This window comes from Phalacrocorax aristotelis, chromosome 2, assembly GCF_949628215.1.
Source record: "Phalacrocorax aristotelis chromosome 2, bGulAri2.1, whole genome shotgun sequence".
Taxonomy (NCBI): domain Eukaryota; kingdom Metazoa; phylum Chordata; class Aves; order Suliformes; family Phalacrocoracidae; genus Phalacrocorax; species Phalacrocorax aristotelis.
Window position 1 is genome coordinate 74,605,209 of NC_134277.1, and position 72,089 is coordinate 74,677,297.

Consider the following 72,089-nt stretch of genomic DNA (forward strand, 5'->3'; position numbering starts at 1 on the left):
TGAAAGCAAAAATCCCTTGACTATCTCAGCCTTTGCCATACCCTTAATTAGTAGGTCTCCTCCCCCATTAAGCACCAGGACCACATTTTCTTTAGCTTTGCTTTTGCTGCCAGTGTAGTTGTGGAAGTCCTTCCTCTTGCCCTTCACATCCATCACTAGTTTCAACTCCCGGTGAACTTTGGCCTTCCTAATGCCTTCCTCTGTACTCAATAAATGTCTCTATAATCTTCCTGGGAAGCCTTCCTTCTTTAGAGTTTCTTTTTGCATTTGAGCTCAGTCACGAGTTCTCTAATCACCCAAGCTACCCTCTGCCATACTTGGTCAACTTTCTGCTCATTGGCATGGAACTTTCTTGATGTTGAGGAAGTTCTACTAAAAGATCAGCTAGTTGCCTTGGGCTCCCTTGCCCTCTAGGGTAGTATCCTATGGGATTCTACTGAGCAGATCCCTGAATAAGCCAAAACTCGCTCTTCTGAAGTCCAGGGTTGTGATCCCGCTATTTGTCCAACTCCTCTCAGGATTTTAACTCCATGATCTCATGGCCATGGCAGCTAAGATGGTTTATCTTTAAATTAATTACTTGTTAGTGAGTATGAGGTCCAGGAGACCACCTTTGCTAAGCAGGCCCATTATAACCTATGTTAAGGAACTGTCAATTACATGTTCCAGAAACCTCCTGGGCTGTTTGCTGCAGCCCTATTGTCCTTCCAGCAGATATTAGGGTGGTTGAGTACTAGATGAGCAACCACCAGGCTTCTGGATGTTTAATGAAAGCCTCATTATTTCCCCATCTTGATCAGGCAGTCTGTAGCACATGTTTACCACAATATCACCTGTGTTGGTCTGTCCTCTGGTTCTTAGCCATAAGGTCTCAACTGGCTCTTTGCATATTCCAAGGCAAAGCTCCATGCACTGTAGTCACTCCTTTGCATAGAGTACAACCACTCTTCCTTGCCTTTGCAGCCTGCCTTTCCAGAAAAGCCTGTATCCGTTTACTGCAGCACTCCTGTCCTGTGAGCTACCCCACCATGTCTCTGTAATCCCAATGAGGTCACAGGTTTACAACTAAATGGGCTGCTAACTCTCCTTCTTTGCTCCCAGGCTGTGGGCATTTGTGTACAGGCACTTGAGGTGAGCCCCTAGTCATGCTGCTTTCACAAGGGCAGCGTGATAGCCTCCTCACTCATGTTGTCTCCCAGACACTTCCTCAAACTGCTGGCTGCTGGGAGAGTATTTGGAAAAGTATCATCACATGCTTGTTCCATTTTTGTACTCTTCCCCAGACATCTGCTTTTGATCACTGCCCCTGGTGTGTACCTGAAGAACTGCCACCAGTAGGAGGGATTAAGTTATGATGTCAAGAGTAGGACACGCACCCAAGTCTCCACAAAAAATTCAGAGAATAGGCAGCAGAAAAACTTATAGCTTTGAGCCCAGAACCTCCACCCACGCTTGGCAACCATCTGAAACAGGATACTGGGCTACACAGACCCAGTACAACCATGCTCATATTCTTGGGTTGCTGCCCAGAGCAGATATGCAAACTGAATGACTTCTTTTGTTCCTTTGCCTTTTAAGATAATACTTGATTTGGAACTACTGAAATTCTTGCTAGGTGTTTTTCATAACTGTTTTTTAACTCAATCTTTTTGATGCTGAGTAGTCCTTCAATCTTTGCTTGCATGCTAATTGAGTTATTCCCTACAAAAACTATGTTGTCAGCAAAATCCAAGTCTCCTAATGTACTGTTGTTGAATGAGGCAATGTATGTGTTACAGCAAACCATATCTTTTTTTTTTCATAATGAATGAATGACAATACCAACAGAAAATGTGAAAGAACATTTTCCTATATGACAGAGTCTACGTTAAACCTTTTAACATGCAGTCACCTTGATTCTACCCGAGGCTGAACCTTATATGAAGACTCATTGATATTAACTTTTTGGCATATACAAGATTTAAATATGTTCCAGAATGATTCACAGTGATGCTGTCAAATAGTTTCTGGAAATTTATGGTGTTTATAACAACATTTTTTTTTCAGCTCCATGCTCAATTTCGTGACTGCTTTTAGGCTGAAAAAGTCTGGTTAACACATGACTTTCTGAATCAAACCTTGACTGATCATCCTTTTGCTTCCTTTCTTCTATTCAAGGTGATATTGTAGGAGATTTGGTATTGCTCACAAAAGCATAATACACATCAGATGCTGCAAAGGCATAGATTACTTTTTGTGTTGTTTTGATTATGAAGCTATTTTCTCATTGTTCTGCGAACCAGTAAGGTTGCTGAGGCAAACCAAAAGCAAGTGTCAAAACCTCTCCAAACAGGTCTTGATTAAGAAATTATGTGATGAAAGTGCTAACAATACGTCATTAAGCACAGCCTTGTAAATGTTTACTATGGCTTGTAAAAAATAACAGAAAATACTGGATGCATTTTTAAATGTCTTTACAGTTGAAAATATATGGACTCTGGTTGTCAAAGTAATGGTTTCCAAATAATCCAAATGTCTGAATTATTAATAGAAGATGTCCTCAGGTCTATCTCATTAGATCTTAGTCTTTCTTGTATTATTTTGGGCATTGAAACTGGACTGCAAACCCACCCAGTTCATTAGGTTTTGGTCCTCCCAAAACTTCTGCTCAGAGCAACAAACAAAGGGTCTTTTTATTCCTAAATTTCACACCGATTAACTTATTCTAATCATGGGACTCTGCAGAAAGGGTGGTGGAAACACCTCATCTGATAATGAAGAAGCTGCCCTCAGCATCTTTTGCACAGCACGCCTGGGCAGGCCTTTCCAGCAGTTATACCTCACAAACAATGAGTGGAATGAAGACTGCAGAAATAAGTACAGAAACATCAGAGCTATGTTGCCCTGCTTACATCATGAGCTATAAACCTGGAAATGTGTTCAGTGCAGGTACTGTGTGCTCAGCTCTAACTCTTCCACTCTACATGTCCACACTACTTGCTAATGTAGACATAGCATCAGTAGTGTCCCTTTCACATGTCCCGCCTCATCTACCACCTCTTTCAATTGGCAGCTCCATGTACCCTGCTTCTTCATCTATATGACCGAGACAGAGAAAACATCTACTGTACTTGAAAAGATGTTCTCTCATCTCCCCTTGATCATGGGTTTGGGAGTGTCTTAAAACTCAAGCTCTGTATTTAGAATATTTTAAGACAGTTAAAAAACATCTGAGTCCTACAGGAATAGGACAAGTTTTGGGAAGGGACAAAAAAGCCAGGGCATTAAAAGATAGAAAAACATTAAAGCAAAATAGTTTTAATTAATAGAGATAATTCAAGGTAACACTGAAAATTCAGATGTCAGTTGATTTTTGAAGATATAAAAATTAACACAAACAAATAACCTAAATAAAAATCATAGAGCCAGTGGTTAAGCTGTACACTAAGTAGATGAAGAATACTTTGGCTTAATAATTTTTCAGCCCAATAAGCAGGCTGTGCATCCTCCAGTGTGTCTTCCTCTGCTGCAGACTGCATAATGAGAACAATGTCTGAAAGGAGGTATTTCAGTTTCAGTTCTTTTTCCACAGTTTCCAGCCCCTTGACAAATATAAATTGCATACTTTTTCTGTGACAGGGGAATATTGTATAAGGAATTGTGGCCAAATTATTTATCTACTATTTATTTAACTTTTAATATTTTCACCTCTGAGAATCAAACAGGTTGGTATTCCTCAGAGTCTAGGAAATGGATTTTTAATTAGATACCCACAGAATGACTCCAGGTGATGGATGTGAAGGTGATGTTAGTATTCTCTGTGACTCCTGGCCAATGATTTTTGCACTGTATTTTAAGCCAGGGCTTAAGCTCAGGTACAGCCAGTCCACTGAACAGTCACTGCTGTGTCTAGTCTGGGATTGGTCATGAGGAGAAGACAAGGGAGGAGGGAGGGTGAGGTGAGTGGGGACAATAGTTTCCATGACCCCACTAAGGTGATATGGGAGCTTGCTTGACAGGTTCTCTTTTTTCTTTCTGGGATGCCAGCAGGACGGAAACAGCTATTAGGTGCTTCTTCCGAGCTAGCACTGGGAAATTTCTTCCACAACAGAGAGAGAGATGGAGAACTCTAGAGCTAAATTAAGTTTTCCTTTATTCAGCAACTACTCTTCCTTCCAGCTGAGCAGCATTACATTCGAATATTACTAGGATTATACTCAGAAGGAGCATGGGGAGAAGGAGAACTGTATTTGGGTCACAAGAGCTGTTTCTCCCCACCTTGCTGGCAGGTTTAGGAGTTGAGCTAGGGGACAGTCAAGCTTGAACTCATATTCAATAATGTGAATGTAAATTGGATTAGATTTGGGTTAGAGGACTGCTTCACAAGTAAAATGTAATGAAAATATGCTCAGTGAATTGATACCTAAACTAAAGGAAGACCCTCCCCTTAATCCTGTTGGGATAAGTCTGTACAAGTCTTGCTTACAGCCTGACCTAACAAGCTATGGGTTGGATGTTGGGTAGCTGTGGTTTCTGCACTTCTGCGCTTGATCTAAAGTGCTCTGCTGAACAGTAGATTATAACAAACTCTAAGCACTAGGCTTACAGTGCTATAGAGTATCTCCAGCCTAAAGGATGGGTATATGAGGCATGTTAATCTGAAAAATACTATGTGGGTATACTATTAGTCCAACAACCTTAAGAAGGTCAAGAGCAGTAACCTGGAGGAGTTTGAACAGATTAGAACTTGGATAACAAGAAGCCCCAGAAACCAAGACAGCTGAAGTCTATATTTACAAAAACTATTGAGTCTCTTAGGTCATGTGACATCTGCACTGATGTTTTGAAGGAAAATATATATAATATTAACATTTGCAAATAATGATGTGGAAGATTATGTAAATATAGGAAAGAACAAATAACTATTACAAATTAACCCTGAGGGAAGGAGAAAGGAAGAGGAAAGGAATCAGAAACATCTATTCCTTCATGTGCTTATATGAGAGGACACTTTGCTGAAGAATGGGCAGTAAATTCGTGAAGAGGTTGCAGCGCAAAGTACAGTCCCATGAGAAACTTACTATAGAAGAAACAATGGTATGAACTTCAAGTGTTTCTATTACTGCATGGTAATTGCCAGGGTGCACACCTGCATTACTTAGTAAATGTGAGGTAGTCTATGCTACAGTGAAAGTGGTAAGTTACATTGCTTGATGATATACAACATACAAATACAATAATGGTGTACAAATCAGTCATTTCCACTGGCATAAAGTAGGTTATCACCCTCGTTTACCTTGTGGTAACTTATTCATGTAACAAAACTCTGAAAACTATTGAAGTAAGCTATTGGAATTTGTTTTCTATATATTGAGATGTTAATGAAATGGGAAATAAGTGTTTTTCCTCTAAAATTTTGGCGAGTTCTAGTCTAGTGTGCCAGTTACCCTCAGAGAACTTCATTTTGTGCTTTTCATTGTCAGAAAGATCAACAAAAATTGCATCCTTAAGTGCTGCTTAGTATTTTAATGTTTACACTTTTTTTGTTGTTTTTACTTTTTTACTTTTTAATCCTATCACCTGGAAAGGCAAGTGCCTTGTTACCATCACTGTCAGACTACACAGAGCAAAAAGAAACATTTTTGTGACTGGGCAAAATTTTCTACGTATTAAAGCAGAGTAACCCTAATGATTTCAGTGGTATTATTTCTGTATTACACCAGCAAAAGTGAGATGAAATTTTGTGAGACCACATATCTATACCACTAAAAATTACTGGAAAAACCTTTTTTGATAAAACCTATGTAACAGTCTTACAGGGATACCTGTCTTTAAAGCTGACATTAGAGGGTCCTTTCTTTTCAGTCTAAGTTGTCTATTCCTCCACAAGCTAGCTGGAAATACTTTTTTTCCAGAGAAGCATATGGTCTAGCTTTGTGAATGATAAACCTCATGGGGTAGCTCCTTACCGGTTAAAAGGTTTTTAGAATATTAATCCTGAGAATCTGAAAGTAAGGGAGAGATATGGAAACTACAAACTGAATTTTCATTCACTTTTTAAAGTTTGTATCTTCTATCTGCTCGAGGGGGGCATGTTTTCAGAAGAGACATTTCAGAGGAGACATTGGCTCTTTGAAAACAGAAACTGTTTTAAGGTGTCACAAACAGGATAATAAAGTTTACTGGTCATTAAAAAATCCAAACAAACTGTAGAAAAGTATAATTAAAAATGTTTCTGAACCTCAGATACGTTTAAACTAACCTGTCATCCTTGTCTTTAAAAGCTGAATTTGATACTGCACATTTTACTCTGGTACTATTAAACTACAAAAAAATAATTTTCAAATGATAACACATTATGAAGCAGTCAGTTTACCTTTTTTTAGAGGTAGGAAGGACAGAAGAGATAATAATTTTGTGGAATTTGGCCTACTAGCCTATCTTTCTATATAAGCATTATGAATATTTGTTCTAAAAGATTTTAGCTCTCTCTACCAACTCAAAGTTAATATTTTTCCTCTGAATTGTATGTCACATCCTGCACTCAAAATACCTTACAGAAAACTCACTGTCACACAACTATGGTAAAATACCTGTTGCCTGTATTCTGGCACGAGAAAATAGTTGGGGGCAGACCACTGTGGGTTTAGATTTTTTGGCTTGTAATTTAGTACATACTGCCCACATTGATCTGACGTGTCCTTCATGTCTAACACTGCTGCAATGAGCACAGGTAGCACTTAGGGCTTAACTTCTGTCCAGATTAAATCAATGTTAAAACTCATTAAATTTTCTAAGCATAGGATAAAACTTTCAGACAAGCATGGTTTGAATTTGAGACTTAAGTGAATCAGAACAGTATAGAATAACTGGTGTTTGTTTAAGTAACCTAAGTGTTTAGAAATATAATTAAAATAATCTGTGGATGATGCCTTTAAAGGACAACGTACTGTTGACTAGAACAAATATGCAGACATATCTGTATCTTTGAATTTACCGAAGGGATTCAGGCACAGTCCTAGTATCTAATGACCATGAAATGAAAACTTGTTTTCAATCCTGGCAACAAAACAGGGACGCCAGGTATGATTGACTGTTGTGCTGCTTACTTTAATTTTTGTCTGAAACATTCACCCACTTGTTTTGTTAGCCTTCATTCAGAGGTCTATCTCTTGAGGCCCTTGCTTAGTTTTTACCCCATAGCCCTGAATGCAAAAATGTGCACCTTCTCTTGCAGGGTTGCACCTTCTGCTCTGTGCCCCCTGAGGGCACATAATCTCCTCCTTTCTACCAAAGCAACTATATTAGCAGAATCTCATCTGCCTATGGAAGGCCAATGTCTGCATGAAAAAAACAGTCTTGGGATTTTTCAATAATGATAATAATAATAATAATATTGAAGAATTCTTTCTTATTTGGCACCACCTGCAGCTCAGTGCCATTGCTATCAGAGTAATCTGTAGGGTCAGTACTGCCGTAAGAGAAAAGCTGCCACTGAAGAAAAGCAGAAGCATCGTTCCTTGTTAGAGTAGTTCTGCCTAGTTGACTCTGCTTCGTAAGAGCTGATGAGGTCTCAGACCTTAGTGGTATGGCCACAGGCAAATAAAAACCCATAAATGTAAATCTGGGAGATTTCTGTTTGCAACTGTAATGCTGTAAGCAGAAGCACTAAGCTGCACTTATCCCATTTGAATTCTGCTTTTCCAGTCTCTCCTAATAAGAATCATTCATACAAACTAAGTATATCCCTTAGTAACCATCCTTGCATTATTAATAACCAGCTCAGTATTGCTTGCTAGAATAAGACACCTCCTTTAATATGTAAGGTTAGGCTCAAGTAAGTGTCTTTCATGAATGCATATATTATCAGTCTTTTCCACTAATTGGTCTTAAGTATGTCATCAATCTTATCACCAAATCTACACGGTTTGGAAGCTGTTCCTCTACTCAGATGCTAGCATTCAGCTAAAGACCTGGACAGACAAGCAGGAGGAAAAGCTGAGGCAAATGAATTGTGTGTTAGCCATGGTCCACAGCCAAAACAGCAAGCATGAAGAGACAAAAAGCTATCTAATGCTCTTAGAAGACCAAACATACTACATGTAAAAGAACACCAGGAGTGAAAGTCAGTGATAGAGGCCCATGACTCTGGACCTAATCCTTCAGCTCCTAATCCATTCTGATGCAAACAGGTCTATCACTGGAGCTAATCTCTGAAGGACATGTGTTTACCTTAAACAGTTCTGCTAATTGTTAGATTATCCAAAAATAGACACACGGGACACAGAAGTAGCTATTTCTGATTATAATAAGAACAATTTCGTAGTCAAGACTATAGTAAGTTTACTTTTTTTTTTTGTATTTAATACACCTAGACAAATAGTCATTATTTCTAAAGAGAAACTGTATATAGTCAATGATAGAAAGAGGAGGTTGCAGAAAATCTCTGCTTGCTCTGACTGATTTATTCATGTTGGCTCTTCCTGACTCTCAGCTTTGTTATCCACATAGAAGCTGTGACTCTAAATGAAAGTATTGGAGCTGAGATTTTTTTTCTTCATGACAATTGTTTTTTATGACATCAAAGCTGATGTCAATTGTGATGAACAACATAACAGAAGCCATGAGGCTATCAAGCTATGGTTACCCAGTTGTGTCAGAGAAATTTTTGTCTTCCCTCACTGGACAGAGCTAATGTCTTATGTATCAGGAAGAGATGATGTATTGGCACACCCTTGGGACAGGGTTTTCTTTCAATAGCACAAATGTCCTTTTAAAGGCTTTAGCATGTATTACCTGTGTATATTTTCTACAGATGACATACTTATTTGTTACCACTTCCTCACTGACAAGAGAAGGTTTGTCTAAGCAACATATAACACCTACATCAAGTACTGCTTCCCACTCAGCGGACACCAGTCTGGGCATCCTCTGGCTCTACCACAGTGAGTTAGATCTCCTGCTGAGCTGAATTGGGCTACTGACTTGTGGACTTTTCACCTCCAGATCCTTCAACAACCAGATCCTAACATCTTTGGCAGACAGCTGGACCCTGCAGGACAGTTCCAGGGGCCCTGGTCTTTAGGCATGTTGACCTTTTTGCGTAGCTGGACCTAACTTATCTGCCTTGAAAAGCTGCACTAGCAGCTGAAGCATACAAGGCTGAAAACCCTGGCCCAGACTGACATCTTCCCCTCCCAGCTTTGAGGAGGACTACATGTCTGCCTAGCCGTGTGTGAGCCCAACCTGCTATGGTGAGGGAGGCAGGAAGGGTGCTTGCAGGGCAGGTGGGAGGGGATCTGTGGGGCATCAGCTTGGAGGGGGTGGCCAAGGACCACTTCCCTCTGGAAGCCTCTGACGGCTGGGAGCACAGGTGCTTGGGCTGCACAAGCAGCAACATGTGAGGGTGCAGCCTGGAGAGCTTCATTTTCAGCTGACTAACCTCTTTCCTTGGCAAGAAGCAACATTTCCTTGTATGTAAAAAAAAAAAAAAAAGAGAGAGTGAGAGAGAATGCATGAGAGAGAGCTGTTTTCCTCCTCAGCATCTGCTCTGGAGCCTGGGAGAAGGTCCTAAAACCTGTATGCATGTGTAATGGTATGTTAGGATGAGAGTATTTTCTCTTGTGGTGGAAACAAGGAGCTTCAGGCCTTTGATCAGGCATTTAAGCAGTGGGGGTTCACCACATTTTTGCCTCTTTTCTGGAAGAGATGCATAGCAAGAGTGCAACCCTATTCCTTCCTCCCTGCTCCTTCTAGCTCATCTTTGGTCTCTGGGAAGCACTTAGATCAGCAGTTCCAGCACCCATCCCACTGTCTTTGCCTATCTAGGATGATCAGTGACATTTTTGTTTAAACTTCAGGATTTAAGATCCTTTTTTTCAGCAAATGAGAGGCATTTTGTAATTTGTGTCCTCCCAAATCCTCAATCCTTGAAGTCTTTGTACCCAGTGTGAGAAGGATTTTACTGGTTTTCTGCTCTCTCTTAATCAAATGCGTAGAACAAATTTAACGCTGCTTCTCAGAGAGTTAAATTGGATTTGTCCAGGTGGACACTGTTACAGGCCTCCTTTACAGGTGGGATTAATTTTATTAGAATATAATCCTCCTATGGTCACATTATCCCCTTCAGACATTTTCTTCTAATCTTTTGCAAAGTAGCATTAAAACAGTTTCTGACATTCATTAAGAATTATATTAAAATGGAGACACACATTTTTAGGCTACAACTGCTGAGAAAAAGCAAATGTGGGATTTGCTTTTCTTGGAGTCCCTGTCTGAGTCAATTGGATAGGAACGAGCAAGATGCGGTTGCACCGGTCCCACCAAAATGACGACCACAGGGGCACGAAGTAATACCATGACCACTCAACCGCTTTCTTTCTGGGGCAGAGGCGCAGTGTATGTTCTGCCTCCTGGCCCTGGATATCAACACGTGTTGCTCTGTTGCCTTGCTTTGAAGGAAGGTCTGCACAGGCTTCTGTGATTTTCCATTTCACACCCATGCAACGAAAGGCCTATGCACCACTTAAATCCTCATCAAAATAGGGCTTAGGTAATACCCTTGGCAGAAGGGCAAGTTCCACCCACATTCCTCTGTGCTCATCTGGGCTGGAGAACCAGAACTGGAAAGCTGCATGCGTGGGGGGGAGGTTTTACCGCTTGGAACTAAATACTTACTGTGCACCTATTTCAGCTTTGTTTCTGGCCATGCTTTCCATAAAGCCAAAAACTAGCCAAGTAAAAGCTGTTTATGTTATAAATTTAGAATTCCAAGACTGAGTTGAAAGAATAAGAATGAGAAATCTTTGCCATTCATTAATCTTGTCCTGGCAATAAAGAAAGAGAGACTTCTCAGTTACATTATTTGCCTCAAAAGAGATTCTCAAGTTTCCAAAACCCTGTCAGTCAGTTATGAAACATGTGTACATGTTGCAAAAAAGTAAATAAATCTCTTTTGACTGGTCTCCTGATTTCTGGCAAAGCCCTACAGTATACGTACTTTACTATTAATGGTATCATGTTAAAGTCCACTTATAAGTGAGAAATAAAAGAGAATTAAATATATTTAGTACAATAAAAGGCAAAGGCCTTCTGAAAAGATGAATAGAGAAGAATACAAGAACAAAGAGAAAAGCAGTGTGTTTGGAATTATTTAGTTTTTAACAAAAACACAAAACCTTGGCAATAATATTATACATTTCAACATATAATAATTCCTGAAGAAAATAAGATCCTTGATTTGTTTTTGTAAAAATCATATTGCCTAATGTTGTAGTACCTCTGATACTGATACAACTCAAATTAGTTGTGGGAAACAGAAGCACTTTTTTAGTACATGTTGTTACACAGCCATAAAATGAACCTACACATACCTAGCTAAAAAAGATAGCCACAGGTACCTAGGAGATCTGAGGAAGAGCTGGGAAAACAGACACTGGAAAGAGGAAATGTAAAAAGAAGAGAGGGTGCAGCAGTAGTATCTGAACACGGGGATAGAAGGGTTCATGGCATGGGTGCTCTTTTTTTCTCCTGTTACTGGTAGAAGTAGCTTTTCAAAACTCTTGTAATGTGGCATTATCAATGCAATTAAACCACTGTAAGTTCTCACTTAGCTTTAATAAAATTACATTATGCTTTGTAGTGGTTGCTTCAAAGGTCAGTTCTGAAACTGGAAAGCTCTTCAGTTAGTTCACTTTCTTAAATCTGTCTTTTTGGAGGGAGGGAATTCATAAAGGTCTCCTAAATTATCCTATCTACCAGTAGTTGTTTGTCTAAGTTTTCAGCTATCCTGTGTGAACTCAGACTCAGGCCTCAACATGCTATAAGCAACAGGTTAGCAATTTTGGTCTTGGATGGGTCCATGCTAGTGTTGGAAACCTCTGCTCCACCTTCCTTCCATAGTAAATATCACATTTGTAAAACAAGAGTGGGAATCTCTATGACACTCTTCTTGATTGGAGCATAAACCTACTCCTTGCCTCTAGTATCAGCTGTGGATCTGAAAAAATCTGTCCAGTCACCTGCTCATCATTCTTCGCCAAGGAGATCATCCAGACTGAAACTACTACTGCGTTGGATTAGTCCATCCAGGTTTTACTTGCATCATCTAACACAGTTGTAGCCATGTTCAACTTGTTGTAGCCATTCAGCCTCGTTCGGACAAGGACCACAGTAATCAGGTAGGTGCATTACATGATACTATCTTGGCAGGATGGAAACGAAACTCCTTAGTATGCCCAGCTACCGGCACCTTTATCCACCAATATCTTGGACTGCCACAGCTACATTCTTACCAGAATCTCAGCTAATTCATCTAAAATCAGCCCTAGAATTTCCCAACTCTTTTGCTGTATCACTTCACATTCTAGAAATAATAGCAAACCTGTAACACAGCAGAAACTATATTCTAGCTGCTTTTAGAATGCCCTCTCTGCTGGTTGGGTTATATCTACGTTGTTACACTGAATTCCCTGTGCGTTGTTCTCATTAAGCCTCATTGCCACCACATGACTGCACCTGGATATCTTTGCAAGGCGCTGTATTGTGCCCCATAGACATAGTCACAACTTCAGGCCGTTGGTTTAGCAACCGAAGGGCAAGTATTTCCAGGTCAGATGGCATGACAAAGCTCTTGCATGTAGTCTCTGTCAAATCTTGCAGCAGAGTTTGAGAAGTTATAGGTTTTTTTTGTCTCCTCCCTTCTCTTTCTTGGCTATTACTACAGCTGTGCAAGCTGAAGCAGAATGGGACAGGGCAGAGCCACTGCATTTCAAAATTCTGGCACAAATTTAAGTTGGTGTTCCTTTGTATATTCCCGTGCTGCCTTGTTTTTGATGGATCAAGAATGCTAAACAAATTTCTTATAATGCATGCAAGTCCATGTCATCAAAGGGTGCAAAGAGGTCGCCTTTCGTTCCAGTGAATGTTATTGCTAAAAATCTGTTTCATCTTGATAGCAAAAATCTACTTTACCTTATTGCCTATTGCAAAGATTTACCAGTTTGCTTTATGTTACCTGCTGGTATTAGGATATTCCTGATACCTGATGGTATTAGGAAATTACCATCATTATATGGAAAATACATTCCCATTATAATATGTATGTATTATATATACATGTTTTTTTCTAATTGTGAGATATATATGTGTATATGCAAGTGTGTATATATATCTGTATTAGTATCTTTCCTACAAAATATATATCTAAATAATCAGATAACCTAAAAGAAAATTCTCCCTTACGTTACTTTATACTCCCACTGCAAAACTGCTACCTCCCATAAACCCCCAGCAATTCCTTCCAGTTGTCCTACACAGTTCCCTACACATAGCACTTCGATGAGTACTAACCCACCAGCTTGGCAAGGAGATGAATGTGCTGTGGCGAGCTCTAAGCTGTGCGCATGCAGACTGTCAAAAAATGATTGACTTTGGACAAGTTCTAAAGTTACTGGAGGGAGAAGGGGAGGAAGAATATAAGGATTGATAGATGGTGTAATTGCATATGGCTGAAAACCTTAGAAAACAAGGCTAAAAACAAGGCTAGGGGAATGAAATATAAACTGTTCAATGAAAGCTGTAGGAGAGAGGTAATAGAAGCTACTTAAAATAAGAACAGCCAATAGCCAGAGACATCAAGGTGAATGATAACATGTTAAACATTATCATAAATGGAGAACTTTTACTGCAGGTTAATCTGCTGGTGTTTAACTCTTAGCTATTAAGAGGATAAGGGATGAACAGATAAGGCTTTAGAAATAAAAGTTGTATTTTCACATCTCTGCTGGTGAGGACATGGGTGGTATTTCTGGACTGCTGATATATTTTTAAAGGTAATCAAGTCATGGTATGAAACGTAGTGATTTCTAGCAATCCTGTTGATCAGAATAACCACAAGAAGTTGTAAAAAAACAAATCCCCAGAAGCAATGCTATTAACACTGCCATTTGAAGGAAATTAGAGAAAAAAGCAAGCGAAATAATTAGATCTAATTACTAAATCTTATAGAAAACTGTTAAACAGAAATGAACTTGAAATTAGCATTTCAAAGTATATGTTTTTCCGATTTTTAATGATTTCCTCAACCAGCTTTAGATATTGCTATTACTGGTACTAAGCAAGAGATGCACTGCATTTGCAGGAACAGAATGGTCCCACACTATCTGTAGGTGTCTGTCTGTGTCTAAGGCTGTGCTTCCCAGTGAAGGATGATGATGCTAGGCCATGCCTACGGGCTTGAAAGGTACCTTGGGGGCATATCTCAACAAAAGGTCATTGACCTTTGTCTCCTCTCCTCTCCTCTCCCCCCCTCTCCTCCCCTCTCTTTTCCTACATTGCCGTGTGAAGTGTGCAACATTACTCCAAGTCAAAGGCTGTGGCTTTAGGTCTAGTGTGTTGGTGGTGGATGGTGGGGCCTTCCTCTCCTTCCCTGTCCCTTGATATGGTGGTGAGTTGTACTGAGTTCGGGGGATGAACCACAGCGATAGAACCAGCGTTGATGAAGAGAGATGTGCTTCCTCTCAGAGCAGAGACTGACTGGCTAAAAGCAGCTACAGGGCCCAGCTGTTAATAGTTGAGAGACAGAAACATGACTTCCTCAGAGCTTCTCTATTGAGTTGGAGTACCAGGCAGGCATACTGATGGGATGCATGAGGAAATATGTGAATTTTCAGTAGGCTCAACTAAGAGTAGAGAAAACTGGCTAAGAGTAGGGGAATGGAAGGGTATTTTGCTGGAAGCTGAGGTGCAGGATTTGAAGGAAAGGTTTGCACAGGGGAGTCTGTTATACTGGAGGCTGAGGTGTAAGCTCTTCTGAAGAATGGGGAGTGGGTAGCATAGTTTATTAGGCTGCCACAGACCATCAAGAGTGGACTGCAAGGAAAGACAGTCCTGGTCTAAAAAGATTGTGAACCACTGCTTTGAACATCCATTTTCTCAGTGGTATTAAATATTTTGGTTTTACTTACTTCAGGGAAGTGACAACTGAACTACTGTAAGGAGTATCATCTCATTTTGAAAATAAAGAAACAGGTTTGGGGAAAGACATAAGGTGGTTTGGTTGATTCATTCTTGACATCAGAGCCTGACTGCAGACAGGAAAAGAGGAAGAGTTTCTGAGTTAAGCGACTAACCTATAATTAGAATGATTTGGATTAATTTCTTCAACCTTCATTCACCAGTTTCAGCCTTTTGCCCTGTTCTGTCACAGCCTGTGAGTGACCTGAAGTGTTTAATTACTCTAGGTCTTCCTTCCTAATGCAACATAACAATGAGGTTCAACATAATTTCTCTAGAACTTCATTCCTAATGCAACATACAAGGCTATTGTGAAACTAACGGCTTCAGTCATGTTTTGAGGTGATGAGAAAAACCAATAAAATGTGCAATGTAAATTTGAAAGGAAAAGTTGACTGATTAACGTGAAACGATATAAAACTCTAAATAGCTTCACTTATGACTGGCCTGGTACTGAACATTCACTAGCTGACAAAAACAAATTTATAAAAAAATAGAGCAGTAGTATTACTAGAATTGTTAAATTCAGTTACGATTGTATTGTGACGCAACTTGGAAGATCTCTTTGTCAGGTAATGTAATTGAGAGATTATTTCACTGTCGTCAGATTAAGATGTAGTTGAAGTGTCTCTCATGTTAAGATTTTTTGCCTGGATTCCTGCTGAAGTATAAAGAAATGGGCTCCTGTCTTGAAGTTGTTAGATTCTTTCCTATCCTTTAGTGTATTTTCAGAGCATTTTAAAATAATCTCCAACGGCTAAAGATTACCTGCAAAATCTTTAAACTATTATTGTGAAATGTAAAAGAATGTAAGAATAGGGATAGTCATGGAGTTTTAAAAATAAAAGCAGATCTGGAAAAAGGACATTAAAGAAAATCAGAGGTATTGCTACTAAAATAATGCCTCTTGCCTGGAATTAACAAACAAACAGCTATAACAACTTGTTTCTTTAGCATTGTATCTCTTCTATACCCCATCTCTTGTTTAAAGATTAGAAAATACCTCTTTTGCAGTTCATTAGCTTTTCATTTTCAATGGGGACAAATTTAGTCAAGGTACTTTGTCCTTCTGGTTTACATGCTAGGAAATCCTCAGTATCTGTGCATATTAGGAAGCTTCACTGCTTAGATCAAGCCAGTTTAAAACCAATTTAATTGAGTGCAAACTACTACAGGGACACTTTATTTCAGTCAGGTATATGCCAGTTCCAAGTGGTGTAAAAAAACCTGAAATAACAGGAGATTAAACTAGTATTTATACAAATGTTGCATTACCTTAATTTAAATTGGTGTCACTTTCTTGGCAGGTTCTCCCTAAAACATTGCTTTTTTCTCTGAGTGAGCCTGACTCTATTAAGTAACAGGACAATGTAATTTACTGAATTGCCACCCTTCAACTAGAGGTTACTGCCTGTTTAGTTGAAATGTGATAACTGGAGTGGATGCCCTACCACAAACATGAAATAGAAAAGATTAAATGAAAACACATCTTTGATGGGGACATGACTTCTACCTAAAGGCTTTCATCTAGCCCTACTATATAAGAGGAAGGGAACATAAAGAAATTGATTTTCCATTTAAAGCCATTGATAGATCATGACCAATTACTACTAATAAGCTATTCCATAAGCAGAGGAACCAGTGAAGCGTGCAGTTGCATCTTATGTCCCCTTTAAGAAATGACAGAAGACTCAGATCCTTTACGTGACTCTTCTGAGTTCTCCCCCTGCATCCCACAGTATCCGTAGCTTCCTCCTATATCCCTCTACAGGATGAGAAGAAACAGCATATGCAGTGGCTGAGTCGTAGCTCCATATATGTAGATAGGTGAGATCTGATGTACTCAACAGCTTCAGAGTCAGAAGGACAAGAACAGGTAACTGTTGGGATCACACTGTAGCATTTCCCTGAAGGGATGGTGAGGAGAGAATGGCAGTGCCAATTTGGCTCTCTCTCTGCTTATTTGACAATTTTCAGGAAATCTCAGTAACTTAATAACTACAAATGCTCTTAGTCTCTGTCTAATTTAGTTTAAAGTTGCTGGCTGAGTTAAAACACAAGTGTGAAATGAAAGACATCTCAGCCATATAAGATTTACTTCCTTAGGCAAAGGAATACTTTGCACCAGTCTCACCTATATGTTTAGGTATTTAAAACACTTCAGTATACAGGGATATCCTGAAGTTTTTGCGGGTAGGCACATTGAGGAATGGATACATTATGCTTCTTGCCGGATACTGCTCACTTAGCTAATGGCAGGCCTGGAGGGAGAAAACATGTAGTTTCACTTCCAGTCTCATACCCTAACTGCTGGATAATGCTGTTCTTTGGCATTCACTTCCATGGAGAAATCAATGAGCTCACTTTCTCTGGGGAGATGGAAAGACTGGTCATAGTAGCTTCCTTGTATTTTCATTCTAGCAAGCAACTTAACATGACGACTGGCTTTCCAATTTCCAGTTGTCTTAGATGCAGCAACAGTGGAAGCACTGACCCAAGGATAAAATGTGAACAAAATGCCCAGTCACAGAACAAGGCTCTTCTGGGATACCAAACTTTACATCGATATTTGAATTTATCAGAAGCTGAAAACCTGCTTTTATCAGAAATTTCAAAATATTTTTGTTCCCAGTTTGGAAATATTTGAAATGGACTTACTTCACATTTTGCAGTTTTCTAAGCATTTTTAATTAAAAGTAATGCAAAGACTTATCACAAGCTTTCAAGTCTTGTAAACTCTAATGAACTATTATGTTTCCAAAATGGTTTGGGAATTAAATTAAAAATGCCTTTGTGAGAAACTGATTTGTTTTGCCAGTATTGATAAGAGGAGCTTGAAAAGGCAATTTCTGACAAATCTTTTCATTATTCCATCAGAAGCTCTAATGTGCAAGTTGATGTAACACGAGCCACACAAGGACTTTCGTACTGTTGTCGTTAATTCAGTCAGAATCGTCACGCTAATAATACTCAACATCTTTGCTGCTTTCAATGCCATTGATTAGGGAGGAGGTATTGCAGACCTGCTGACACCTCACCGGGATGAACAGTTATACTTTAAGATGGCTTTGATCATTCCCGGCAGGCTTGCAGCGACTCCTTTTACTCGTGACCTTTCACCATTCCTATTCAAGAGCACTTCAGCAAGACTTCTGGGAAAGAATGTGCAATGCCCTGAGCTACAATGCCAGCAATACGCTGACAGCACCCAGCTCTGCGCCTCAAGGCTGGCTTGTCCCAGCTGTTCTACTCTCTGTAGGAAATTGGAAGCCTGCTGAATGAAAGGCAGATGGTGTGATGGACAACCTCTGATCCCTATCGGCGAGTTATGCAGTGTAGACTGGTAGATCTTTTCAGTACATGATAAAATGAATTGTGCTTTCACAGTCACCAAATTAATTCTTTGTTTTAGTGCTTGCAGACCATCGGAACTGAAGACGCTTTGCTAGTCCTATGAAAATACTGGAAAATAGTCATACTGTCAGTCCAATTTTACACCCTCTTCCTTAATTTTTGCATGAGAACATTATCAGCTCAAGGAAAAAAATGTCTAATAAGGATGGTAAAGAAAATACAGGGATCTATTTTCACAGTCTAACATTAGGTTAGAGATATATACAAAAATAGCAAAGGAAAATTGAAATTAACTTTAAAAATAAAGCCAAAATAAATTTTCTGAAAGTAACTTTACAAAAGCTTATTAATCAGTAAACTAAATAAAAATAAATAGTTTATGAAATAAAACAAACCCAGAACCACCGTCCTTGAAATGAGTGGAATTGTAGGCTAAGGCACTAGTTATTTGAATAATGTGATAAAAATGTATTCCTATATACATAAAGCAGTTTATCTTCTACTCCAAATATTAGTCTTAGTGAACTGAGGAACCCTTAACATCAAATCTGCTGACTTATATTTATTCCCTGGAAAAGTACAGTTGCATCTTTAATCTGTACTTTACCAGACTCCAGATGAGCCTAAGACTTTGCTTTTATTTCCTCAAAAAAAAAGCTCTTTACCTTATTACCTTATATTTCCTCTGTGAGAATTTCTAGGAGCCCCATCCTCCCTGTTTGCACATTTTGAGATTTAATAAAGTGCTAGGTGATTAGACCTCATATGTGACAATACACTTGAGTAGGCTGTGGTGTTTTTAATAGGGATTTTGGAGGGAATACATTTCTCATCTCCCACCAAAGCTACCTAATGAAATGCCTGTTACCTCATCTTCAATTACCAGTGCCAAAGTTGCACACAACCTAGGTTTTCGACACATGGCAAGTGAGGTGCATTTGTACAGACACGTGCTTGCAGTGAGACAAGGTTGTAGCTAAAAGGCTTGGCTCATGCCCTAACAGGAAGTACAAGCTGCTCTGTGGACACAGAGGCAGCCTGTGTTTCTCATCACCGTGGAGAGCTTATGTCATTTGTCAGAGCTGCAGGAGCTGTGATGTCATTTGTTTACCTAGCTGATGCCGGTGCCAGGTACAGTGTGGCAGGCGGGAACCGGGAGATGGATGGGATGGCTCTCTTTCAGCCTTTTACTCAGGGTCCAGTGCTGGGTGTCTCTGGTTTCTGGGTCGGGTGTGCCTTCAACTGTTGTTTCTCTGGTTGCCAGGAGGGACAGAAAAGATAAATGAAATGGCAGACCATTCCAAGCCCTCATCCAGTCTATGGTTGCTAGGTGGTTTTGGTTCCCAGATTGGGTGTCTCCCCTGTTTCTGTGGCTCCCAGAAGGGACAATGAAGGTGGACGACATGGCAAAATTACTTTATAGCTTTCATTCAGGCTCCAGTGTCTTCCCCATTATGGTACAAGTTTCCCTAATATCTGAGGAAAAGGAGGAAAGTGGCTAGTGTGTCAAACTTCTGTGTATTGAAGAAGACATGAGGGAGAGAATTCTTGTAAATGGTGTTTTTTCCATATGCAGATATCCTTGTATGTCATCAGCCCCCAAGAGTTGGTCCCAAAATACTAACTTATTTAGATAACGGGTTTAAGTATCTATTGTCACTGCCTTTCTTGGACTAAAGAAGGCGGCAATTAGCTTAGAAAGGAGTCGTTTAGAGGTGAAGAACATTCAGCTCTACTACAGCCAGCTGAGGAGGGGAGGGAGGGAGGCAGGCTGGGGCACGAGGAGGAAATCCTACTGAGAGGCAGCAGTGGGAGCAGCAAGCCTAAGAAGACAGGGAGGGAGGTAGAGAGATCTGTTGCTGTGGGAAGAGGTGACCAAGGTAACCACTTCCTGGACATCCCAATCTTAGCAACAGCAGAGAGCTCAGCTTTCCGAAGTCACCTGACTATAGGCGAAGCAGGTTGTGGAGCTGTGCCTGCAGCCTTTGAGAACAGACTATTTTGCTTGCGCCTAAAGCCAGCTGCAGAGCAGACAAAGTACCAACACTTTTAAGTTTCTCCATGTTCCTTTTTCCTGTTCCTGGTATAAGACACACAAGGACACCGGGAAACCGTAGAGCGTGGCTGGTGAAGCTTCCTCACATTGTAGACCTTCAAAGTAATAATTAGAGAACAGCTAACGGCTAAGAATTAGACTAGCACAAGTTACAAGGAGACAACTGTTTCTTCGTGTGTGTATGTATGTTTGCACATAGACTTACACACATGCAAACACTGTGGAGTTAATACCGGTTTGTTTCATCACAGTTTTATTATTTCTTTCTTTTATACTCGTAAAAAATTGTCACATCTAATTTCCAGTTTTAACTAAAGACACAGTGAGTCTGAAGGCTGAAGTGTGAGGACTAGATATTCGGTTTTAATCTGCAGGTAGATAGTTTTAGGGGATAGTAACAGGGGACTTTTCTTCAGCCACAGCAACAGCCCAAGCACCCCTTGCTTCTTCCTGCTGCCTTGCACTGCATGCTCACTTGTGTTGATACCACTTTTGGTGGGGCTACATGATGCCACCTGGCAAAAGCACACTGGAGAAATCTACATCACCTTGCAGCTCCAGAAACAGTTACAGTGGCACAACTGAGAAGGCAACAGGGGCTGCTAAAGATGGCACCAGTGGCCCGAAGAAACACAATGTGCAGTCAACCATAGCCTTTGCTGCGCTGAAGTAGGTAAGGATACTCACATTGTTTGACTGTGACATCTTAGTTTACAAGCATTTATATGTCAGTGAAGGTCCCAAAAGAAGAAGAATGAATGGCCAGGAAGGCGATTTCCCCGTTTTGGCAGTGGTAGTCACTGCGTTGGTACAAGATGAACTGTGAAACTTGCCCTTCAATGTTAGCAAGTGGGTAAAGGGAATTTTTCTGTCAGGGCAGGAATTACCTTTTAAATGTTTTTGTAAAATACCTGACACAGGAAGGGTGGGGTCTTCCTCTGATAGAAACGGCAAGAAGAATAGAATGCTTCAGGAAACCTCGCAGTCAGCAGGAGTTGCTTAATCTCGTTAAAGGGGCATGAGGATGATACATTGTATAAGCTTATTACATTTACGCAAAGAACACTGCTACTTTTGAGAGCTTTTGAAAAAGGATGCCTATTTATAGTGTGAGGAAGCTGAAATAATACCAAATAGCTTCTATTAAAAAAACCAACCAAACACCAAATACCCCCCTAATAATAGCTGTAATAAAAATCTTGTTTACACTACTGCAGAAGAGTTCTCCAGTAATTCAAAATAGAGCTCCTTGTTTGCCACTGCAAACTGAATTTTTCTTTTTATGCATTTCTCATAGATGCATTGGTTTAATAGAGTAGAAAACAAAAAGATAAACAGTCAAATGACTTCAGACATACTTAATTGAAACTTAATTTAATGCTTCTGAAAGGCACTGGATTAGCAACATCAGAAATTGAATTATTCATCCGGAGAACAAGAATGTTCTGTGCAATACTGATGACATCTTTTCATCTGATCTGTTGTGGTTTAGCCCCAGCCAGCAACTAAGCCCCACCCAGCCGCTTGCTCACTCCCCCCGGTGGGACTGGGGAGAGAATCAGAAGGGTAAAAGTAAGAAAACTCATGGGTTGAGATAAAGACAGTATAATAAGTAAAGCAAAAGCCACACACACAAGCAAACTAAAACAAGGAATTCATTTACTCCTTCCCATGGGCAGGCAGGTGTTCAGCCATCACCAGGAAAGCAGGGCTCCGTCATGTGTAACGGTTACTTGGGAAGATAAAATGCCATTACTCCAGACATCCCCCCATCCCTTCTTCTTCCCCCCAGCGTTATATGCTGGGCATGACATCATATGGTGTGGGATACCCCTTTGGTCAGCTGGGGTCAGCTGTCCTGGCCGTGTCCCCTCCCAGCTTCTTGTGCACCCCCAGCCTGCTCGCTGGTGCGGTGGGGTGAGAAGCAGCAAAGGCCTTGACTCTATGTAAGCACTGCTCAGCAGTAACTAAAACACCTGTTTTCAGCACAAATGCAAAACACAGCCCCATACTAGCTATTGTGAAGAAAATGAACCCTCTCCTAGCCAGAAGCAGCACAGATCCCATGAACAGGTCTCCACAAAGAACAAAAGAAAATGCTCGGATGAGAAATGCAGTTTTTTGCTTTTCTGGTACAATAGCATCTGGCATTGTTTATTTGGGGCTGAAGGGAAGGAGCTGGTGCTGGTAATACCTACTTACTAGGATCTGAACTGAAATGACTAACATTTCATATTGGTTATAGAACATCATCAGATCAACTGAAGTTCCTAAGAGCCCTCGTTAACGGTGGGTTGCAATTGGTGATCTATAATGCAAAGGACCCAGTTCCCATTACCAGTTCTCTTAGCAGTTTGCAGACTGGTTTTTTTTTGTTTGTTTGTTTGTTTCCAAATTAGCATTTGTTTCTGATATATAAAACTATCCACAGTTGAGATACCCCTGTAATTTTAGAGATGAAATCAACTATTTTCTCACATAAATGCACAATCATATAATCAACCTGGCTTAGTTTTTAAAGGTATCTTCAAAGACTTTTTAATGGGCAGTGCTGGCTCTTCTTAGGCTAGTTGTGTACTTCAAAAAGGGGGAGTTAGGGCATGGTCAGACAAGCTCTGGCAAATCTAGCTTTTGCTTTTGCAGTTTAAGGAATTACTGCCCCCAGCTCTCTGTTCAGCATCTCTCCTTGAAGTTACCAACCCTGCACCAGCTTTTGTAGGGAACTGGCTGAGACATTCAAATCCATTCGCTTTTGCTGACTTTGTTCTGTGCACACTAACCTCTAGATTAGGCCTGTTGCAGCTTCAACCAAAGCTGCCATTTCTGCTGTGAACACTGAGAAATGTGATGCCTGACCACTGTAAACAGCGGGGCATCTGGAGAAAGCCAAGTCAGTCAGGACACAACCGGAGCCTGGGGAACCTTTGTCAGCATAAGCAAAGGTCATGTCTCCATTGGCTTCTGTATGTCACCCCTCTTTTGCCATAAAGACCTATGCCTATAAACTCTATTTAATTTCTTTTTTTCTAACAGATTCTCTGCCAGAAAACATCCTTTGGCTGTTTCTGCCAAGAGTGGGTCCTCGTTGCTCTCACCCACATCCCTTCTAACCCTGAGTGGTACGTGCAATTTGCCTCTGACAGTGTCCTACTTTGACAAAACCCAAAGGCCAGAGCTGATACCACCTTTATGTTTGCGCTTCAAGGTCCTCAGGAAAACATCCAAGCAAGAAGGATCTCTAAAAAAGCCCCAAACCATGGACATATAAATGTAGGATTTAGGGGCAAATTCAGAGCTTATTTCCTAGTTTACGGGCAGGGATAATTTGCACATAAATGACTGGGCTTTTGTTTGTAACAAATTTTAAGCCTAGCTCATGATCTAGGCCAGGTGGGCAGGTACAATAGTCTGTCAGGAGTGAGAACTGTCACTCAGCCTACTGAAGCACACTAACAATTTAGATAGGTAATTAAATTGTTTACCTTAATCAGGAAAAGGCTTGTGAGACTTTGAGAATCTCCTTCTATTTTGTAGTCAAGATATAAAATGTACTCTAATGGGAGTGAAGTTTATGAGGGGAAAAATATTTCCTCTGTGTAAGGATGTTTGTGAGAGGAATTTCAATTGAGGGCACTTCATTAACAACAGGATCTCTTTCTGTTGTGCTTTACCATGTGTGAAGGTACTTTTAAATAAAAATAACTGAAAATATTAATAGGTATATATGATCAATTCACTGAAATATGTAAGTGAAACCTCAAACATGCTTAATGCTCATGCTTCAAGCTTGCCTGCTTTCAGATGTTCCATAGAGTTAAATTAACTACTGTGGTTTGCTGTCAATGGTTGGCAGCAGGCATATTGCTCAGTAGATCCAAATATGATGTTTCAAATTGTTATTTAATCCATAAGGAAAGGAGTGATTGTCACATCTTGATATGTTTAGTATTAGGAGATTGATAAAGGTTCACTCTGCAGCTCTTAGAAATAATAGAATGTTATTGAATCAAGTGAGGCTCATGCAGGGTGTGCTATTGCTGCTGTAAATTAGAATTACAACCGATATGGTGACAGGCCCATGGTGGAATTGCCTCTCTAATCTCGGGTTGTCTTTACTAAGCTGCTTGCCTGGAAAGGTATGCATATTATGAAATATTTCTGTTCCATGCACTAAATGTATGGGTAGGTGATGAGGCTCTACAATCCATAAAGGCATAAAATGTATGTTGGATTGTAGTTTTATTAGATTGGTCGACACATTTTGAATAATGATTTATAAAATAGTAATAATTTTTTCTTTTCCAATGTTGACATTTTAGTGATTTTTTTAAAAATTCCAATTTTAAAAAATGGAAAATTAATGATGTGACATTCTTCCCCTTCTTTTTCTAAGAAAATATATTCTATGCTATTGCACTTTCTGCCTCAGTCTGTACAAGTGCTTCTTGTCCTATAATAACTTAGATCCTGTTAGACAATTTCAATTAAGTTTTGCAAGAGATGGGCATTTGACAGATATTAAGTTCCTACAAAGTTTATAAAAAGATTTGACCAAGCAGAAAAGGCAGATCCTTGTGATAGAGACTCCTATAAATCCCTCCGTTGACGGAAAGGTGCAATGTGAGCCCAAACTTTGGTAGGCTAGACAGAATACATGTGCAAGATCAATCTTGAGATGCAAATCCAAAGAAAACCTCATTTGAATCTGCTGTTCACAGAGCTACCTGTTGGTTGATCAGCCTTTGCTCTCCTTCTTCCCGCTAAATATCTTCTCCCTCTTCTGTGGTGCCTCGAACCAAATAGTCCCATAATATGTCTAACGCTTCACTGCTATGGAAAAGGGCAGTCCTACTCCTTGTTCCTCCCTTCCCACACCCCTGCTTCTGGCCATCCTGTCATGTCCCCTCCCTTGTGCTGGGCTGGTTCAGCCCACTAGGCTTAGAAAAAAATAATTTGCTCCTTTGGTGTTTTTTTGTGGGTTAGTGAGTGGAACTAGCTCAATGCACATCTTACGAGTGCCAGGACTTGCACGAGGGAGTGGCAAGTGTGCGTTAACAGCAGTGGGGTAGCAGCAGTGAGCTGCTAGATTGACTCTGATGATGAATTTTATTTTAAGGCCACCCTACCTCTGCCAGAGGTCATCCACACATGAGTTTTGTAAGGTTTAATTTCTGTTCATTTATATTGTACCTTTAGTTAATTTGACTTAGTTGTCCTCGGAATTCCCGTTTCAACATGAGACCTTTGTGGCTGATAAAAGAGCAGGCCGCAATAAGATGTAGAATACAGAGGCTTGTCTATACAAAAGAGAGAATACTGGAAATTCAGCAGGTGAAAAACCATACTGCTACCACTTACTGAGGACTTTGACAGAGAGGGCGACCTGGCACATTTAGCTACAGCAGAAAGGCACCCAGCGTCGCCACCCTTACCCATCCACACCACTCACCTGCTAGAAATCACTGCACCCAAAGACACTGTCGTGGTTCAGCCCCAGGTGCCAACTAAACACCACGAAGCCGCTTGCTCATTGCCCCCACCCCTGTGGGATGGAGGAGAGAATTGGAAGAGCAAAAGCAAAAACCCAAACTTGTGGGTTGAGATAAGAACAGGTTAATAATGAAAATGAACTAATAATTATAATAATGATGGTTATTATAATAATAGCAATAATGATAATATAATAAAAAGGAAAAGGGAAAAGGGAAATAAAACCCAAAACCACAAATGATACAACTGCTCACCACCCACTGACTGACACTGTGGGTCCCCAAGCCGTGATGGCTGCCTGCCTCTCCCGGCCAGCTCCTCGCAGTTAACATCCTGGGCATGACGTTACATGATATGGAATATCCCTTTGGTCAGTCTGAATCCACTGTCTTGGCTGTGCCCCCCTCCCCTCCCGGCTTCTTGTGCACCTGGCAGAGCATGGGAAGCTGGAAGAGTCCTTGACTAGTACAAGCACTGCCCAGCAGCAACTAAAACATCGGTGTGTTATCAACATTGTTTTCGTACTAAGTCCAAAGCACAGCACTATGCCAGCTGCAGTAAAGAAAATTAACTCTATCCCAGCTGAACCCATGACAGATGCATTCGCCAACCTCACTGGCAGTCAGTGTTTTAACACATACCAAACTTTCAGCCCTGATTAAAGCAAGTGAACTGGCACAACCCCACATCCTGCCTTGCTGGTCCCGTGAGCCAGGATGGCAACAGGAGTGCTACTGTCCCCCCGGTCAGAGCAGGAAGGTGGTGCAGCTGCCATTTGTTACTCAGGATCCTGGCTTCTGCAGGCAATTAGATATGGACCCTTTCCAAGAGAGTTATTACCCTGGATGTGCCCGTTTTGATTCTGGAAATGATCCTATTGCAAATGAAAATCTGGGAATACTATTAATGGAAAGATATTTCTTAGAAATTGAAAGAAAGGAACATATGAGGATGAAAGACCTCCCACAGTTAAATGTACAGTAATCACAATTTTAAAGGCATATTAAAAAGCCACAGAGTTCTAGCCAATACTTAAACTCTTGGCAACAGCTAAAAATGATAAAGATTATTCTCAGGAAAACTAAGTATTTCTAGTATTGGTAAAAATATTTCCATGGAGAACACTTCGGGCATTGACATATTAGACAATCATAGATTATTCTGGATGTTTAGTTAATGCTTGTCTTCGACTTGTATAAAAGAGTGACAGCAGTCATTTGTTGTCTTGAACAAACTAGACCTTGAGTAGTACTGTGGGTTCGTTATTATTTTTAGCCTGGTTTCTTAAGGAAAGAGGTTCACAGATCCCACATGTGTGCATGTGTGTGTGTCCATCTCTTCCTCTCCATGTACACCTTGAGTCGGTAGATTAATTTCAACCAAAGTCATCAGAAGGCTGATCTCACAGAAATAAAGACCTTCTTTTCATGAAAACAGGCAAACAGAAAAAATGCTTGCTAAGTGAAAGTATAGAGGAAGACTTCAGCTGTTATTACAGCTATCCAGAATCCCTATCCAGAACCCACATATCAGGAGAGACAGAATTACTTCACCCTTAGGTAATTAGAGGTCACACCTTCTTAGACACCAGAAAATCCAACCATGATGCACAAATCTGTAGGAAACAAGGCTTCTACCATTTACATAACCAGTTGCTATTTTACCATAAAGACACTAATCCAGATATTTTGCTTTTCATGCAGTGGCTTCTGCAATATTTGCATATAACTGTGTGTCGTGGGTTAACCCTGGTAGGCAGCTAAGCCAGACTGAGTACACTGTACCAATCATATTTTGTTTTGAATTTAGCAATGAAAATGACCATTCCTGTCATAGTTATTTTTGTAGCTGAAGACTATGACCGTCTGAGTGAAGCAGCATCCAAGACAGCCACACCATACTGCAGAGGAACATATGAATGTAAATGCCCTATAAAACCTTAATTTATACAGAACAAAGAAACCTTTTCAGGCTACAAAGCATGATATGAAAATTGGAGGCGCATCAGCTGCCTTTGGATTCTAGCACTGCAAATTGTCTACACTGCGCTTTGTAATTAAGCAGAGTTATCAAGCTAGTGTTAAAGAAGATACATTGAAGGCCAGAAGCAAACAAGCTGCAGCAGCACTGAGCTCCTGAAGGATAAATTTCCTTGCTAAGAAGCAGTGTGAATTGACCTGTGTTGTTATCACCAAAATCACTGCCGTATTCAAACTAGCTAATTTAACTCTACTTCGGGTATCTCTGTGCTACACCATCGTTTGCCACATAGACAATCTTGTCTGCATCCTGGTAAAAAAAGCAGGATAGTTCAACCTATTTCAGATATCTGATCAGTATCTTAACCTTCCTGGATGTGCTGTGCATTAGAGAAGTTGGCACAGAAATCTACAAAAGACTTCTGATCTCCAGCAAATCAAGAACTGTCAACATGTTGTGGGCACTCTGGGCAAAAGAGACCACTATGTTAAAGTGTAGGGCTCCTTTTTTCGCTGAGGTGAAATTTTCCTGCAAGAAGCTTATAAAAATTTCCCATTGTGTATGACTATAAAAAATATAGATCCACCGATCTTTTTTTCAGATTTAGAAAGTAGAGGTATCTAAACCCATTCATCTTTCTGTTGTTCACAACCAGTTTTAGTTTAATACATTTAAAACTTACAAACTTCAGACTTACCCACATGCATATATTGATGATGTCTACTATTAAGAGCATGTATTGAATTTAATATTGCCTCAGTTAAGTATCTGCATTTCCTCTATAACTTTTCATTTACAGTAATGCATTTGTCGACAAAAGTATTTTACTGTGGATATGCAAAGCAATTTAAAGCATTTTGCTGTGATGAAACCAACACAAAATGTATTCAGCAGCAGTCAGGATTTACAGGACAGGACAGTATAACAGGGCCAGGTTTATAAACATATGAAGTTCCCTGTCGTGGAAATATTCCCTAGCACCTAAGTCTTGCCTGAAACCCCAGCCCCTCCTGACAGCTGACAGAGTGTTCATATCTCATTTCTACCCCATCAGGAAGAGTGTCTAGTCCTGCTGGGAACTTGCATAAATTTAGCTCATTCTGATGAATCTTTATTGGCACAGAAGAAAATATCCCAGTGGTTAGCATGGTAGCCACAGGCTACTTCTGTGATCTTGAGTAGTCACTTAGAGGCAGAACTGTTAAAGAATCCTGTAAGTAGTCAGTAGGATTTCCAGAAGCACTTAAGAGCCTGTTTGCCATGGAGAACAATAGAAATTAGGCACCTGGTGCTTTCAGAAGTCCTGTCTAGGTGCCTATGGCCATGGTCTAGACTGCAGAGCATTTGCACTCCAGGGCTCTACACCTTGTGTGCACAGATTTCTGTCCCAGGGAAACCAAGGTGCCGAGTGGGGACAGGGAGATGCTCTGCTCAGAGGTTGCATTTTGATACAGCTGAAGCACTGGGAAGCACTCCTGCAGCCCTTCCCACATCTTTAAGTATCTAAACAGGTTTAAGCTTCTAAACAATGTGTCAAAGCACATTAAAAATCAAGCTCTTCATTGCTCTTGGACTTGTTTTCCCATCAATAAGACACAGATAATTTTCTCACACGGCCATTATAAAGAAAAATACATCAATAACTTTGCAGAACTCAGAAGCCATACAAACACCAACCAAGAAGCATGTGACTCAGTCTATGCAGGTGAAGAGAGGTTAAGGTAGTACAAGTTGTCCTATTAATGCAGCTTAGTGCCGCATGTAACTCCCCATTCACAGTGCAGTATTATTCCTCCCTGTGGTGTGAGCAATAGATACAATCTTCCCAGAATGAAGTGGCCTCTGCACATCTTTCCCATCCCCAATGGCTATATAATTTCTCACTGACAACTGCACACATACATTTGATCTACCTTGGATTTTCATTTCTCCACAATAATGTCCAACTTATTCCCAGTAAGTTCTATGGCTAAGCTCCACTTTTGCACTGAGCTGTGGGAGTTATTTATAGCTATAAATGAGGATGATTTTTGAGAATACTGTCTCTATAGAAACTGGTGGTGGACTAGACCAAAGAGGTTTCTTAGAGGAAATTCCCTGCTCTTTTCCCTTCATAGATAATGCCAGAAAGAGCTTGAACTCCTTGTTGACTGGTAGGGAAGGATGCATTTGGCATATCTGGTATTATTAATTTATCTTCCATGAGTAAAAATGTAAACATTTACAACTGACAGTATTTACTCTACATAAAAATCTTTTTTCAATTTTATTTCAGCTGGGTCCCTGTGTTCATTTCACTTGCATTCCAAAAAACCAAGGGAAATTCCAACACACACACACAAAATTGCATTAAGATGGCGTTAAGGTTGCTGACTCTCATTCCTAAATAACATAAAAACTAAAAGTACAGGAAATCCTGAGTTAGGGCTCTTTCACAAACTTTAGACATAATTTCCTTTTTCATGCATAATACTTCCTTCAGTGCTGGTGGAATCAATTTGTGGCTGGATATTCTGGCATTGGGACAATGATGTGGCAGTGGAATACAGCAAATCTGTGTGGACCCATTTCATCTTCACTTATTTGTGTGGTATTACCATAAGGCCAAAGCAAGTAGTGATTCTGAGTACTTTAAGCTGAGATGCCTGAAGTGCTCCGATTTTTGGAGGTTGCTGCCAGAAGGAAAACTGAAAATCATTTAAAAAAATTAGAAAATCCTACACGGAGTAGGAATCCTGATAAGAGATGCACTTTCAGGTAATTGTCAGTCATGGTCAAATTGCTTGCTGTATAGAGATTTTAACATCTTTCCGATCCCTAATAATTCACTTTTCTCAAGGCACCTCATGAAATCCAAGTATTACAATAAACATCAGTCTTTCCCTGAAGGGAACTCCTGCTGTGAAAGATAATAGTAAATTGCATTAGCACGTTTCCTGTAAGCAAAAGGGTCTGCTGTACGGGTGCGATCATTAAAAGCCCTTCACCTACTGAGGTGCTATCAGTTTCAGCGGCAGGTTCCATACTTTGAGGCCTGCCAGTGAATTGCGCTTGCTGCTGGGGAAGGAAGCAATAAATGTTTAGATGCTGATAGCAACATTCCTCGCTATTTTAGAACAGGAAGTTAACGAGCAACATGCAGCTGGAATGGCAAGGAATGTCCCAGTAGTCACTCTGAATTCGGTTGCTGCTTGCAGCTTGACCAGCATGGCAAGCGCAGTGCTGCATCTCATGTAGAACTACCATCTTGTGGTTTTTCACTCTCATTTGACAAAACAAAACACAACACAACAAAACAAAACAAAACAAAACAACAAACCCCCCAAAAAACACAAACCAAAAGCAGCATACTTTGACAGTTCTATGGCATCAAACAACCTGATAGCAGGGCTACAAATGAGACCCATTGCTTCAGCATCTTGATATGTTTTAAAACATACTTAACTGAATCGTCCAACCTCAAATAGCATGAGGTGTTCAAGGCTTTCCTTAACAGTATAAACTCATTTATAGAATGGCAAAACCACTCCTGATTAACCAGATACCAGTAAACAACTATATACACTCAAAGCCTGCTGTTCACACAAATAACTGCCTTGAGGAACAGTCCATAGTGAAGCTATTTCCATTTTATATTACAACTAAGATGACGCAACAATGCAACTGAAGGGGTGGTCCTGTACCCCAGTCAGTCTGTGGCCATGTGCTCCCTCTGCTTTCTGTATATCATACCTAGCAAAAGTGTAGCTGCAAGGTGAACAGTTCAACTGGCTGATCCAGCGGAAGGCTAAGTCTGAAAAAAACCCAACCAGTTCATCACTGGGTCATCAGCTGCATCACGTCACTCTGAGGCTGTGCAACTTAGGTCCGGTAACAACAGCCAGGGAAGAGAAGAGCAGAGCAAGGCCATGCTTTCCAGCACCGGCCATCAATAGAGTCCTCTACATACAGCATGAAAACTCACCCTCAGACTAACTGGAGAGGATGATGCAATCTGGGGTAAGGACAGCTGGCATCCTCCTCTCTATGCACAAAGGAAAGCAGTGGACCGCAAGGAAAACAGAACTCAGGACCAGTACACCCCTATCTGCCACACTGGAAGCAGGCTGTGGCAGACCACTGAGAACAGCTAGTCTCAGGCTGGGGGTCCTTAATTAAGTCAGCAGCAGGACACAGCTAAAACAAGGTCTGTACTTCTGAGGGGTTTAAAAATAGGCATTGTCACTTTGCATTGTCACAACAAGAATACCTGAAATTAAGATGGAATTCAGAAAAACAGTGTTAGGAACCTCCCTGTCCCAACCCATTCAGGAGATGAGCAACTATATTACGCAGAAGCTCCAAAATGCCTGTCTAGTGAACAAAGGAACCTGTAGTGATGTCCACCCTGGACAAAAATGAGGAAGCCGTTTCACCTATGTCACCCCAGGTTAGCTGCTTGTCCTAGACAGTCATTACAAGCCACACCAAGACATATTCACCTCAAGTGCCATTCTTCTGCCTGCATTAGATGAAATGGATTGTGCTCCACAAGATGCTTACTTTCTTGCCTTGACAGGAAAGGCAACTTAGAGTGATTAGCTCAGGTGCAGCTGTCTGTTTCAGACAGCCAAAGCAAGTGAGATGCATCTCATCTGAGGAGCTGTCACCTTCTGTCCAGCTGTAGATGATGAAATACACAGTACTAAGATCCAAGTATTCAGGAGTAAATGTAGTAAGACTCAGAATTATTCGGTTATGTTACTTCTGTCACCCCATTTCCCTAGAGACTTCCCCTACCTAGTTGACCTCGTATCAATCTCAATGTGTCAGGGCAAAGCCACTGACAGTTCATATCTATCTTAACTAAGCAATGTAAAGGAAGAGGAGGAGTACATTTTCTGGATTTAAGTAACAAAATCTTGGTAATTAAGGATCAGAATAACTCATTTCAGTAACCTCTGCAACTGCTATGCGTATTGCTTTGTTCAATTTAGTTCTAGAAGTTCAAAGAAGCTGAATGTCTACTGGTTTCCTAGGCCTCTTCATGAATCTCATCGTCAGGGAAATGTTGCCCTAACATTTACATGCAGTAGTCACTCATTTAATCTAAATCTGCTCATTCTTGTTATAATTTCCTTTACAGCAGTAAACAATGTCTCCCCTCTCTTGGTACTTAGATGCTCCAGAGATTTTATGGCATTAGTATACAGTGCTTGGTACTTGGTGATTCAGGTGTATCTGTGTGGATCTCTTAACCTTCCTTGTGAACCAAGCCAACCTTTCACACAATTACTACCTTGAAAAAGCTCTCCTAAATAAAATAGCCTAAATTAATCCAGTTCAAAAAATCCACCATTTTTTAATTTACAGTCATAGACTGTTTGACCTATGTGAAATTTATCAGTAACTCTTGGAGCTTTTACAGCCTGTCTGGGTTTAGAATCCTTTCTTGGTACCAGCCACTGATATACTGTTACTGCCAAAGGAGAAGAGCTCAGCTGCTGCTTCAGGTTTGCCCTGTGCTGAGCCTTCCACACACTTCCTTCATTTTCAAGTGTATACAATATGCACTCTGTCTTAAAAATTTTTAAACCTATGCAAAAAAAACCATACAGAATTCAAACCCAATTGATAAGCCAATGGAAAAAAGAGCTCAGATACAGAAAAGACTTGCTGCGTCTTGACAAGCAGAGGCTGTGCATCAGCTGAACACTCCATAGTCAGACTCTTAGTTCATAATAAATGCAATGGAAAAGGCACTAGCAGTAGCATGGGGCTCTGAGTCCAAAGCCTTGACAACTAGCAATATATTTGGTATTTGTCTTAAAGCCTCTGCTTGTGGTTTAACTTCATAACATATTATAGATAATATGTAAATGAAGTTAATTGCCTTTACAATTACAGAAAAGGACTTGATTATATTGCAAAAACACCTCCAAAGCTCAGCAACTGGAAGAGGAATCACCACTTTCCCCCAGCCTTATTCAATCTCACAAATTTTCAATCACTTTCTTGATTTTGTGAGACCTGATTCAGGATCTCTGAACGGCTGGAATTATCTATATGGCAATAATTGCAGCTATTTTACCATAAATAGAATAAAGTCATTTTAATGAAAACAAAGCTTTCAAGGTAGCTTCACTGCACCCTCTCACAACAGTTTTGGTATGAATCTTGACACTGTCATGACAGCAAAGCCATGAGATGAGTTTTTCTCTGATGACCATGAAAAGAACATTTGCTCCAAATTTTAATGGACATTGTATTATAGACAGGCCTGGATGTACACATGCCTAGCAAGGTTGTCCAACATTTCCCATTATGAGACTCTGTTTTCAGTTATTTGTAACTTTGCCAAAGTTTAATTATTTGCACTGAAATTTTCCACACTGAGCATCTGCCTCAGGCTGAATTTGTTTTTTTTGGAAACAAATAACTCAGCCATTTCTGAGATGAAAGCTAAGGGAAAATATGTCATTTTCTTTGTAAAAAACCCAACAGAACACTAATGTAATTTTTTAGGGCTACCAAGACTTGTAGAATGGGCTTAAAATTTGGCAGAGGCTTGCCTTTATTTCAAGGATGTAGCTCTCTCCATCTCCTAAGAGAATTTGTCAAATTTGGCTAAGATCTAATCCTTTGGGAAAAAAAATCCATTCACACATGCTCAGTACAGAAGTCTCAGGTGTCAGCAGTTGCATTTCTCAATGATTCTGTAATTATAGAACATGTTACAGACTGAGGCTGAGCAGGATTTTCCTTGCAACTACAGCTCTACGTCATACTGGGATACAGTCCAAGATGGAGCGCAGAAACTCTCTTTCTTCCACCTACTCCAAACAGGAAGCAAGAAGGAGGAAGCTGCACTATTTAAAAGCAAAGCTTGCAAAAAGCTGATCTGCCTGGATCTGAGGATCAGACAGGAACCAGGATACCAGAATGCAGAGACAGAGTGAAAGAAGAGGGAAACGGGACGGTTATGGTGATAGAGACAGTGTAGCACATGTGGAAGAGGACGTGAAGAGATTCAGAGCCAGCAGAAAAGAAAAAAGTTGAGAAGAGTTGCTGAAATACAGGCAAATTGTGAGAAAGACTGAAGGATCCACTCGGTCTGGGTGAGGGATTGATTCTGGACACCAGTCTACAAAGAAATCTACTGTGGAGAAGGAAAAGGAGCCAGGAGAGACAGAATAGATTAACAGCTAGAAAGGAAAGGAGCTAGTGGAAGGAACAAAAATGTGCTGAGAATGGAAATAGAGCTGGAAAGAGGACTGAGGTTAAGGAGGAAATAAGAAATAAGGCAATGACTGGTAGAGACAGAAGTGGTTATGCTTTGCAGGAACAAATTCAAGCACCTGTGTCCTGTGGACGTGCAGTCAACCTGGACCTTGTAGTGGAGCCCAAGAACCTTGACTTCAACAAGACAGCTGTTGTCAGAAAATCACTTGGAAACTGTCCATTAAAATGTTCTATCATTTTTTTGTGATCCACAGAGAGGAGAGAAAATATTATTCCTAGGTATTCTGTTAGCTTAAATGTCAGGAGACTATGAGGGCATCTACATTTTCCTAACCCATTGATAAAACATGCACATTTAAGCATGACAGCTGAATCATGTGGGAGATTCTCTTTTTCCTAGTTTGGATCAAAAAAGAGAAACTTATCTACACATACAAAAGTATGATGGAACATTTTCAAGACTCCAAACCAAGTGTTCAAAAGTTAGGAAACGGAAAAACTAAAGCTATATAATCATGGAGATGGTCTTTTATCTCCTTTGTGTTTAGGTGACACGTTTCTTAATTGCATGATTACTTCTCTGTTTAACGTATTTTACAATGGCACTCTCTCTAAATCCCTGTGTAATTCTTCGGAAGTCATCTACACTAAAATATTTTAATATGTAGTACCTCTTTTTCTGGGTACCTTACCTGAGTTCCTATGGTCTGGGTTACAGAAGTGTTGCGCACTCGAGAAGTTAACAGGAATTACAATTGAATAAATGAATTGCTATATTAAGGCTCGTGATCAAGCACCTTGAACGTAGCACCCCAAACTACAGGATAGCTTTAACCTTATCTCTGCAAAAAGTGGGAGTGGCAATATCACTTCAACTGCTAGAGGTGTGTCATAAAAGTAAACATATTCATAGTTGTGAGGCACTCAAAGAGTACAGTGACAAGAACCAGTGAAAAGATCAAGAGGAGGTTAATCATTCTGTTGTCAGATAAGGTTTTAATACTGTGAAAGAAAAAAGGCAGAGGGACTCATACTGAACAAGGACAAGAAAACAAAATATCAGATATCATTTAAGAACTACTTGTCACACCTGAGTGATGATTGAGGCTTGGATCTTGAAGAAAAAAACCTTATGTGGCTATGTAACTAAAGGCTTTTGTACAGGGGAGATGAGTAAAGTTTGCGTACAACCTGACTTCTGGTATCTCCTACCTTTTGATCGCTTGACTTTGCAGCTTTAATGACATTCTTAAAGCCTAAAATTTAATATGCTTTATACAAACATACAGAGCCTTAGGAATCCTGCATATTATAATCACCAGTATCACCAAAACCCCAAGATGGCATTACAGTTTTGTTTTACAAAGCTGTTTGAAAACAAACGTACTTTTGTTTTTAATGCTATATGTAGTTAAAATGTTTCAAAATCTCCTTTTTCTCTCTTCCCTCCTTTCTGTTTCCATCTCTCTCCTTCACTCTTTACAAATGCCTTCTTTCTTCAAAAACTGCAGGACTAGCTCTGGCTCAAACAGCTGCAGAAACAGCTTGGCTTCAGACATTTACCACAGCAGATTTGCTTAATCAAACAACCATCAGAGCAGCTTTGTTCCAAGCAGTTGCCAAAAGCCTGTCATGCTACAACTTCAAAAAGCTGCTCCAGCAGCTTTGTTGCACACCAGAGATGCTCATCATGTGTGGAGGTGACATCATACCTTTCTAAGTAGAAAATCCAATGATATTAATGTTCTGTATATTTCTGTGGTACAGTGTTATCTGTCTAATAAAGGTATTTGTAGTAATGAATGTCATACCTTGGAGCCCATGGCCACTTTATCTAGTTCATATCTTTTACAAAAGAGGTGCTACTTTGTCCTACATACTTTCCACGGCTGGCTTCTGTCCAAACACAAATTATTTCAGAGAGTTTGAAGAAAATTCTTTCAACAACTTTGAATAGGCAATTGAAACAAAAAAAAAACAACAGAGAGCCATCAGAATAAAAGACTAGGAAGCATTCTATACAGTCATCGAGTTCCAGCCATCATCAATGACTACCACATTTTTGCGGCTTCAGTAGATTGTTTGTTTAACCTGTATTAAAGCCTTCAGTGAGAGAGACTCTACCAGCTCCTAAGGCAGACCTACTCCAGAGTGTCAGTACCCCTACCTTCAGCAAATAGTTCCCAACAGCTACCCTGATTCTTTCTTCCTGCAATTTAAGTCCATTACTTCTTGTCACACAAGAAGTCTTGTCTCCATGGACTGGGAGAACAATGCACACCCTTCTTTCTAGAAGTCTTCTCTCCTTTAGGGTACACAACAACATTTCTTTCAGTCTTAGCTCACTGAATGTGTTTTTTTTTTTTTACGTGCAATTATTTTCACTGCTATTCTCTGGACTGAGTAGTCCACTCCTTTCTTGAAGAGCAATGGCCAGAGCTGGACACCGTAGTCCAGCTGAGGCCTTGCCAGCTGTGAGAAGAGTAGAAGGGTTACTCTCTGTGATTTGTAGGCTGTGGCCTTGTTAAGAGAACTCTGCACATAGTTAATGCCAGAGACAGTAAGTACTGTATCCTAAATGTCACAGGCGCTTAGAACTCACTTGGGAATACTCAGCAAGCATGCAGAAAATATATTAGGTCAGCTAATAAGATTAGATTTTGAACATACAAAAAGTTCTGGTAAGTATAAATATTTGTAGATTTTAAAAATGTACACACCGAATTCTCACAGTGGCATAACCAGCTTGGAAATGAAGCACTGATCTGTTCTTGCAAATCTACTTTTTTTTGAGGCTTAGTAATAACGGCTACACCAATAGCAGTTAAGTGTTCATGTTAAATTCAACAAGATCTGTGTTACATTTGTTAAATCTCTTGTGATTTCGCAGAATTTTTTTCTGCCGTGCTTTTTGCAAATTACATACATTAGATGCCTTATCTTTCATGATAGGCCTCATGTCTGGGCATATCCATCATGCTGGGCTTTTTCTGTCACACTTCTCTCTTCTAGACAGTCTTTACTGCATACGCTTAGTTGTTTCAACCCATGCTTTGAGGTATAGGATACAATATCACTATCCAGTGGGAGATGCAATTTCATTTTTATAGCATTGGTAATCTTTCCCTTGAAAGTTATGGAACTTTTTCTAATGGTCATTTGACCAGAGCAAATCACTGAAGTTTTTTTGGTAGTACCGCTTAGTGAGTACAAAATACCTCCAGTAATGGACTGCACTTCTGTTCTGTTTATTTCAAACTTCCCTTCTGCTTACTCCTTCTTTTCATTATTCAGAATAGCTCTTGGCAGAAAATCTCTTCAAGTCTCTATTTTTCATTTAATGTATGGATGACCACATTTCTGTGTGTTCTGTGTTTCACTTAGGAACTTTAATCACTTTGGAGTGAGAGGTGCTATGTAAATGTAAGGTATTGGTACAGTATTATTATCATTAGTGTGCTGCATGTTAATAACTGTAATGCAAATCTGTTCCTCACTTGTTGCTGAGTACTTGTAGCCTTACAAATTAAGTGGCATGAAAATTGTGCTGCTCTCTAATTACAGTGCTCTTTATCCAAGTAGTGCAGAATAAACAGTAAGATTTTAAGTCTTACAGTGAATCATGTTGATGGTGGAAAATATAAAACTACACCTTATCATTATTACTTATGTACTACAATAGCGATCAGGGTCCCATTGTGCAAAGAACTGTGCAAACACACGGTGAAAGGCAAACCTTATTCTGGAGAATAACAGCAGAGCTTCATGGTCTTTCCTTCCTTCCTTCTATCATTAGTTCCATTTTAACAGAGGGGGAAGTCAGAGCATGAAAGCTGAACATCAGAGAAATGTGAAAGAGACAGAGATTGAATCCTGAACCACTGAGCCAAGTTCAGTTCTTTAACTGCAATTCACCTGCACTATGCACAGCATCAGCAAAACAGAATTTAAAAACCTCAGACCCTCCATTTTGACAATTCTGTAACTGCCCTATTGAAGACCATCCCTAAACTAAGGTGAAAAGTAAAGAGCAAAGACAGAGTAAGAGTACAATAGAATATATTCCAATTATGTGAAGGTCCTACCAGTCCATCCAGACCTGGAAATGTCTTCTCTCAGAACAATGAGCTATAAACAAAGCTTTGAACCAATGGTTAAATCAATCTTTCTATGGGATTAAATCTGCAGGAATCACCTTCAGTGTGTGTGTCTGGTAACCTTTGTATCAGCAGTGCTGAGTAATTTGAACAGAAATGAAACAAGTCAACAGCTTTTCAAACAGAGTTTAACAGAGAAATGATTATGGGAATTGGATTGTATGGCAACAGACTAGGATCTGAAACTTGATAAAGCATATTTATGTCCCTGTGGGTGGCAGGGGTGTTGGACTAGGTGACCCCTGACGGTCCCTTCCAACCCAAACCATTCTGATTCCATGAATCTATATTTAAGTACAGCTACTACGGAACAGTTAGGTGCCCAGGAGTCTGCCCTGTCTGCAGTTCATGGTTCATGGGCCCTAGCCCATGCTGTCAGCCAAAATCAGTGTTTTGCTCTTCTGCAGTTTTTCCAGACTAATTCATTCCCAGAAGATATATTCCTTGCCAGAATATCACACCTGGAGTTCAGCCAGTTATGAAAGAGCTGTGTCAAGTTGACATCTGAGAGTACTGAAAAATAGTGAGTGCCCTCCAAGTGAAGTGTCTTCTTTTGACAAGCTGCCTTTTGGTCCCTGAGAATTTGAAGATTAGTGTTTAGGCTCAGGTACAAACATTTTTAGTTCTCCTGATAAAAACTCAAGTCTGACACCTTTTCCCACAGCTTGGTTCTTCCCTTTAAGCAGACAGGGTCTGATTTCAAAATCCCAGCAATCTGTCTCTCCCAAAGGAACAGGTAATCCCAAGATCTCTCTAAGTCCACTCATGTTGGTCCCAGCCCTCTGTGCCAGCCACTATCTGTTGTGATTGCAAAGGACCAGCAGCAGGGTCTCTGGTTTGCATGCCTACTGTACAACAGACCCACACTAGCTTAGAGCAATTCAGGATACCTGTAAACTGGATGCAGGTCTCAAAGGACCATCATCTGGGGTCTACAGGAGACTAATAAGCACTGCACAGACTGGAAGGCAATAGCAGTGTGTCTGCATGAGCTACCTTACTAGCAAATACCTCTCTCAGCAAAATGACTGTCTTACTGAGATCCTGTGAATTTTCAGGCACCAAGGGACAGAAGCAAGAAAATTAACCTAAGTAATTGGACCTATGGTTCTCTTTCGTCTCAGTTTAATTTTCCCACTTAACACTGCCTACTCTAAATGCATATGGCCCTTATATATCCTGTATGTTTTTTTTGAAGGAGTGTGGATATTATGAGCTAGGTCACTGAGGGACAGAAGCAGCCCTTCAATTGCATGTTCTAGCCCTGAGTTAGATGCCTACACTGCAGAGCTCAAAGACCCAGAGCACTCCAGGCAGAAAACCAAGAGAGTCAACAAAAAATAGGAAGAGTATGGAGACTAAGATCTCTGAAGGATTTAAGTGCTTAATCTCAGGCTATAATAAGAAACTTCTTTTCTCTTGGTGTTTACTACCTTGAATGCATGGTTGGGCTCACATATTCCGAAGAGGAGCATAGCCAGAAGCTCAGTTTTATTCAATAGCTCAGTGGTTAGTTTGAGGACAGAAAGAGAGCCATAATTCCTCTTGTTGAAGCTGCTTTACTTCACTGAGAATAATTAAATATTCATTAGGCAAAAGAGAGAGCAATACTTTATTGCCTAGCATTGGAGGCACTCAGCTACAACAGAAGAGGCCTCAGTGCCTGCGTTGATGAAATTTTAAGTATCCCATATTAAGTAATCATGAGAGCAGGGACTGGGATTCAGTCCTCTCTTTACTTAGGTGAGAGAGCTAACCACTGAGCTATATTATCACACTAGTTTTTATATTCCTTCACTTCCTTCCCTGCACTCTCTCAGTTTTAACAAATATTTTGTTACTCTGTGCGCACTGGAAAAGCGTAGAAAGAACGGATGTTGAATGCCTTTGCTCTGGAAAACAGACTACACCTAAAAAAATGATCTTGGAAGGTGGGAAATACCTATTCAAAAGACAGATGCATGAACAAAAAAAAAAAATAGTGTCTTCCATGTCTCAGCTGGACGCTTTAGCTGAGGAGTAAGAGGGCAGGAAGAGTGATGAAAGATCCCTGGCATGTTTCCTATATGGCCCAATACAATGTGTCCATACTCAGGGTGTTTTCTGGACTGGATTTTGGATGCAAGCTAAGGGGTGGAATATCTTTCTTGAGAAACATAAGGCCGAGGCATCAACTCTCCCAGTTGCATTCATTTAGCCACTTAGTAAATATAACCTATGAAAACCTGGGGACTTAAAGACTTTTTATGCCTCCAGGCAAAGAATCATCTAAGTGAGGAGTTTGAATGCCTACATTTGGGATTCAAACACCTAAATATTCCTGGGGATCCACTGTGTGTGCAAGATTTGTCCATAAATGTTTAGCAGGTACACATGAGAATTTCCTTCATTTGACTTGAATATAATTTACCTTTTAAAGCTATCAATTTTTGTTAGATTATTTCTGGGAGCCCAAGACTGAGTAGCTGTTCTTATTTCAGTGACTAGGCAAGAAAATAGCTTGAGGGAAATGGTAGGTTGTCTTGCTTAGCACTTGGAACGTTGACTTAGTAAGAGTCATGTGATTTAACTGACTGTGTTATTATTATTTTGGCATTCCTTACTAAGCTTTAGTAACATGACTAAATCACCTTCTGTAAAGGTCTTCCATCCTATGAATTTTGAGTTGGTGTGATACTGTATGTTATAAAAAAACAAGAGGCATTTTCAACTTGAACAGGGTGATTGTTCAAGGTTGGAAGCACTGTAGAAAATCAGTGTACTTCTAGTATCATCAGAGTTATTTTCATTGGGCTTTGAAAAAATGGATACTTTATGTTAAGGATGAGCTAGTACACATCTAGTGAGTCCGTACCCTAACTCTGTTTTGATTAGAAATAGATTTGGATGGTGCATAGGACTATCATTCAACTGTCCTTGGTTTTGCACCAATCAGCTCAGTTCCCTTACAAAGAACCCATCATCTGAGTGAGAAAATAGGGCAGCAGGGAAATTCACAGACACAAAATAAGCTGAAATAACCGGTTTTACATGAATATAAGGATCTGCCTACATGGTTAAGTGGAACCAAAATAACAAAATGGCTTATATATTATGCTTACTGTTCTGGTAGTTCAGGTCTTCATGAGTGCTATAATTTTAGAACAGTGCTCAATTGTGAAATAACATAGATTTTTAAAGAACAGTATTTAGAAATAGGGCAACCTTTTTTCTAAATAAAAGCACTTACAGACAGTCAAAATCCTGCATTTAGACAAGGCCAAATTCCTTTCTTTGATATTTGGCATTAGCCATTTTTAGGATGTATAATAGCCATATTGAGTACAGTAATCAAAAAAGGCTGTTCCTGAAAGCCTACTGGCAGTCCTTTGTCCTAAAACTGTCCATGTCTACATTCTGAGGTCCAAAGTCTTCTTACAACTGGAATGTCTGAAAAGTGAAATGGACCTAAGTCGAAAGTTCAGATAACACTAAAAATATCACTGATGGCAAAGTGGGAAGATCTAAGCAAGTCTTTAATAACAGAATATGATTTGGTGATGGGTAAAGTGGAAAAAGAGGAAACATATATTTGAGCTGTTTTTCATTTTGCTATGAAATAAAAGCTTTATAAGTATCTGTATTTTAAAAACACTTTATTTCGGCTTGCTATGTACTTACAGATCTCAAATAAATCTTTTTTGCTTTTGAAAGTTTTCTTGGATGGCTTAGATGAATGGGTGTGGATAGAAAAATTTTGTCCATTAATCATAGGGTTCAATTTTTCATCAGAGCATCTTTTCGTACAAATATTTGAGCTGAATAAGCATTTGAAGCAAAAAGAATTTGAGGCTAACTAAAATTATTTCCTCGCTCAATTTAGTACATTTCACTTGCCTGGTTGCTTTTATTATGAATGAATCACAAATTTTGGGGGGGCAATTGAGATCAGAGTTTCTCCTTTAAATATATAAAAACTAAATGCCCCAAACTTTCTTCTTTAAAATGTCTGGTTTTTTGGGAGGGAAACCTTCATCCTGTATATGCCACAGAGCAGCAATAGAGAGACACAGCCTATCTTCACCAGCCTCAGCAAACACCTTCTTGCCTAAGCTTGCACCTGCAGCCATATCAACTTACACTTTGAGATTCTCAGGAAAGTACATGCTTAGCTTTAAGAATGTGCATATCTTTCACTGCCTTCTGCAGAGCATAAGCATCTGTTAATGAGCTTCTTTGCATGGGGATAATTTCCTGAAATGGGACCAAAGCCTGTTATCAGATATTACAAGTTCCACAAATTCCGACTTCCCACAACCTCCAATATGAAAATGTTGCAAGAGGCACCTGTGGCAATCCTCAGGCAGCGCCTTCTCTTCTGAATCAGATGTAGCTGATATCCCAGAAAAGTGAGGAAACTCTACAGCTGGAGGAATTACCTTCTGGAGGGGGGAAGGGCCTGAATGCTTCGGATAATTCAAGGTATGACAGCATTTGTTGTAAAAATGGTGTGCGTGGTTAACCCAATGCTATTTGCCAAATTCCAGTGTAGTCAATTACATATTTTAATTAATTACTAACACATATACAACATATTTAATTAATTACTACATTGCATTACTACATAGTCAAGACTCAACCAGTAATTTGCATCCTGTGCTTAGGTTTGGATGTATTTGTGTCATCTTCTCTATTAAGTGGGGACATTCTTATTTAGAGCAATGAGTGTTTTTAACCATTCAGGACCAAAAGCCTTTGTACCAAACTGTGTAAGGAATATCTCCAAGGAAACAATGGGTTTGCTTCCTATTTGGACAGAATAACTTAGAGCTGAGTCTGTCTGGTGGCTGATAAAGTTTATCACAACTATCAGCAGCAGAGTGGGATTGGGACATCCTTTCTGCTCAATTTAACAGCTTGAGAGAGTTGCGATGTTCCTGGGCTGCACTGCCAGATGTAGGGAGAACCATGGACACCATGTTCATTACTTTGTAAGCAACTGCAATTACATAGCTGCTGGGAGTTCTGCTTGCTGAAAAGTCAGAGTGACCATTTGACTTTTAGTGTAATGAATAAAGACTCTCTGCAGTAATCTGCAGGCTTTGCCTGTAGACGTGGAGAGGATGGAACCCTCTCACTTTCCTATCAAGTGATGCAAGAACACTCTAGAGGCATCTGCATGGGCTGTGCAAGCAAAGGTACGACTTGCTGATGTATGAGGGAGCTTTGTTCCTAAGGTAGAACTTCACTTGACAAAGTATTTTATCACAGACAAAATCCCTTCACAGACCCTGGTATATAAATGGACCATGCAGAAATATCACTGAACTTACATGGTTGCTTCCATACCAAGCATATTCTTTTCAAATTGTGGTTTTTTTCACCTATGAATATCTTCTTTGGTGCATTTAAAAACTATACCTAAACAAGCTTTAAACACACCACCAATGTACACTAATAAGCTAAGTATTGTTTTCAGGTAACTGTTTGTAAGCTATTGGTATTTGCTAGCTTTAAATTTTCTCTTCTTTTAGTAAGTGTTGAGGTAGTTCTTTATACTGCCATGCTTATTTCCATTCTCGAGAGCTGAAATTTGTGGTTCACAGTAATGTATTGGCACTTTCAGTTAGATTTTCAGATACAGCTAGGCCTAGGGCTCAACTCAGGAAGAGGCGTGTTTAAAAGTCCTTCTCACACCAGGATTAAAATACATTGTGATAATTCACAATTAAAAAAAAAGAATGAACACAACAGACCTAAACGCATCCTAAACGCATACTAGAGAACTAAGTAGCATTAAGTGCTGCTAGCTGAGAGACTTAAGTATAAAAGTGATTTGAGACTGCAGGCCCTAAGCCAGTGGAAGCTGAAAAGCTTTGCAGATGTGATGTGGTCACTCTCTGTTGACGTTGGTGGTCATGCTGTTATCACAGCACTGCTCCCACAGCTGTCACTGGAGTGATGTTGGCAGAGCCTCTGCTGGGAGACATCTGCCTTGCTCTTCTAACTGGAGTTGAAATGCTATGATGACAGCTGCACAGAAAGTGAAGAAAAAGGGAAGACAATAGAAATCTGAAAGAAATATTGAAGATATAAATGGAAGCAACTATGCTAACCACTGTCAAGATGCAGACCAGAATTTCGCAGAAGTTAGAAAATGCAGCTGCAGGGGTGTCATTTTTATTTCAGCTACAGTGCTGTAAACCTGGGATTAGGTTAAGTGACTACATTTACACCAATACAATCAGAATCTACCTTGGATCCCTATAGTAATTCTAATTCACCTCCCTTGTCTGTTCATGCTACAGTGGCTCTTCACCGTGGCATGCTATGATCACACAACATACACATACACTTTATGGCAACGCTGTAGAAGTTGTTGACCACTGAACATAACAGCTTGCAGTCAACTTCTATGAACATCGGGAGAAGAGAAGTTGTTTTCAGCATACTCTGATCTCTTGTTTTTCATTGGAAGGGTAGCAATGGTGCACAAATTTTTATATCTAAGCAACATCCACTGTTCTGGCAGTTAAAAAAAAACTATTAGTACATGCAGAAAATGGTATTTTTGTTGAGAACACCATGTCTATTTTTTTCTATTGTTCTGTATATTAAGCCTTACCCCCACTTATGTGTAACTTAGTCCCAGTGGAAAAGCTATTGTAACTGGTATATATTTGCTATAAGGACTTGAAACATAACAACACTTTCTGAGCTCAAAGAAACGCAGACTATTCTGCTAGGCTGCCTAAATCATGAACGGGCTGAAACATTGTTCAAATGTGGCAGCTGAACACCTCACATATTAAATTAAACAACCACCCTCCACACACATGCTTTTCAGGTGCAAAAGATTAAACCATAGCCCAAAGGCTGTCTCTCTGCTGTAACTGAAGTGGGGCCTAATGCAAAAAAAGCCCACCTCACTCCACTGCACTTACAGCTCAAGTACTAAAGGGTCCATACACCAGGGCATCCTCACCCCTGTGTTTGCTACAGACCGGATGGTGCTGGGAAAGTGGACTTTTGAGGGACACACAACTTGAATCTGCATGACTTAGAACAGATGGAGGATAAGAACAGCCTGCTGTGCATGTGACATTACCTTACCTTACTGTACGTGGCAACATGCCAGACGTGTGGGTGTCCTGGCCCTTAAATACATGAGGAGAATGAGTGTTACCTTTGCAGGCATAATACCTTGCTGTATTTTCATGTAATGAAAGCATTTGGTTTCCTTCCTTTTTTGGGGCTGGGGCTTGGAAATATACACACTGGTACATGTGCCATGATACATAGCAGTAGCACTCCTCCACAAAGTACAATTTTTTTTCTAGGATGCCAAAGTGCCTGTGGCTGAATACTTGCACATAACAAAACAATTATTCACAAAGTAAAAGTATGTGAAAGTATGCAAAAGCACCGGGAGACAATGAGAGAGGTTGCACAGACTTCCCTCTGTGCTAAAAAAGTATTTAGAGAGAGATTTCCTGCAACAAACATGAGTAATAAATAAATAAGATAGTGAAAATAAATAATAAAACTGTCTATAATCATGTCCACATTACCAAATTATGCAATAGTGAGTACTTATGGCTATCCCATTTTGTAGGCAAACATCTGCTAATGGTTCTTTTTTCTGTTTCTGCACATCCACATCTTCCTACTGAGATCTGGCCTGGATTATTTCCAGAAGCTCCTTTATAGTTTCTGTTCCCTAAACACAGTGGTTTTGTTGTGGTGTTGTTCCTCTGTTTTGTGAGGGTAAAGAGGGCCATGTCTGTGTTTGCTATCCCAGTTTCTCTCCCTACATCCAGGATTCCACTCCAAAGAGCCACGGTAACCAAACCCAGGCAATAGAAGAACAGGATCCTGTTCCCTAGACATGAAAGTTCTTGCTGTTCTCTGGCTTCTCTAGACAGAGAGCCCTAATCTGCGTCAGCAAATGTAACAATGAAGACACTGTTATTTTCTCAGGATAATGTAACTTGCTTTGGTGCCTTACATGTGGGTTATGTTTTTTTTCAGTTACAGAATTTGTGCACAGCTTCCCACAACAACTCCTTCGCATTCATCTACGTGGTCCCCCAGGGACAGAGCCCCTGGGCTTCAAACATCAGGCTGTGGACCAGCTTGTGCCCACCTTCAGTTTGTTGATCGCCATGGAACAGCAACAGCAACAGCAATATCAGACAAGAAAAAAAGCAATAGTCCTCAGAAAAGGTGGTAAGTCTTGGCAGTATTAACTGAGAAAAGGAAAATTAAATAAGAAACAATATAATATAGCAGTGACTAATTCAAGACCCTTGAATGCAATGACAGAGGTTTTACAGGGTTGTTGAGATGCAGGGTCAGCCTTACAAAGAAAAGAAGAAACAAAGGAGTTAACTTGAGAGCAAAATGCTTGTGAGCAATGAGGCCTTTTCTGTTTCAAAGGAAAATTCCATGCCTTCCCTTCTGGTTGGCCTGCCGTAGCGGATATGCTTTTGGAGTACTGCATGTACAGTGTATAAGCAACCATTGGCATTCATGGTTGCCTTCCAGATCAGCAGTGCTTAAAAATATGAAGTGCAAACTTGGCTCTCTCTTCTCTTGTGGGTTTTGTTATTGTCGTTTTTGTTGTTCTTTTGTTGCTCTGAAACAGTATTTGCTCATTTAAAAAAAATAAATCTAATTTTAACTCTGTGGATGTATTTCTCCTTTATTCAATCAAAATGCTCTTCCTTTCCTTCTGATGTCAGTGGCAGACAGTTGGTAGTTTCCTGTAAAAAACCAGTGCTGTAGCTGACTGTGCGGAGAGAGCACTTCTCCTGAAGACATTAAATATAATCTCAGATCACCTCTGGAGCAATACCAGAAGGAATACCTCCACTAGCACAAATACAGTAGCTATTCTGCCCAGGCACTGGAGGCTCAGTGTGAAACTTGCTCCAGAAAATGTAACTAAACTGCGAGACAAGGAAGGATCAGCCTGAGAACTTCCGGTTCATCATAAGCAATCATCTCTCCTAATTAGCAAAATACTGTTATTCACACTCTCTTTCCAAAACAGTGTATCTCGCTGGAATTTAAAGACATGGCTCTAGGTATTGTTTTTATCATTCCAGGATCTACTTGTGCTGGTGGCAGAATGAGACAATCAAGATGGCTAGAAGTAAAAACATTTAGTGTGAATGAAGATTACTACTCAGAGCTAAGCAGCAGCTCGGTATGCCCTTGGATATGGAAGATGTTAACAATGTGGAAATGTTCAAGAATGCATTGGTCAGAGCAGCTGTGCAAGTGTGAGGAAATTGCTCTCAGCAGAGCTATGGGGAGAAGAAAACCCAGGGACAGGATGACAGCAGAGAGTAAAGTTCAATGAAAGGACTTCTTCACATTCAAAACTAGCTTCTCTATGTAGTTGTAATCTCCTATGCCAACAGATTCACAGATACCATGGCTGCAGTTTAGGTAAGTTATACATAACCAAACAAGGACAGCACACCAAGGTTTTTCAACATTTACGTCTAAGTATAATTATAAATATGTCTCCATACAGTAATATTTTGGATTGTTTTACTTATTCAGTATTCAGAAAGAAGTATAGGAGAATCAAAACAGGTATAAAACCCAAATATATCAGGAGAAAATGTGTGTGTCAAACTTACTTCATGAGCACATCAAAAAACATGTGGTCTTCCATTAGAAACAAAGATATAAAGTCCCCAGCCCCCCTTATTTCTTCAGACCTACCTCCATTTCACTTCAGGGCACCTGTCCAATGATGCTATCTCTCAACCAGTCATTCTTGCAAAGATGGCCTCTTGCTAGTAAAAATGACCACACCATGGAATCTAAAACTCTCCTAGTATCCTCCCTTCTGCAGTTAAGAAGGGTTAGGTGGACAGCCAACGCTTTCATAGAAATCTGCTTTGTCATAAGGCTTTAGAAGAAAAAACCATTATAGGAAGTGTTTGTACGGATCACCGACAAAAAGATAGCTCATACCAGCCTGGCCTTCGCTTCAGTGAGACCAGTGGACACTTACCAGTGAAAGCCCTCTTGCCCTCTTTGATTTGGGAAAATGCATGACAATAGGAAATGTGTCAACTAACACAGTGTTAAATACAGTTTTGCTCATACTGCAGGAAAGAACAGTAATGTTTAAAACTGTGTCTGCCGGTCAGAATTAGCCTGTAAACGGGTCGAAGAGAAACATGAATAAAAGGACTGTTCCCCTTTCTGTTCCTACTTGAAACTTCACTGTAGCATGGTTGAAAGCATATGCTCTTTCTCACAGTGGGGAAGAGCCTAAAATGCCTCATGTCTAAAATGTTGAGACAACAGTCTCTTGTCTGTTCCATACTTACTAGTTGCTTGACTGTAATAAGGTTGTTATTAAAACAACCCAGTATAGTGTCTTTCATGTTGTATTGACTTCGTGTCAAATAATGTTTATATAAATAATCTTTGAGCTGTGGGAAACTTGCAGGATGTTTTGCCAAAGTCCTTGGAGTGTTTCTCTCAGGTATTGTTTAGACATATGAAGACTATAAGAAATCCTAAATAAAAAACAAACTCATGAGAAAGTTTTTTCTTCAGAAATGTTTTGCACTTTATTTGTAACTGGATTTAAACACACTTCATCCATTCCTACCTTTCATCAGAGATCCTGTGCTCTTGGATCCCAGGGTTTCTTCAGTTTTCCTGTCCTAATAACTCTACCCACCAGAGATTTTCCAGTTTTCTTCAGAATTTCTCCTTTTCCTTCCTCTCCAAAGTCCTTGTTGAAAGCCTTCAACAAATCAAATACTTGACAGCAACTTCTTTTATCTTCATTTTGAAAACCTGTCACCTATGTTTCTGTAGAATGATATTTTAAACTAGCCTAGCAGAGTGATTTATAAGCTTAGAGACTGCTTTATTTGACCTTCTTCACCTTGAAAGGACATGTAAAAGGAAACAGAGATTCATCTTCTGCCATTTCGTGGGCTCCCAAGCTCCTTTTCATTGAGAACAGGACAGATCATTTATCCTGAGTAAAATATTGCAGGTTACACATCCTTTACTATCTCTATAATATATTGTGGTTTAACTTACATTTTCCTCACAATGTATTAATGTTAAATGCAGTAACTGGTAAAAACTGCCAGTGCCTTCATTTTTTCCTTCATTGGTGACTTGCCAAAGCATCAATACTTGCTTCTGCCTTCATGACATTTTACTTTGACACTCACATGGTCAAATAAGCTAAAAATAAAGAACCTTGGGTTTTTCCTTCTCCTTGATAATCTAGATGGAAATTATGCAGTGGTGCAAAGGGGATTCAGAAGTTTCGAACAAACGTATCTTTAATAAAGCGTGGCATCAGCAGCAACACCAGTCAGATATAACCAGTCATGTTGTGTTAGTTTCAATGGAATAAATGAGACTTCAGTCATAGGTGTTAATGTGATTGTACCAATAAAGTGTTAAACCATTAACATGGTCTGTGGTTTTAAGTACAGAGGGCTTAGCCTGCTCAGTCACATGGCAGCTGCACTAGAAATACATGCCAAAGCTGGGAAGTATATTGATTAGTATGTACAAAAACAAAATATAAAGCATTTGGAAATTGAAATCAAGTGGTTAAACAAGACGAACTTAATCAAAATCTGTCAGAGTTCCTTTGCTAGACACAGTTTATTTATTTAGAATCCATTATGCTATCCAGAAGTCCTTCTTAGCACAACAAGAAAGATTTAATTCTCTTATTCATCTTTTGGTTCATGACTGTAGGAGTAAAGACTAATTTCCTGCTTTTGATAACAAATATAGACAGGGAAAGGAGAAAGGATAAGAGAGTGGAAAGCAGGGGAGGTGTAGCTGTTGCTGAGCTTTTCAGGATACAAGACAACTGAGTAGTCACAGAAAATAATTGGAGTAGCAAGTCACCCCTAAAACTGCTGGCCTGGAGCCTGATTCCCTTGCCTATATGGAATATCCACTGCCTGGCCAAGTCAGGTCTCCTTCCTTCCATTCACCATCCCGCATTCAGTAGAGCAGCACAGGCCAACTCAAAATACAGTTAAAAGCTGAGTGACAGAAAGAGAGAAACCAAAAAAAGAGAAAATAAGGGACAAGAAAGAGACTCAGAGAACATGGAGAGACAAGGTAGGACCTCACTTTTCTGAGGAACAGCCAGGCACCTTCTTGTATTTGATGGCCTGGGTCTGGTGGAAGCTGCCCAGTGAAGGAAAGAATCTACAAGTGGCCTTTCCTCAGGAAGTACTTCAGAAACCTCTTCTACCATACGACTGCTATTTTGCTTTTTAAAGGTTCGACAGGTATTATGAGATCAAATAGGCCATCCTTTCTTTATTTCATTCACCTATTTTGGTCCACTAATTTCTCACTTCACCCTTTCCGTATCTGTCACATATCATCATCATACTACCCTTGATTGGATCAGAAAGATCTCTCTGAATGAGTGACTGTTGTCTCAACTTCTTAACCCTTCTGCCATCTTTAACTCTTACAGCTAATTGCAGAACCCATTTCTCAGAGTTTCTCACGCAGTCTCCAATTACCACAAAGGTAGAGAAAAGTCAACGAGTAAGCAACAAACTGTGTTTCATTTCAGCCAGGGATGCTTACTGGAATGTGAGGTTCCACTAGATCAATCAAATCCCCTAGTAAGGCAAGGAGGAAACTAAGGATCCTAATCTAACTGTCATTGCTAAATCTATTTTACATTCCAAGAACAGACTTCAGAATTTCCACCATCCACTATAAAGTTCAAAACAATCCATCCAACCCTTTAGGCTGGTGAGTCTTTCTCCGTGGTAAACCTGCCCAATGTTTCTCAACACATTCTCTCAGAGATGGCAGTTAGCCACCTGGCAGTCATTCTTATTAAAGGTTTTCTTCCTTTTAATTACAAAAATATCCACACAAATGCCTCCCTTGCCTATCATACTGTTTCCACAATACAGTTCGAAGTGATTTGTGAAGGAGTAAATTAACATATTCTTACTATGGTCATTATAGCTATAGTTTATTGGGCAGTGTTAAGTGCGACATTTTTGCAGTTTAGGTACCAGAATCATTCATTTGATCTGATTTACACTGACATTCAGTGCTGTCACTCTTATGATATAGCAACTTGTCAATGCCAGCTATTTAATTTTGTAAAGCCATTACCCCAAATTTATTAGTGATGGGTATTAAATAGCAACTCAGTCCTGAAGAGTCTTATATTTTGGGGGCAGTGAACATCCCTGAAACAGGCTTACATTAATGTCTTGCATCTTGCAGTTGGGCAGGCCAGGAACACTCTCACAGTGAGCGATAGCTGTTCAGCTGAGCTTTGCAGCTGCTCCCTTCCGCTACGACCAGGAGAATGAAATATTCAGATTGCCATAATATAAAAAAATGAAAAGGACTGGATCTAGAACTAAGGCTGAGTTTTCCTCCTGCTTCAATGCATGGTTATACATAGACACAGATCAGTGCCTGCTGTTGCCTGCATTAATTTTACTATTGACTTCAGTAGCTCTATGGCTGGTCCTCTCTACGCTAGGGGGTGATTGACTAGTTATTTAATTAACTAGTTTAAGCAGCATTAACAATAATCTCAGTGGTACCCAATGGATTTTCTGCTTTAAATATACTGTACACTTCCCTATTTATAGTAAACACCAGCAGTGGGATTCATCTGTCCAAATATAGATTCTGTATTGTAGGTGTCTGTATCTGAGTTAACTGCCTAGGCTCCCTGCACGGTCATGGGAACAGGCCTTCTGAGGGCAGAGCTCCTCTCATCCCATTTCCTATGTCGAAAATAGATTAAATGAATCACCTTCATGTAGGAGATAGAGTAGGAAGGCCTATTTCTGTCATTCATTATAGAGGGAGTCTGGACAACTGGCAACTGAATAGATGCCTGCACCGTAGAGGCTACAACACAGAGAGATGCTTCCTGCCCTAAAGTAACACCAAGGAGGCTGTGGCCACCAAGCAGCCCCAATGTTTCCTCAGATGAACAATTTACCACTTTGCAATAATGTTAGCCTCTATCTCCTACTCCTTTCATTTGGAAGCAGGGCATGTTCAAGAATGGTATTTCAGACCCACCCTTCTTGCTGGCTTTCACTCTTCTCCCCATAGTTTCAACTCCATGGTCTCCTTTTACTGGCCAAGGAGGTAATGAGCTATTGAAACGCAACAGAGCTGCTGTGTAGCTGGTTGAGGAGATCATTGTTGAGCAATGTAACATGCTCTTATCCTTTGTCCCCAGAGGACTGAGCAAATGCTTTGTGAGGCAATCCCATTTACTGCTGATGCCAATGCCAGGAAACGAACAATCTGTGTTAGCTTTTGACTTTTAAAAACAATGGGCTGGATGCAATGCCCTCTGAAGTTACCAGGAGTCTTGTTCTTCCTTTGTTTTCAAAGGGCATGGGGTCAGGCTCAACACTAGGAGTTTATTTTGCTTTGTTTATATACTTAATGAGAAATAAAAGTTAAAAGCAGGTGTAGTTGTGATTATGAGCAGTTGATCTATATGGTGAAAGCAGAATGTGTCTTTTAAACAAACAACAATCAACTTTTCTAGTTAAAGTGTTTTTGAACTAATTGCAGATGGAATTTTTTATCACACATGTCCTAGTTTAAGGTTTATATGGGACACTGTTGGCCTCTGCCTTATAAAATCTAGACATGTAACAATTTTAAGGTTCTTGTTATGCTTTTAAAGAGGAATTTGCCAAAGAATATGTGTATTGCTGATGATTCATCTGTGTAGCAGTTCCTCCTTAGTTTCACAGCCTTTTACGCCAATATTGATTAGGCTTCTATCACTCATGTTCCCCTTTCCTCCATTTTCACCCTTCCTATGTGAACCTCCTTCTGAGGACCATACCTGACCCGTAGTATATGTATGTATGGGGTATAATGTACAGGCATCTGATCCCACTTAGAGTCTGAAGAAACTACTGCAGTCCAAACCCAATTACCAACATTTCTAAAACATTAGTTACCCTCAAAAAATGTTTATGTAGTACAGCAATGTTATTATCCTTACTTTAGAGGTAAGAAATTGAATCACAAAAGAAACTAATTGGCTTATTCATGATCGCATGGGCCCAAGAACAGAGTCCTTCCTGAGTCCATGCCCCATTCCCTTAGGCAGAGAATTAAATACCCTCAGTCCTACACTATGCATATACGTATCGATTTTTGGTTATGTTCACTGACTACATTCCCTATCTGTGACATGGCTGATTTGCAGGAAGGCTTGGCTTGCAGGGACTCTAACCCATAGAAACAAGAACCGCTTCAGCCATTTAGATGATCACAGCACTGATGAGGCTGAGCACAAAGTTGCAGCTGCGCACTTTTTGTGCATATGGCACAGCTGCCTACTAGGACTTGGACAGTGCCTGCCACACAACTGATATGTATCACCAAATGTCATCTCCCTAGGTTATAGGCAAGTGGGCGGGTGTAACTGGCAGTAAGCTCTCCTTCAAGAGGCTTTCTTATGTATGAAAGCATATATAACAACTTGATAATCTAACATCTTTCTTAGTATCTTTTAACACCTTTTTTGTAACCTAGAGGGGTGATGGAGTAAACTGTCATCAGGTTTGCAGGTGACACCAAACAGGGGGAACCAGTTGATGCACTTCAGGGCAGGGCTGTGTCCACAGTCACCTGGATAGTCTGGAGGAACAAGTCAACCACAGCCTTATGAAATTTAGCAAGGGGAAATGGAGAGTCCTGCACCTGAGAAGGAATAACCCCAGCAATGATACAGGCTTGGTACTGACTAGCTGGGGAGCAGCTCTGTTGAGAAGTACCTGGGAATCATGGCGGGCCATCAGCTGGGCATGAGCCAGAAGCCTGCCTGGCAGCAAGGAAATCCAACAGCATCCTGGGCTGTTTCAGCAGAAGCACAGCCAGGAAGGTTATAATCTCATTTTTCTCAGTGTTTATTAGACCACATCTAAAATACTCTGTACAGTTTTGGATTCCCCAATACAAGAAAGCCACTGACGCACTGAAGCACGTTCAGCAGAGGGCTACCAAGATGCTTAAGGGTCTGGAGCACTTGTCCTGGAGGGAGAGGCTGGGGACATGGTGCTTATTTAGTCTGGAGAAGAGAGAGCTTTTGAGGGACCTAACTAGCAGCCTGCCAGTATGTATGAGGAGGTGACACCAGGCTCTTCTCAGCAGTGAATGGTGGGAGGATGACAAACAATGGACATAAACTGAAACAAGAGAGCTTCAGGGTGGATATAAAGAAAAACTTTTCCCTGTGTCAAGCAGAAAAACAGGTTAGCAGAGAGGCAGTGAAGTCCCCATCCTTTGAGCTTTTCAAGACCTGGCTGGATAAATTCCAGAGTAACCTTGGTCTGATCTCTTCAGTAATGTGCCTGAGAAGGAGGTAGGACTAGAGACCTCCTGAGGTTCCTTCCAATGTGAATTATCCTACAGTCCTCTGAGAGAAAGTTGTCAGCAAAAGATTTTGTCTGGGAAGCACCAAATAATATTTTCAAGCTGCAAACTTCAGGAAGGACTGTGAATACACACTAAAATCTTGCAGCAGACACATTATACATTCTGCGCAGAGCAGTCACTTCCCTTATATAACAACATTTGCATTATTCCTATTTTTAATCCCTTTATTATCACCAATCACCACTAATGCAAGGAGTGAGACAGAAGGAGTGGGGTCTGCCATGCTGCTTATGATGGCTTTTGGACGCACTGCAGAGTGCACACAAAATTACTTATGTTTATGGAGAGACATTCTAGCCTCTGCCTCACTACAAAAACATGGGCTTCTCTTATGCAAAATCCTCACAAGCCTGAAGTAATTAAAGTTGCTCTATTTCTATCAATATTTCACAGTTAGAAGTGTGTGAGCGTGCACTATGTGACACACCACAGTGAGTCTGACACACTGGAGAGGTATCTGAGCTGAAACTGAGTTATTGTGCAAGCACATACCATCTGTGCAATAAAAGCGATGGCCTGAAATGGCTATTTATCCATGCTCTACTATCCAGGCCAGAGGCCTGGAAATCTTGGCCAAATGGCCATATTTATCTTTTTCCACATGGACAATAAAATAGAATAATTGACAAAAAAAAAAAAAAAAAGAGGAGCTGGGGGGGCAATGCAGATGTAGGGTATCCCTAGAACAAATGTATTTGGTCATGTCTTTCTTTCCCTGATAGACCTTAACATTTTAAGACACACCTCTTTTCTTCCCATGCTGAAGAAGTGTCATCCCTTTCTTGTCCAAGGGTAAAAGTAAGTCACAGAACTACAGCTTTCATTTACTGTTCTTTTCACTCCTGGGATGGTATGACATTGGGGAGAAATAAATCCCACATTGCCAGGATGTGCCAATTTAAACACAGTCTTGGTACTATTTCCTGAACTGGTTTTGCTGCCTGCTGCCAGGCATCTTCTGTGTGAGGGTAGCTGTTCTTCAGGGCTGGTGGGAAGAATCACTGTACAGCAGACTGGTTTCCAGGTCCCAGAGCAGTTCCAGTGTCTTATGCTTACAAGGTACCCAGACCCATCTTGGTCTTTCAGCACAGCTTCCTCCCACAGGGTCAGTACTCTGTTTGTCCAAAAAGTGAAAAGGGCAATGATAAAGCTGATGAGTGGTTTTCAGCTTGTTTTCTTTACTCAGGTCTTGTTTACTTTCTAGTTCCCAGAAGCCTCTGTGACTGGTTGTGAACTAGCAGCCTCATCTCACCAGAAGAACCGATGAAATAAAACAGGAGCAAAATGTGAAAGCAAGAAAGTTTTCACTGAGTTCTCTAAAATGCTTTGGGCTTTTCTGCATGGGGTTTTGTGCTGATCTAACAAAACTGAATTGGAGTTGCATCAATTTAATTAAATCACTGCAAAAGCTGTGTAATGTAATCCTTTGTTTTGGTTAACACCTATGCAACTCAAACATCTGAGCAATAGCTACAAAAAGAGCTCAAAGGCATAAAAAAGACTCAAGCTCCAGCCCACCAATCTCAGTTTCAATTAAAGGCTAAGAAAGCATGCACTTCATGCCCCTATACTTCACAGTAAAGCAGGGAGAAACAGGGAAAATAGTAGATGTTCCTGAATGAAAGAAACCCCAACTTGGTAGGGATAGGATAAACCAAATTAAGTAACTTCCAGGTCTTCTTCCTCCTTCATAAAACTAGCACAAAATGCCAAAAGCCTTTTTTTTTTTTTTTTTTTTTTATATTGCAAGCCACCTTTAAGAACAGAGGGAAAGAATCTCCTTGACAATATCGTCTGAGTCCCTCAAGGCTTTTCCAACACTTCATTTTAGTCATCTGGAACAACTTATTGATACACAGTCATCCCTTTCAGAAATTTCCAGAGAAATTAACCCACTATTACTCACACTGCAAATCCCTAGGGAACAGTCTGGTCGATGCTTTTGTATATAGTGACTCCTGCCATGCACAACAGTGCCAGACTCATGGAGACCATCAGAGATTTCTGAATAATCAGCAAAAATGGATTGCTTTCTGACTTTGCCAGTTGGCAGCCGACAGCGTCTCTAATGGTAAGTTGGCCACTCCTCCCTCTTCCATTTGCCTGCATGGATCCTGAAAGGGAAACCTCAGGGAACCCAGGAGGCATTAAATTAGCTGAGGTGGAGGCTATCTGCTGATGTCTGATTGCAGAGAAATAGACTGAAACCTAGCATGGTTAACTCACTAAAAGTCAACAAGTGATGGCTCCTGTTGCTCTGCTGTGTAAATGAGGGGGCTCAGGAGTCTTTCCCTCTTACACTCTTAAATACAGATTAACCGGAAACCTTCTTTGTGCTCCCCTGAGACTAAAAGTGGGGCTGGGAACTACAGAATCTGGGACTGGCTCCAGCATGAATATATTCTGCACTGCTTTACAGTTATTTAGCCATTGCCTTTTTTACACAGGCCCCAGCAGGGCTCCCCTGAGGCACGCTGACCACCTCTTCTTGTTGAAAGCTGATTATTGCTGTGGTTGCGGGCATCCTTCCTTAGCTTAGAATCATAGAATTAGTAAGGTTGAAAAAGACCTCTAGGATCATCAAGTTCAACCATTAACCCAACACCACCAGGCCTCCTAAACCATGCCCTGAAGTGCCACATCTACACATTTTTTTAACACCTCAAGGGATGGTGACCCCACCACCTCTCTGGGCAGCCTGTTCCAATGCCTGACCACCCTTTCTTTCAGTGAAGAAATTTTTCCTAACATCCAATTCTAAACCTCCCCTGATGCAGCTTGAGGACATCTCTTCTCATTCTATTGCTAGTGACCTGACAGAAGAGACCAACACCCACCTCAGTACAACCTCCTTTCAAGTAGCTGTAGAGAGCAATAAGGTCTCCCCTCAGCCTCCTCTTCTCCAGACTAAACAGCCCCAGCTCCCTCAGCTGCTCCTCATAAGACCTGCTCTCCAGATCCTTCACTAGCTTCGTTGCCCTTCTCTGGACACGCTCCAGCACCTCAATGTCCCTCTTGTAGTGAGGGGCCCAAAACTGAACATGGTATTTGATGCTACTGCCTTTTGCTGCTGCAGCCTAGGATCAAGAAAGCCAGCAGCGTGATGAGATAGCCTTGTACCACACTCACTGAACACACAGCTGGCCAGCTAACTGGGCTGTGGATGAAAATCCTCCTCCTGGCCCAAGGGTGGGAGCTGGATGGGGTATTTCCTCCAGCTGCCTGTTGCTGCCGCCTTGTCAAATACCACCATCCCACCATCTTCTCAGGTCTGCCAGAGCAAATCAGACAGAACTCTGGGACTCCCAAGTGCTCCCAGTGTTCTGCCAACTAGAAACAGTGGCACCAGCTACAACATAAATGAACCCATTCAAAATATGCAGTGGCCTCCCTAATAATTCAGCAGTTCAGATGACAACACAGAATTCTTCTAAGCTTTTTTTTAATTAAATTTTTATCACCATTAATTTCATTGCTCCCAAGTTCACAAATTTTTTTTTTGTTTTCATTATGTCAAAAGTTTTTGCTTGGTCACATCTGTGGTATCATTTTAGGTATGATGGAGTTATTAAGGGGTCAGTGTAGTCAGAACCAGCCATTATTTTGTTCTGATATATATCAGTCAAAAGGCAAAGTTTTGTGCTGTTTTCTGACCCACATGTCTTCTTCTTCTCCTGTTTTTATTATTGTTGTGAGACATGATGTATGTATCAAAGTATCCTTGTTTCCACCAGAACCTCTACATTTTTTCTTTTGCCAAATAAGCCTCTCTTCAGTGTATAACACTAATAATGCTTCAGCAACTTTAATTACTTGCACGTTCAAAGCACAAACACTTTTTGTTCTCTGATGAACACATATGCCCCCCCTTAAATCCCTGTGCACATACGTGCAAGCAGGCACAGAGGCAGGCCTACACTGCCCTTCCAGTGGAAAGAAGTCATCTCTGTTCATAGAAATTTTCTGTGTTTACAGAACAGGCATCTTCAGGCTCAGTTATTACAACGCTCCATTATTTCTTTTGTTGCAGAATGGTAGGGCTGGCAGGGACTTAGGTAAGCCTCATTAAGCAACTCTTGCAGTATGCATAATCATTGTGATGGAAGTTATAGGAGTGTTTATGATATTCTTACATGAATCAATTAAATATGGGACTTAAAATGACTCATCATGGTTCTGCAGCATTCACTTCCCATCTGCCTGACCTTTGTTCCCCACACAGGCATGCTGGATATTCTTCCCACAAAAATCTGAACCTAGTATATAACTGACAAGAATGTTGCATGACTTAACATCCATCACAGAATGAGAGCGTGCCTTAGGCTGCAAGGTTTGTTACTCTGCTTTCAAAAACATACTCACAAATCATCTCTCCAAATGGTACAGAATATCAGCTCTGGAAGTACTAGCATTAGTTATTCATCGACTCAGCTACCAAAAGGTTATGTGTCTTCACAGCTCACTGGCTTTATCTACTCATAGAGGAATATCTCATATAAAGCTTCACTGCCATCCTGCCCATCAGTGTATGTAGCACTGCACACAATAACGTGCACAAACACTCCTCACTATATGGAGTTGTCATCCTCCTTTGTCTCTGGATGAACCATGTTGCGTTCTTAGTTGCAACTGTAGAGACTCTAAGAGGGGTTGTGCTGCCAGCTCATTATGAATGCTCAAAATCTCTTCCCCCATTGACCATCAAGGAAAAAATTACTCACAGCCTATGCAAGTGATATGGCATGCTCTATTTTCATAGCAGTCAATTGCAGGAGCATTAATTCGTTTCCTTTTTGTTCACTATCTGGAGTATGAAAGGTGGTGATCCATTGGGAAGATAAATAAAGCCAGATTCAGCTGAGCAAGGTCAAATCAAAACACTTTGGGCTATGACTAAGGGCTTGAAGAACCAGCAGAAATGCGTCACTGACTGCACTTGCACAGCACAGCAGGTTGATGGCAGGAAGATCTAAAGAGAACCTGTGTGTTGCCAATGCAGCTATTAATTCCCTAAACTGCACTGTAGTTCGGACAGTTGGGTAAACGTCTTAATATTTCCTATTGAAAGGGGGACAAACTTCCCAAGAACATCTAGGAGAAGTTTTCCCATTTTCAGCAGTTTTAAGGTACAAAAAATTAAATATCATCAAAGTGTGGTAGAAAAACAGAACACATTAGAACATTTTGTACCACCATAACACCAGTAATAAACACGATTGCATTGTTAATCCACAATCCTACATTCAGTAACATCATTTGCCTTATAAATTAGGTAAAAATTAATAGAAAATTACCTACCACTAGTACAGAAAAAACTACTTTTAAACAAAAGGCACTGCTAACTTAAGTGATGCCTATGAACCCTCCACAATCTTCTATCATAATTTTAAGAGTGCATGAGCACAGCCTTTTTAATATCACCCCTTCACATTCTGACGGTTGCACTTTCTATCTACATGGTAGTAACAGTGAGGACATTACAGACCTACCTCCTACTTCAGGAGAAACAGAGAATACTCAGACTCCATGCCTCTAAGAGCAGTGTCACATTTGAAAACAATATTGGCTAGAGATAAAAAATAACCAAGAAAAGTGCAAGCGGTTTTTCAGTTGCATGAGTTCCCTTATCTGGTTCATAGCACAAACCCCACATGCAGTTTTTCCAGCACAAACGAGGAATTAGCAAGAGGGTGGAAAGGAGGCCAGTGACAGAGATACAGGAGCTGTTTATACAAGCACTACTGCTGGGAAAATGTATGGGCAACCACAGATAAATTCGGTTTTTATTATTTTTATATGAACTTGAGTTCTGGAAAAGAATTGTCTACAAATCACACACTGGCCATCTCTTCTGTCACTGGTATAACACCAATACTTACTTCACAGACAGCAACTCTACTTTAAGACAGACACCACCTTCGGCATTGCTAACAAAATGAAGGAGAAAACAAATTGACTTGAAGGTCATATACTTTTGTCTACACCAATCCTTGCATGAGAAATTTAATAGCAATGCAACATATGTCCCATAGGCTGAATGCTTCCTGGCTCCCCAAGAAAGAAGCACTCTGGAAACATGTACTGTATTCTCCCTGCCGGTATGTGTTGTAGCTATCAACCAAGGAAGAAACTGCCTGCATGCTGTGTTATCAGTATGTTGTCTGCATGGCTGTGCAGCAGATTGTTGCAGCTTCCTTGTTGCTGCTCCTGCAGATTTCATTATTGCTTTCAAGTATACGATCAAAAATGCATTATATTGGGGCTGCAAATTAATCATTAAATTTGAACTGCAGTCAGACAACCCCTCCTAGTTTACAGTTGCCCAAAAGTTCATTCTACCAGGTATTTATTTCATATGTGGTTGAAGCTGTCTTTCCATGTCATCTAGGAATGCCTTCAGAAAAAAAAAGGTAAGTATGCAGGGCCACTTGGAACTGCAGCACTGTGAAGACATTATGAATGGCAGTGTTTTGGCAGACACGAAACCCAGACCCCTTTTCCCAAAGGAAGCAAATATTGAAAACGTGCACTTTGCCTGGCCTCCCTATGTATAAGTCAACAGCTTCCTGTGATGATTCACTAAGACTTACATCATCATCAGTGTTGTTATTTATACTGAGAGCTCTTCAGAGAAAGAATTATCTCTTGCTGTATATATGCACATCTGCCATGGCTACCACCTCAGAACATGAAATTGCATTAATTCTTAGCTAATATGCCTTTCCTACAGAGCATTTCTGTGCTGATACAGAAAAAAACAAGGGATAAGAGAATAGGCACATGAATTCCATCAACAGCTCTTGAGAAAGCTGTGAAAATAATTTGAATATTTCTTCAGCACACTATAATTTCCATGCACTCTCGCATATCAGCAGGTCAGGAACTGCCTAATGCTGAAGTAGTGCTCAGCCCAGCTGAGCACCATTGGTGGGACTGGCCCAAGCCTATTGGGAATCTGCCAGTGATTAGTGCTCTCATCTTGGAGGTCTGTTCTGATAACAAAAATGTCTCCTTCCACTTTCCTGGGAAGACATTCCCTGTGTAACCCTCAACTTGAAAACATGCCTGTCTGACCAGTCAATGCTTTGAACCAGGTAAAAAAGCCACAGATGTCACCATCCTACAGAACGTATAGATCAGGCTATTTCTGAGCTGAGCTCAAATGGGTCTAAGTGAATGCTTCCAGAATGCCCTACATCAGTTTGATGTTCCAGCTGACAGTACAGAAACTCCAGCAGACACTTTTTGCTCCTCACCAAGCAGGGAATAAAAGCAGAACATTTTCCCTGGCCTCCGTTATAAGAAAAGAAGTTGCCAATGGTTGATGAAAATTTTCCTAGCAACTCAGCAGGATATAATCTTTCCTCTCACAGTTCCACAAGGCTCTGAAGGGCCCTTCAAAATTTTCTATAGCTTCAGAGATAAGTGGCCAGGGAGCAAAATGCTGCAGCTCTGTGTAGCAGAAGGGCAGGCTGAGAACAGCAGTGAAGTGAAACTGTTAGAGTGGACATACTGCATCATTAGCACTCACGCACGCGTTTTCCTGATCAGTCAATTCCACAGAGTACAGAGATCAAGTGGATCATTAATTCTTCATAGCAGAATTAGAGGTCACCTGCATTTTAAAGTGCCATTTTATTGAGAGATGTCTAACAACAGGAGAGCAAAATAAATAGCATATTATTAGTGGGTGCACTCTGCATTAGATTCATCAATTTAGTCATCTACTGAAGTATTCTCCCATCCTTTTGTACTATATGTAGGCAAGAGTTGCAGTCATAAATACTGGGACAGGGAGATATTGCAGATAAAATATAACTTACTGGCACTGTACTTAGAGAATAATATCATAAAATAAATACAGCTTAATGTATGTTATCACTGGCAACAGAAATTTGCAACTGTGGAAAATGTTCTGATTCCACAAATTTATGACATCTGTGTACCATAAAGTAGACTATGCCACACTCTACCATTTTATAAGTTGACTTTTTTTTTTTTCTGTTAAGATAATCTTATCTTATACAGCTTTCCTTCTACAGCAAGTTGCATAAATCAGGTTTCCAAACTCCTAGCAAGTTCACAACAGACACTTGCATGGTACCAAACGGAATCAGAATTGCCCTATTCATCTTAATGGTGTGCTAACTTGCCCAAGTATGTCCATTTTAATGTTTAATTTGCTGATGTGTTTGTCTGTAGTAAAAGAAAGCAGCATGTAGAAAATAAACAGACATAAAGCACAACATTTTGCTAGCTGCTAAATAACATAAAATATGTGTGAAAATCACAATTAAGAAAGCCACAATTACTCAGAGAAAACATGCCATCCGCACAGCATACCAGGATCCCCTTTTCGTTTAGGACATACTTTCACACACTTTAACACATTTTGTGCCAGGGAGCCCGAGTCCCCTATGACGAGAAGATGTTCAATGATTCTTTTCTTTGTATAAAGAAAACCAAGTTTTCTTCTGCTATTAATGACTATTATAGGCATTCCTACTACACAGTGGATAAGGTTGTATGAGGTGTTCAGTGCTTTGTTCTCATCTACGATCAGACTCTCACACAGGATGGATCTAATTCAACTCGCACCTACAGCCACCTGTTGATTTTTGGATGACAATTTCCTCTAAACTTTGAAAGAGAGAAAGAGAATGTGTAATTTGGAAAGAAGGGTTCAAGAGCTATTGGAAGGTATTGAGGACAATGTGATAATAACACTTCAGCAGGCAATGAAGTATATAAACCTGTGGGAGGTCTGGGGGAAGGTGCTGTGGGTACTGCAAGGTAGACCCTGTGAGGAGCGGCTGAGGCGGCCCTACGCTGGACACAGCTGGTTCCAGCCAGCTCCAAGGACCCCATCACAGGTCATGGCTGATGCCTCTTGGCCAGGGGCGGGCACAGCAGTGCTGATGGGGGAAGGAAGGGCAGGCGGGCAAAAATATGCCTGGCAGCCAGGGCTGAGGGAAATGGGGTGAGAAACAGCCCTGCAAGACCCAAGGGGAGAGTAGAAGGAGGGGAGGAGAGGCTTCAGGCACCGGAGTGGAGATTCCCTTGTAGCCCCTGGAGGAGAACACAGTGGAGCAGGTGTCTGCATGCCAGAGCAGATATCCACACCATAGCCCATGGAGGACCCCACACTGGAGCAGGTGGATATACCCTGAAGGAAGCTGCAGCCCATGGAGACCCCACATTGGAGCAGGCTCCTGGCATGACCTGCAGCCCATAGAGAGGAGCCCACTCAGGAACAGGTCTATACTGAAGGACTGCTGCACATGGAGAGCCCATACTGGAGCAGGGGACAATTGTGAGGAGGAAGGAGAGGCCAAGAGGAGCTGTTATGGACTGACTGCAGCCCACCATTCCCCTGCGCTGCTCAGGGGACAGGAGGCAGAGGAGTCAGGACTGAGGGAGTGAAGTTGAGCCTGGGAAGAAGAGGGTTGAGGGTAGAGTGTTTTAGCTTTTGTCTTTGTTTCTCACCATCCTACTCTATTTGTAACTGGCGGTAAATTAAACCAACTTCCTCCCCATTCCTGGGCTGAGTCTGTTCTCTCTGACAGTAATTGGTAAGTGATCTCCCTGTCTTTATCTTGAACCACAAGCTTTTCCACCTCATTTTCTCCCCATCCCATTAAGGAGAGGACTGAGCAAGCAGCTGGGTGGGCCTCTGGCAGCTGGCTTAGGTCAACCTACCCCAATGAATAAGAGCTTTACAGTCCTGGAAGATATGACATAAATAAAGATAAAGACAGACATGTGGGAAACACAGTGTAAGTACATTAAACTCAGTGCCGAGCAATAGAAAGATGACCTTCTTTCTGCCTGTGTCGTATGAGGAGCTTTTCTCTTCACACTGGTCTTGACATTATCCTGTACAGTAGAAACCCATTAAGAAAGCATCCATTGAACATTTCCAAGGGTTAATTCTGCCAGCTTTACTCATGCTGAGTATTCCCACTGACTATTGGTCATAAAGTTGGTGGAATCTGGCCTTGTTTTAAAAACAACTACTTCTAGGGGTTAGCCATTGAGATTAGCAACTAACTGAATAATTTCCAGCAAAGCTTCTTGTATTGAGTGTAAAAGGTCAACCTACTACATGGCACAACAACATTTCCAATTGTTCTACAGAATACTGCCTACAGAACATGCAGCATTGGACTTCTCAATATCAGGTGATTTGATCTTGGTTGAAGAGCCAACCTGCAGAATGAGGCTGAGGAAAACGAGTACAAATGAAGTTCAGGTGTACGGCAGAATGTACTTTTTATGGAAGAAGATGGCATGTAATTCATGCCAAGTATCAACTTTTGGTGCAGTTGTCACAGACTACGTTTTGATTAGGTATAGTCAAAGATTTAAGATGAATATTCATTCTTACCTATAATACTTCAAGGACTATCAAAAAATGACAGTTCATTGTCACAAACAGCAAAGCAAACATTCATCCATTTTTAAATCTATACTCAAGGTATTTAAGCTGGTCTCCTGATCTTTCACTGGCATAAACGTTCACAAGAAACCAGTTTCAAAATGTTGAATCCAGTGTAATCTTGGGAGTGGAATTTTAAACTCAGGCACAAGTGTTATTGCTGAAATACTTCCATATTTATTAAATTGGAGAATGGAAACAATGGTATGGAATTTCTTTTTAGTCAGTCTGTACTCAGATATGAAAGAAATCCATGGCAGACTGTTTGCACTCCAGCCACAGAGTCAAAGACATCTGCACTAATATTCATCAAATACTCTAGAATAATGGGAACAAGCATTGAAATCGCAGTCCATTCACTGACAGCCATCAAGCGGAAAGAAAGGCTAAATTTTTTGTCACTGTTCGTGAGTGCCAGCAAAACACATTTGGATAGCGGGGAAAAAATGTCCCATGATGCAATTAATCATGAGAACATTAAAGACAAAAAGACATAGTTTAGGGTTCAAGAAGTAAAGGCAGCTGTCACAGCCCCAACTTCAGCACCATAGCTTGCAACATGTCGGTATGACATTTACAGTAATGACTGAGAGCAAGCATAGCATGACCTTTACTCATCAGCCACGAGTAGAATAATAAAGACTATTAAGGACAGTAGAGTTATAACTCAATTATGTCCAGATCAAAAGTAAGATACTCATAATATAAAAGGTCATTTATTTCAAAGGAAGAGTTCTGAATGTCTTTATTTCTGTTGTTTTCGATCCTTAACCTGTATTTTGAAATTGAAACATTGTCATTACATGATAAAAGCACAAAATTTCCATTGGATAAAACAGAAAGGCAATTCAGCCAGAAATAATTTTCTGTTTACACAGTGGCCCTTTCTATTAATCATCTATGGTTGATTGCATTATCAATGTAAGGGTTATAAAAATTCAGTGGAATTGTAAGGGCAGGTTAAAAATCCTCTTCCAGGGATCTGTTGTCTTTACTGTTATAACCTCTTTCTCTATGACTTCCTTCTGCTGTTATCTTGAAGAACCTGTATATTCCAATGACTCTGCAAACACTGGAAATTGGTGTCATTGGAAAAACCAAACATTCTACACTCCTGTGATGTAAAGCTGGAAGAAAAAAAATGGTGAATAAGCTGTTACATTTTATTTAGGAGATTTTTAAACAGCTACTCTAATTCCCTGCTGGTATCACTAAGGTAGAGTACAGAGGATGCATGAGACAAGCAGACAGTCAAATTATGCTAGAGGTCTGCTGTTATTGCATTAATATTATCGTAATTATGGATGCTTTCCTTCCAAACTCACACACATATTCAGCCTACAGGCCTGAATCTTCATTCCTTATCTCCAGAAATGCCTGTAGATTTTCCCTCAGCAGTATGACTGGAGTGCCAAACACAACCCTTTCACTGCTTATGGTTTCTGATTTATTCTTTCACTACAAGCACTATCTCCAGTGGATGCCTTAGCTTAACAAGTGAACCATGCAACTGTACTAAAGGATTCTAAAAGAAAGAGCAGGAGACAACTATCACCAAGGTATCAAACTGCACCTTCTTTTTCTTGAAGGGAAACATTAATAAGATTGTACAGAAGAGGTGGGAGGGGAGTTACCAAGAGTAGCAATGCATTGTCTAACATCCTGAACTTAAATGAAGGAAAATTTTGAGAACCCAAGACTTAAATATCTAACAACATATTCCCACTTGCGCTCACACGCATCTGCTGAAAAGTATTGAACAGCTAGTACAAGCTATTAATCTGTGACCTGCTGTAAAAAGTAAGGAAGAAATATACTTGATTCATGCAGACATATATTTTCCCTGTCCTATTATCAGTCTCCATGCTCTCTTTTGGAACTTAAATTAGTTTATTCTGCTGTGTGTTAGCCCTAAAAAGGTATACTTTTCTTTCAGAGAAGATACTCATTTGGTCAGGGGAACAAACTCCTGCCTTCAATCTCTTGCTGAACAAAGGGCTCTGAACATGTGAATTTCTTAGCCTAGTGTGGAAACACTTGATAACTTTCTCAGAACAAACAGCAAAACTGTGAGGGAAACGTCCAATCTTGCGTTGCTTATTAACAGGTATTGACTAAAAGCAAGCCTCTAGCAATAAAGATTCCCTAGCTGTAAGATATTTAAAATCTGAAAGTACATCTAGGTTTATATACTCCAATTTTTTCTGTCTTTAACATATACAGAATATCATCCTTTATGAGAGTGGTGAATATCATATGAATATACAAGTAGCTTTTTTAGGCTTTACTTACGGTGTCTATCACTGCAGTATGTCAGGCAGCAATCCTGTATAGAGAGTAAGGCAGAGACTCCTGCAGAATAGAGTCCATAAGTAAAGCAGAAAAATTACAAAAATAGACAAAAGTGGATAATTCTGTAAATATTATCTACTCAGCATATTCAGTCTTGCAGAACTTTCAGAACAGCTGCAGATATACTGAAAGTTGCAATGATCCAAAGTTTTTTACTCTATGAACTCACGAACTGAGAGCACTTTGGTATCTGATGTTTGGAACGGACTTTGTTCTGTGACTTCTCACATGGCATTTTTCATGTGGCTTGATAGGATAAACACAGAATTTATAATTGGGGATAACTGAGGCTTTCCTATACTAACATAGCAATACAGTGAGAAAAATGGAGAAAGGAGCACCTCTCAGAATGAGGCAACAAAGAGCTTCCTCTTGAAAGTATTTGTAATAGAAATTGACTTCATCACCTTTGAAATTGTTGTTGAAGATGTAAATACTTGTGGACAAAACTGATTTCAAAAAGGAAAAAAACTAAAACCTTTAAATAGCCTGGTTTTTATTTTCAATGATGCTTAGGACAGATTTATCAGAAAATGCAAAAAGGAATTCCAGACCAGTTCTGAGTGACCAGAGGTGACACTCTCACTTCAGTCAATGCTGATTTTTCATGCCCCACCTGTGATTGGTAGTATGTGATAGGTACCAACCTATCTCAAACCCATGCACTAGAGTGGGTCAGGTTGAACTTTGAAGAAACCTATCTATGAAGGGAGCTTTAATGAGTAGGTCAGACTAGATGCCTAGCTTTTTAACTCCTAAAACTGGAGAAAACAGATCTCATGTTACGAATGCTTCAGCAGTTCTGCTAGTGAAAATCCTCTCCCATTCAGCCACTCAGAGAATGTCTGATGTCTAAGAGACAACCCTTGTGCTTAAAAAAGAAAAGTAATGTTGATCTGATGAGCTGTTGAAGGTGATTTAAAGATGTGATGTGTGATATGATCATTGCCTTTTAGCTCTTTCCCATCTCATTCAGGTATTTTTAAACAAAGTAGCTTGGTGACAGCAAATACAAATATACAACAGACAAAAACAAGCTAAAAGGCAGTGTCTCACCTTGAATACTCAATCTTTCTAAAGCTATTCATATTCTTAATTTTTAGATCAGATCTGTGTAAGTCACAAGACTGTTTAATAAAACCATTTACTTTTTTTGTTTTTTTTTCCAGAGTATTTTCTTCTGCTTCAGTGCTCTGGAAGAGCTTCTGGTGCTTTGAAGATCTTTTTATATTTGATTTCCACAAACGGTTGGTTTTAATCATGTTTGTTGCTTTAATAATAAATTAAAATTATTTTCTATAGTGCAAAAAGGACAATTTTGAAAACACCCTCAGTTCTTTCCAGTGACAGTGGTGTAATATTTAGCATTTGAAGTGCCTGACTCCCAGTGCAGCTTAACAGCTGTCTTCATAGGCCTCTTATTTCAATGGTCCTTTACATCATGGAAAGATGGTAAAGCTCCCACATTTGCCAAGTAGTGTTTCAAGTGAACTGTGTGTCATTTCAAAGCAAAGTACTGGATCTCCTACAGAGGGGCCATTTGGTTTTAGTGCAATGAATTTTACTGTTTTCCTTTGAACTTACAGCAAATGAGGCCTATATTATTGAACTCCCATTGGACCTTTCACTCCAGCAAACAACAGAGCTGTCATACAACTCCAGGATTTGACATTAGTCCACAACCACTGGGAATACAGTCCTGCAAAGGAGCAAAGACCTCCCCTATCTATCCTCAGCTTACAAATTAGCTCCCTGATCAGATCACCAAGACAACTGCATAGAAGAGTAATGGACCCAGCTGGTGTACTGAAAGTTTTACCAAACAACCTGTTAAAAGGTTCTGTAACATGACCACCCAAATGACAGGGGCACCATGAACAAGCATCTGGAATGCATTGTATTTTAAAAATATTCATTAGGAAATAATGTCTCTCCAATCCATACAATTATACAGATAAAGCTTATTGCCAGTACCAGGAAAAGGCACCGATTCAGTACATTTTGCCTGAATGTATATCTCAGGAATTTGATGTCTCCAGTATTCCTGTATTTCTCAGTCTCCCTCTGACTGCTTTGGAAGCAGGTGTACAGTGCTCCCGTAGACTTCCTGATGACACAGGGCTGGAACTAGCTTCCTGGACCTCAGAAACAGTATCCGGTGGATCCTGTGTGGGGATGTGGAATAGAGCAGTCTTATTCTAAAACAACAGCCATTTGGTGGTTCCTGGACAAAGGGTCTTTGGGGAAGAAGGTCTTCATGATCAGTTGCCAAATGGCTGCTTAATGAGATGACAGATGTCCATTGTCTCCCAAATTCTGACTTCAGCTTTAGGTAGTGCAGCTCCCTCCGAACAGCCTGTTTCTATCCCACGTGGAATTCTGTCAATCTCTGCAGCTCTTGTGGCTGAAGCATGTGCTCTGTTAACCTCATCCTTGACAATCAACACTTACCAAGATTCCTAGGTGTGTATAGAAGATACTGTTTTCTAAGATTATCCCTACTCCATTTCAACACTTATCGTATTCTCCCTTTTTCTAGATAGAACCATTTCATCTTCTAGGCATTTATTGTGAATCCAAGGCAACTACACCAATTTTCTAAGACAGCCAAGAACCTCTCATCAATTCAAGTGTGTCTGCCAATTATATGACATCATCTACACAAGCTAGGAAGCTTAACTCTATCAGAGAGCCTCAAACAGCAAAGAGTTTTGTGGACCAGATCCAGCCTGTCAGAACAATTTTAATCTAGCAGTTCGTTGCCTGCAACCCACTTATGATAGGTCCTTCAGACAGAATTTGGGAGAAAGATAGAGGCTAGATGTCTTGAGTTTTTTACACTCTAACCTCTCAAATTCTTGTGAGACTGAAGCAGCTGGACTGCACTTGCCACATAGGAACAGTGTAAGGTTTTTTTGCATCACATAGTTTGCATGACCTGGAACAAAACCACACATGAATGTTGGGGAAAATGGTAGGGACTACTTGTATGACTAGCCATGCAACTAGAGACCCCGATGGACCAGACCCACAGGGACATCTCCATTTTGGTCACATCATAGAGAGACTTGCAGATGCAAGACAGAGGAGGCTGTGAGGTATGCAGTCCTCATAAGATGGAATAAAGCCTTTCCCAGCAGAATGTTTGAAGAACATTGCTCATCCTATGTTACACACTGGACTGCATCACGGTTAGCTGAAGAGAGTGATGAAGAGGAAGAACAGCTCTATGGCCCTTTCTGTTCTATAAGCCTTTGGAATGAATCCATTGCTCAGTTGCCCATCAGTTCTTATGAGACTGCAAGAGTCATTATACACACCTTTTAGCACTGTTGTCACCTTATCTGTAGCATTGATTAGTCTGATGTAGTCATTTCATAGTGCTCCCTTTTGAGCTGAACCTAATGGCATTATAAAATCAATGAAAAAAAGATTTATTTTTTTTTTAAATAAGGCTTTAAACCCTATTCTTACTTTTTTTCCAGTTCCCTGTTGAAAAATGAATATTCAATAAATACAGTTTGGGCCAGGCCATGCTGCACTGTTTTTCAACTCCTCTTTCTTTTAAAAGTGGTCTTAA